At 42.2% G+C, this 72,089-nt stretch overlaps 1 protein-coding gene across 3 annotated transcripts; it reads left to right on the top strand.

Moving 5' to 3' along the window:
• Positions 1-36,773: 36,773 nt before the first annotated feature.
• Positions 36,774-38,610, top strand: LOC147610462 (expansin-B16-like). 3 transcript variants are annotated; one of them, XM_086786267.1, is made up of 4 exons: positions 36,774-37,024; positions 37,163-37,472; positions 37,748-37,877; positions 37,995-38,610. In XM_086786267.1, exons 1-4 carry the CDS (start codon positions 36,859-36,861, stop codon positions 38,184-38,186), a joined length of 798 nt encoding a protein of 265 aa, XP_086642393.1. In that variant the 5' UTR covers positions 36,774-36,858; the 3' UTR covers positions 38,187-38,610. The 3 variants fall into 3 exon arrangements, with proteins under 3 accessions (XP_086642393.1, XP_086642392.1, XP_086642394.1); XM_086786266.1 differs by having other exon boundaries at positions 37,748-37,880; XM_086786268.1 differs by having other exon boundaries at positions 37,748-37,900; positions 37,995-38,079.
• The last annotated feature ends 33,479 nt before the right edge of the window (positions 38,611-72,089 follow it).

Here is a 72,089-nt window from a genome sequence, read left to right as displayed (position 1 = left end):
TCTCTCTCTCTTATGGAGTTCTTAGTGTGGTTGAAGCTCTAGCATGCAATGGAAGGCATGCAAGTTTATGAGCTTGATTGGGAGCTCATAAATTTATGAGCTCGATTGGGAGCTCAATATGGGCTCATTGAGCTCGATTGGGAGCTCAATGAGCCCATATTGATGATTGGTCAACCTTGAGAAGGTAGACAAGATGGAGGTGAAGTGTGGCATTGCTAAGCAGACATAACACATGAAGAAGAAAGCCAAAAGCAGGTGGCCAACGAAAGCTATCTAGGCTAAGCGGAGTACAAAAAAAACAATGGCCCGCATAGCATGGTAGAGCATAGGAGCAGCTGCCAGAGCGTAGCAGTATAAAAGGCTCTAAGGAAGAGATATGAGGTCGATGTTGCAAGCAGTGAGCTGCTTGTGAAGGGAACAAGCGAATAGACCTTGTTGGGCAGAGTAAAAAGCGAACAGAAGAGGCGACAGGCCACCATCACTTAGAACAACATCAAGAAAGAAAACAGCACCAGGCAAGGTGAACACACTCACGGGGCAGTAGAGAGAGGCGAAAATAGTCAACCTTGGTGGTGGGCGATGGCAAACTCAAAGCAGTGAACAGTCAGCAAGTGCAAACTTGAAGCAATAGCTAAAAGTAGTTAGCAAAGCGAGACGAAGCCAAGGCTATCACCATAGCACTAAAGGCACAAAGCAACGGCAAGTAGCTCAGTGACGCCTAGAGAAGAGAGGTGACATCGATGAGTATAGCAAAGCGAGACGAAGCCAAGGCTATCACCATAGCACTAAAGGCACAAAGCAACGGCAAGTAGCTCAGTGACGCCTAGAGAAGAGAGGTGACATCGATGAGTATAGCCCAACAACAGTATCATGTGATGCGCACAGTGGTGGAGGGGAGTCTTGAGAAGTGGGCAAGGATAAGGCTAGGTGGGCAAGAAGTTCGTAAGAGCAAGAAACAAGCGTTCAAGGTCACCATGGAAGATTGATGAGTCAAGGGCAACAAGCATGAGGAAGAAGAAGGTCCTCCCATAGTAAAAGAGATGCATGAAGTCCTGGCACGTAGTGGAGCCTCAAGACTAGTGCCGTGCGGCTAGCTTTAACAAATGCATTGAATATGCTATAGCTAGATGTGGTGCAAGTAAAACCATAGCAGATCTGTCTTTTTGTGTTATCACAATGAATTGAAGGATTACAATCTTAACCTAAGCCTTAATAACCCTAAGGATTGATTTACACACTGAATTTACAAACCTTCAAAATCATTAAAGTTTTCACGTGAAATTCGCATGGGTCCTCTACTTGGCTACGACCAACTGGCTACGGCCAAAATGAGTTGTATATTTTTCTCTCTCATGTGCCCTGAAATAGCGAGCAAATATAGGCTTTGGTGGCAAAATCCATGCATGTTGATCATTATTTTTTGTATTTTGTGGGTACCCTGCCCTTGTACACGGCATAAAAAGGATTGTATTTATTTCACCCATGTATATGAGGGCAACCATGTATATGAGGGCAACCATGCCCGAGCCTGCATGCTCAAAACGAGATGTGTATTCACCCATGGTATGAGAGTAACCATGCCCAAGCTCATCGAGAAGCTCAAAATGGTTGTTGTGATGTGTGCATGAGCGATGCACGTGTGAGGTGCATGCGCATGGGTTGGTTCCCACCCGAACTTCTATGTTCAAATTGGACTCAGTGGTTCTGCTGTGAGCGAGTCGGCTCAAAATGGAGTTGGTGTCTAAGATGGTAGACATGCACACACATGTTTGATGGACACTCCAATGTATCATTGAGGGGGAGTGTTGAGTGGTAGCGATTATATTTTTGCAATGCTACATTGATATGGGTGATGGATGATGGGTGAGTTGTGGAACACCTCGATTAAGAGGGGGTGTTGAGAGATACAATCGTGGTGTTGTGTGTATGTGGGAAAGCACCCTAGAGGTGCAAGATATTGTGGCAAGATAAGAATGCCACATGTAATATTGAATGGTGTGTGAGTGTTGACCAAAAGAAGTGGAAAAGGGAGTGCCACATGGATGATGACATGTAAAGTGGGATAAGGCTAGAAAGGCTATATCATTGTATGGTTCATTTGTAATATGCAATAGAACTTGTGTTGAGTGTGCAATCTCTCTCTCTCTCTCTCTCTCTCTTATGGAGTTCTTAGTGTGGTTTAATCTACCTTAATTATGTTGCTTAATCTATGTCCTTCACCATGATCAATCCCATTTTAGGATTGTTAACATAAGGTGTGTGTGTGAGAGAGAGAGAGAGAGAGAGAGAGAGAGAGAGAGAGAGGAGAATTTGTTTTGTCATTGTGTTGCAATTAGATTAATAACATAGCACATCATAATTATCTATTGTGTGTATGAGGGTTTGAAGAGGCAATAGACATACTTAAGTACGCGTAAGGGCACGGCTTGAATCTTGTGTGTGTGCACATGGTGTGTGTGTGTGTGTGTGTGTGTGTGTGTGTTTGAGAGAGAGAGAGAGAGGAGAATTTTTTTTGTCATTGTATAACATTGTCATGATGGCCTCTAGCCTTCCCACTTACTCGGTCTTGGCTGAAAATCTTCTTCTTCTTCACTCAATACTCAACACACCATATACAAAGATAAGAGTACACATATGAAAAGGTACTCAAACCAAATACATACTAGGGTTCTCTATAGTGTGAACCCAACTAAATGAGCTGGCGCTATAACTATGCCAACAGTCTCTAGAATGGCTGTCACATAGCCTGTCATCCCACTGGCCACATATCACCCATGATCTCACCAACCATGCCAATGGTGTAAGTGTGGGGCCTATCCCTCACGCGGGTCATCAGTGTCCACAGCCTCACTAGATAAGCTCGACATCTCAACACAAGCATGCATTAAATGTTGGTGTTGATTGCTTGATAGGCATACTCATAAAAATTTATTACAAAAAAATATTAAAAAATCTTTCAAAAAATACAACCATCATACAGGAAAGTTTTATAAGGTTTGCAAACAATAAATCCCAAGACAAACCGTCATGAGCTCATTGTGTGCTTCATAGCGCATTCTCATCTATTGGCAAATATGTCACGATCTATTACTATATTCGGACCTGTTGTTGGTTCAAAACTTATTATCATACATTCATCCATAAGACTCAATGAGATTGCAAGTTATGAGATTCAAGATCACTTTGATATTGGAGGCATGTCTTTTGCCTTGTATCCTACTTCATTGTGATGAGGGGGTGAAAATTGAGCTGCAGGTGCTTTCAAACGGTGATGAAGGGTTTGTTTTGGATGCAGAGAGTACACCCTTCTATAAAGTGAAGCTTCAATAGGTTGCAGACCCGATAAAGTTGTGGTTATTGATGCAGGTGAGCCTCTCAAAATGACAAGGTTCTTGAGGGTGGATCTTCTTCATCTACACAGAGTGTATTTGATCTTCTTTGAATTCAACCAAAAGGCAGCAGCCTTCATGTTACATACCAAAGTGTAACAAAAATAGTTGTTGTTGATGAGTTGCTAGTTACATGTGATGGATACATCACTTTTGAGCTACCTCTTGCCAAAACGTCTTCCCCAATGGCTAGAATAGAGTACAAGTATGATGGTCATGTTCGAGGCAGAGTATGTTTTCTCTGTTTTCCAGACACTGTGTGACTGAAGCAGACTATGGCCTCTCCTCTATCAACTCCGAAGCAGATTGAGGTAGCGGTTTCCCAAGACATGGTATTAGAGCTTTTGATGGAGGGAGGTCAGTCACACAAAGATGGCTTTGGGGACAAAGAGTTGAATGACTTGCTTGGCGTGGTTACTCCATTGTCAAATAAGAAGTGAATTGAGTGTTGTGTTCAGGGAGCTAAAGGAGGTTCAATACTTGGCTATAAGGGTCTCAAAGCAATCCAAGAGTTGAAGCAAAAAATTAAGTATCCTTTTATTCATAGTATTCTATTTCCAAGACAGCTAGGAAAAGATGTGCAGCCCCATGTCTTCAAAATGTCAACCCTTGGCCCGAGAAGTGGGGTGGATTCGGTCAATAGAATGAGACCAGGTCGAAACTTGAAAGAGATGTGGGTGCACTTTGACCACGTTCACAGGGTTGTTGGTTGGTCCACTATGGCTGCTCATGTTTACGATCCTCTTCTACAAGAGTTGCTATCCATTGACACATGTGAATTCAAAGTTGAGGACATATTTGCCCAAATAGAATTCTGGAAGATGTTGAATGAAGTGGTGCAAAATTGTGGTTTTGACACGCCTGAGTTTTGAGGATTTATGGGGCAGATGAGGCAAGTGCAAACAGGATTACTATCCGCTCTGTGTATTTTGGAGGGAGACCTTATCCAAACATAGAACGCTCATATGTGTCTCATTGGGAGCAAAGCATGGTGGCCCACACAAAACGCTGTATTAGATCACCTTTCCATGAAGTGCACAAGATGTTATGTAGAAAATGGAGAAATGCTTGTTCAGAAGTGGCAGCTACAAATTGTAAATATGCCTTGCAACAGTGGTGGAGGAAGGGACGTGCTGTTGAGAGCGAATTGGCAAACATGGATTGCTTGGTGGGAGGTCCAAGCAACATATTGGATTTCATGGTTTCTAAGATCAAACACTCGAACATGAGGGATGTTGTTGGAAATAGAAAACAATTATCATTGTACAAAGCAACTACAATGGATCTTACTATGGTTGTGCTTTAGAGTGTCTATAGTAACATTAACTTGATGGGAGGGTACACAATAAGTGGACCTGGATTTCAAGAGATCAAGGATCAATTTCTCATGAGACATGCAAGGTCATCCTCTGCAAAGAGGTTGATTGACTTGACACATGTTGCAATGGATGAAGCGGGTATTCAAGGTGAGAAGGCTATGTAAGAGCAGAGGTCAATGCGATGTAAACGGCCTACTTTGTCAACACTGGAAGTAGTGCTTGACAATGATAGCCATAGGCCGGAGTATGTGACATGCACAATGAACAAAAGACACAGCACAAGTGTGAATGTGCCAGAAAGCCCAGTAACCATTATCAAGGAGAGAGAAATATCAAGGACATTGTGGGCTATTCATAGAGTGGATGCCAAGTCCAAGGTCACTTGTTTTGGCCTGCTCGAAGAAACAAAACAATGATGTAGTGCATTAATTAATCATTCAGGAGCAACTCCTGAGAGAGGTTTACCAGCACCATGCTTCTGGGGGCGTCGTGTCTACCCTGAATCCACAATTGCACCTGGTGGAGTGTATGAGGGGTTTGTATGGTTTTGTGCTTCTACAAGAACAAATTTCTAGAATGTGGACACAACATGGGTCATAGCTCCACATGGGTCATAGCTCCCCTGCCAATGAGTAAAAGGGTGAGAGCGCGAGCGTGGGATCGACACCAAAGGTCCTAAGCTAATTTTGACCTAAGTATCGAGGTACAAAGGTGGTGTGTTGGTGTTCAAAGCTTACTAAAGAATTTCAAGAGAATGTGCAAAAGGGACGCTCACTTGTTGCTGCCATTGCAAAAGAAGATATTGTCATATGTAATGAGTTTCACATGTTTCATGTGAGCATTGAGGGGTCCCGTGCAACTCGGGTGCATTATGTGGTGACACTCGTAGAGTTTCCAACCTGCTCATGTCCTGATTCTCAAAAGAGGGAAGCAAAACATGAGGCATACCTCCCCTGCAAACACATGCATTATGTGTACTGGGAGGTTTTGAATCTAGATGCATTTGTCATGAATTCATGCACCAAGAAGCATTGACAAAGGTAGAGTTATTTCCAGGCACTTTTTGGTCGTCGTTACCATGAAAACCTCAGTGTGCCATGAGATATTGTCCCTTGATTATAAGCTCTAACTAGATTAGGAGATGCCATATATCCCTATGCCTACAAAAGTTTATTTTGCCTGGGCATGGCGCATGGGGAGTGCCTGCAAGTTTTGGTTGGTATTGTTTGCTATGTAGGGTTGTGGCTTTATAATATGTAAAGCAAAATGGCTACTTCTTTTTGTAGGCAAAAATATAATTATGGAATTTTGGTACACACACACACACACACACACACACACACACACCCCATGTGCACACACACAAGATCCAAGCCATGCCATTGCATGTACTTAAGTATGTCTATTGTCACTTTAAACACTCATACACATAATAGATAATTATGATCCACTATGACATTGGTCTTTATGCTATACAATGATGAAACAAATGATCCTCTCTCTCTCTCTCTCTCTCTCTCTCTCTCTCTCTCTCTCTCTCTCTCTCTCTCTCTTCTCTCTCTCACACACACACACACACACACACACACACACAAACACAATGATGAAACAAATGATCCTCTCTCTCTCTCTCTCTCTCTCTCTCTCTCTCTCTCTCTCTCTCTCTCACACACACACACACACACACACACAAAGACACACACACACACACATAAACACATACCCCATGTGCACATAATATCCAAGCCATAATACACAAAATAGATAATTATGATGCGCTATGACATTGGTCTATTTGTAACAAAATTACAAAGGTTGTAATGAGGCTCAACCGGTGGCACATCTATATGCAAATTTTAATCGACATTACTTTCATGATCTAAAAATAAGCATTGTCGTCGATGATCCTCTCCTGTGACCTTGTCCAAAGCAATCGCCTCAATCAAAGATCTAAAGATGTGAATCTCATCCAATATAGCATCAACAAATATTTTGATTACATAACTAAAACATAGTGATAGCAAAACCATAACAAAACATAGTGATAGCGAAACCATAACTAAAACATAGTGATAGTGAAATCATAACAAAAGGTACTATAGTAAGTAGCAAAAAAATATTATCTTAAATGCATGAAACCAAATGTCATAGTGCAATTGAAACATGGTGCAAAAAAATGAAAAGGCAAGCTGTTCAAGTCGTATGGAGAGACCCCTACCAAAACATACACCTCATCTTCGGTAGTCTTTAATGTGCCTACCCCCCCCCCCCAACACCTGTGCCTCTTCTTCTTAAGAAGTAGGGAAACCACATGTGATGTGATGAGCGCATCATCAATGTCAATGGCCACACATAATCGATTAGAGTCCATGCACGTTCGAAGGGGGGGCGCAGTGCCACAACCCACTCAAGTGCTATCCCATCACGATGACAGAGGAGCTCCAAATAACATGCCACAAAGGTGTGGCTCCTCTCCATGCCCCCTCTCCAATCGCATCCGTCAGAGGCCCTAGCCCTGCTATCAGAAGGTAGATGATGGCAGACAATGTTGTCCATAGGGCTCAGCTGCAAAGCCTCAAATAGAGGCCAGATAAAATTGAAGTAAACAGGAGGATCACAACCGCTTCTATAAACCAAGAAGAGCATAGAAGCTAAACACTGCAACAAACACCGAAAGTAAAAAAAAATTAGTGATTGGCATTTGGAACAAGTTTAATCATCTAACCAAACAGCATAGTTATTGATTTTCTCTTGGTACCATAGATGAAGAGCCCATAAGCTCTATAGAACCATAAGGTGTGTGATGCATGACCACCACACGATGCAAAATGTCCAAGCCACTCACCCTAACATGTCTCTCAATCCAACCAGTGGCTGGCCTTGTAGATAAAACAAACGAGGCATCTCCATCCAACCGTCCACTCCAGATGACCTATGAAACTCTACTTGCATACTTGTCTGGGAGCTCATAATCAACAACCGTCCACTGTCTGACATGGAGGTGGCAGCCACACATATGCCATAGCGCACATGCTCCTCACTGAGAATATCCCACTGTGGGCAAGGCACCGGCTCAAAGAGCACTCCACCAAATGGCAAGTCCAAGAAAACAATATCGACCGCCCAACTAACCGGTTTACCATTGTGGATATACTCTCTACCTACCCTTAGGACAAAATGTCCTGAAGTGATCATGTACCTGAGTGTACATGGAGTTTTTCTATCCACAAGCAAAGTCTCTACCTATGGCCACATAGTCAGTCCCCCCACAGTGGCCAGACAATGGTGATCCCTACTAGATGCAACAAAATTCTATTTGTGTGCACCAACAAAAATGAATATGCATGTCCCCTTGGGCAACATGATTGCTGCCATCATGCCCTATAACATCAAAACAACCATTCTTCAAAGCATATTAAACAATAAGCCAAGGCAACGTGGCTGAGAGAGAGAGAGAGAGAGAGAGAGAGAGAGAGAAAGAGAGAGAGAGAAGTATAGAGAGATCATGGTAGAATGGAGAGAGAAGGGTGTAATATAGTAATGTGTGTAAGGGAAGAGAGAGAGTGAGATATTACGGCCATGTGTATAATGGTAAAAAGACATAATAGAGAGAGAGAGAGAGAGAGAGAGAGAGAGAGAGAGAGAGAGAGAGAGAGAGAGAGAGAGAGAGAGAGAGGCATGGAGGGAGAGAGCATGGATGCATGAAGAGAGAAAAGTGACATTTGAGTCATGTGAATGATTATGAAAGGAGAGGAGTTAGGCATATGGAGAGAGAGTGAGACAGAGCATGGAGAGTAAGCATGGTGAGGATCATAACCTAATAAGGAGCCATTATCCTCATCATCAAGTGGGGAAGTCTCCTTTTCACTCCTCTCTTGTCTCTTTCCTCTTCAATCCATGTCTTTGGACTGATGCCCTTTGGACAAAACACATAATCCTCAACTAATATGCAAACGTTTTAGAATACTACTAAAATGAAATGAAAAGAATTACCATGAATGTTTGAGGTGGAGTCTTTCTCTCATGCGTCTCTTTCTCTCTCTCAAGATACTCCCCATGACTCATGTCTATCCCCACGTGCAGTTTTCTAGTTCCCACTTAGAGAGGGAGTGCATATCCGGGCTGTAAATGGTAGTAGTGTCATCAGAGATAGACATCAACACTCGACAAGTGACCGGAAGAGCGGACATATGACCACCCTCTTTTAAAAACATGAAATATCTATCACACAAAAAGAATCAAAGAAGAAACAACACAAGCAAAAGATGCTTGAGACACAAAAGACAAATACCGCAAGCTATCAAGAAAGAAAACTCCAAGCACATTATACATCCCACATGTAAACAACTCGTTGTGCAACCATCTGAATCAAGTCATACTTTCTCAAGTTCTTTAACTCCACATTCTTCTCCCTACTCTCTAGTCGGACTATAGTAGGAAAGAGCAACTTGCGTTTTTCCATCCTAACCTCCTCATAAAACTGTTGCAATGGGAACTCTTTAGGCAAGACCAAACCCCCAAGTTGATCAATGAAATATTTGAGCATATCACGTGCTCTTGCAAGAATTCTCTCCAACACCGACTCCCTCTATAACCAACTGAAGAGAAGGAGGAAAGCATAATTATATGTTGCAAACAAATTTATGACACTCAAAAGAAAACATTATTATGTATTCACCTTTTGAACTCGTGATCCCCTCTTGGAAGACCAGACTCCTCTAGTTGCTTTATTTTCCTCCAATAGTGACAACCAAGAACCTTTGTCTCTGTTGAAACTTGTGGGGTCAAATATCTAGTAGATTAATCACCTTATTTCTTTGTAGACCTCTTTTGTTGTGTGAAGAAGAAGAATTTTCAGCCTCTCACCTTTTGTGTTCTCTTCTAGGGTTTGTGTGAGTGTGTGTGTGCTTGCAAGAGCTCAAGCTCTCTTCCCCCTACATCTTTTCAACTCCACCCTTATATTATACGGCCCCCATTATGAGGAGAAGCCATGTTTGAGAAATTCAAGTGCTTGGTGTTAAGATATCAAGCTTAACTAGTGCGGATATGGGTGACACTTCACGATGACATATCCACACTTATGCCATTGGCATGATTGGTGAGAACATGGGTGATATACTACTAATGGTTTAGGGATTACATGATAGCTACTTTGGTTTACTAGAGTAACAACATAGTTATAGCATCAACTCATGTAGTTAGGTTCACATTATGGACCAAACTTTGTATGTTATAGTAATAGAGTATTTTTTCCTATAGTATGCACTCCTATCTTTATGTTATTATTGTTATAGAGAAGAGAATAGAATAAAAATCATCCATTCGTCTCTCTTGTGTGCTTGTCTACTATTGTGTATGTGTGTGTGTGTGTGTGTTTTCTTACAAGGAGCTCAAATTCACCCTCTTTCCCTTTGATTTGGAAGAAAATCTTTGCAAGTAGCTACTAGGCAAGAGTAGTAAGTAGCTACTAGGCAAGAGTAGTAAGTAGACACAACATTAGGGTGCACTATCACATCTTAAGATTCCCTTCATGGATGAAGGGAAGGGGCATTATATTATGTGAGATTTGAGGCCATTTTGGGATTTATTTTGGCTCTAGAAGTTTTCTACATGCACTCTGTGAAAGGGTCAATTTTGACTGTGTATGCCCAATTTCTAGTTTGATGTAAAGTTGCAGTACAAACTTAGTTGTAAGATGATTAACTTGGTGTCACATAACCTAGTGGTTGTATCATGTATACTTCTTCTTACAAATCACCATGAAAGAAGGCATTCTTTACATCCATCTGATGTAGATACCAACCCTTTACTACTACTGCCATAGCAATGACAGCTCTCATGATGGTTGCCATTACTGCCATAGCAATGACAGCTCTCATGATGGTTGCCATTCTTCTTACAAATCACCATGAAAGAAGGCATTCTTTACATCCATCTGATGTAGATACCAACCCTTTACTACTACTGCCATAGCAATGACAGCTCTCATGATGGTTGCCATTACTGCCATAGCAATGACAGCTCTCATGATGGTTGCCATTCTTGCAATCGAGCTGAATGTCTCTGCATAGTAAATGTCATAGGTTTACGCATAGCCCTTGGCAGCGGATCTTGCCTTATACCTGCTGAACCATATGTATTATGCTTGACATTATACACCCACTTACATGTAATTGCCTTCTTTTCCTTAAGCAAAGGCACTAATTTCGGTGTTGCATTTGCATCCAATGTTGCTATCTCATCATTCCTAACATCTTCCCATTTTTTATTTCTAACTGCTTGTTGCTCAAAACTAGTGGGCTCCAACTCTTGTATTACTTTAACCATGTAAGCATAATGATGGCCTTTATATCCATCATATCTCAACCTGTCCAATAGGGTGCCTAACCCTCCTAAACTTGCATACACCTGGATCATTGATAGGTGTCCTCCAAATAGCCTTGGTTCTCCTTACACTAGGAGTAATCACAAACGGAATGCCAAGCTCCTGATTAAGGTTTTGTGCAAAGCCACTAAAGTCACCATCCAAATATGAGTGACCTACTACTGACAAATCAGGCACAAAAGGTTGATCTACCTTTTCCTTCACTTTGCATGATACATGTATACCTACATTTTTCCTCAACTTCCCTAACAATGGACTAACAATGGATCCACTATTAGAGGACTCTCCAAGTCCACTAAGCACCTGTGTGATTACTGCTCTACATGTGGTGTAAAATCAATACTTCTTACATCTACATCTTCTATTGCCTTCACTACTCGTGCATACTAGCTACTCATATCATCAAAGACAACATCTCTACTTACTCGCATCTCATGAGTGTTACTAGGGTTATAACATCTATAACATTTTTTCTCCAAAGCATAACCAATGAAGATGCATTTCTTTACCTTTGGATCCAACTTTATTCTCACTTTCTTGGGAACATGCACATATGCAATACACCCAAACACTTTCAAGTGAGACATATCTAATTTTATGCCTATAAATTTTTGTTCACGCATCATACCATGAACAACTATAGTGGAGGTCCTATTCATAATGTACACACAAGTTGCTACTACTTCTGCCAAAAAATAATGTGGCATATTCTTTTTAGACGTCAACCCATGTACTACTTCTGCAATGTGCCTAGTTTTTCTTTCTACAACACCATTCTATTGTGGAGTGTACCTGCATATAAACTATCTCTTGATTTTCTGCTTTCTCAAGAAATCACTGAACTTATTGGAGAAATATTCTCCCCCACCTTGTTAACCCATTTCTAGGGTTAACAAGAGCTAATGCCATTATCTTACATCAAGGAGTTAAGGTACACACACCAAAAGGTAATACATTCAAGATATGAAGCAACGATGTCCAAATCTACAACTTGGACGAGTGCCCGTAATGGTCCAATGGAATACTTATAATGATTTCCGCCTCAACAAGAGCATGTGGTAGCGAGTTAGGATGAAGTCCCAAGTGATGTACTTCATGGATATATTATGAGATTAGTCATTGTAATAGCATTAGGCCTCTTATGAGCCTAAAGTGCCCAGTTGGCCATAGTTTAAGTGTGTGAACACTTATGTCCATGTATATAAGGGAAAATCTCTCATAATACAAGGGAACTCTCCCATTGTGCAATAGAGTCTTGCTCCTGCTAATCCTCTTGCTAATCTCTCTCTAATCCATGCTAGTGAGTGTGTGTAAAGTGAGGTGAGAGAAGGGACGAGTACACGTAGTGTAACGTGGCGGTGTGACAACGCTTGTGGGAGAGGCACGGTGGAGTTGCTTCTCAAGGAGTTGTAGAGCTTGGAGACCTCAAGGGTTATGAGCTCGGCCAACGGAAAGATCCCTACAACAGTTGCAGTTTGCCAGGTAATCTTCTTGTTGGATGTGTTTCAACAAGGGTTTGGGTTAGCCATAACATTTTTGGCACTGCTTCTGCTGTGTAGGAGCCATCCCTTGGATTTTTCCACTGTTTACTCTCTAATCTACACATTACCCATTGCTCATTTTCTTCAGTAATGGTTTATCATGAAAACGATGTGGTTTTGATGGTGTGGTGATTTATGTGTGATTTTGTGGCAAATAGTTCTCTTTTTGTCTTTTTAAATAATGTTTTTTTGGCTTAAATGTGTTGTTTTGTTAGTTTCAATCTAGTTTTTAGTGTTTGTTAAGTGTACACATAGAGTGTGTTAGGTTCAATTTGCATCCATTGCATCAAACAATGCAATAGATTGCAATTTTGTGATTTTTAGCTCTTTAGAGATATAGAGAACTCAGCTGAATCAGGGTCAGGCTTATGAAGATGTCAAAGTGGCCTTAGTGCAGCACTATAAATAGGGGGAATCCCTAGATGCTTTGTGGCAAGATATTCAGAAGTTGAAGCATAATCTGTTAGATGTGTTTGATAGATTTGTGCACCATTTTCAAGACCTGTGGGGGTAAGATGGGATAGGTCCCTGGGAACAGAGCATCCGCCTATTCTTCTAAAAAAATACATGTTTATCGAGTCCCCTTCATGTAGATTTGAAGGAGAAGGTGGAGTTAAAGAGACTTGGAACCTTTGAAGAGGCTTTGAGAATAGCTACATAAAAGGAGTGGAAGTTACAAAGGATGGATCAAAAATAGAGGGAGGTTTAGTAGACTGAAGGAAGGTCAGTTGTGCCTGGGGAAAGAAGAGCAGAAGGAGATGTTCCATGTGCCTTGAGGGTTTCTGATCAGCTGATGCACAGAATTAACCATATGACTTAGCACATTAGAAAGCCTTTGGACATCTTTTGGGCCCTTTGCTAATGACCCTCATTAGCAATGTACCAATGGGAAGAGAGTAGTGTGCACATTTGGTCTCCTCCAAAAGTAGGGGGCAACTAGGCTTGTCTTCCTCATTAATACAAATGCAGGGGTTCAAAAGTAGGGGTTGGCCTTCATAAATTGGGGGGGGGCGGGTGGGGGGGTAGTTAACTAAAAGTAGGGGGCTCCATCATTTTCAGCCCCCATCAATCTCGTGTGTCAAAAAACCCTTAAACATGGGTTTATTTTTAATTTCAAAAAAGTGATTCCCCCCCTGAAAACCCAAAACAAACCATATTGTATCAAAAAAGAGATTTTTTTGCCTCCATCTTCTCTCTCTACACTCCATTCTCCCCTCCAACATCACCCTACATTCTCTCCAAAACTAGCAACTCAAATCTCCATAGCTCTCTCTCTCTCTCTCTCTCTCTCTCTCTCTCTCTCTCTCTCTCTCTCTCTACTGTGCGTAGTCCTATAGCTTATTCACACCTACAATAATCTCTCTCTCTCCCCCTCCATCTCTCTCTCTCAACAGTGCTTACACCTGCATCTTATTCACGCCTCTCTCTCTCTCTCTCTCTCTCTCTCTCTCTCTCTCTCCCCTATCTCTCCAATTATTGCAACATAAGAAACCATGGAGGGTAGTGCATCTTCATTGAGGAGAAGTCCAAGAGGCATAATAGAGTCTATGCTCTTGCACAATGTGAGGGATGAGCATGATTCTTGGTTTGGGATGCATTTTTAGAAGGGAGATTGGGTCTATTTGCAACCCAGTGCTATTGGACCCCATCAAGTTCGACATCAAGATGTTGTTGAGCACCATTGGAAGGGGTGTCTACTAGGTTTCAAGGACTCAAGTCATGATGGGGTGGTGGACCTTGTGTACAACATGTGTACTTAGAAATGGATATTTCATTGCGGCCCCAACAGCACACTCCTCTTTTCCTTGTAACTATATGTATTTCTCTCTAGTAGGTTGGTTTGCATGGGCTCTTGTTTTCAATCTCATTTAATGTATTTGTTTGTTTCCAGATATTTTTCCTTCTATCTTCATTTTAGGAGCAGCCTGTACGCAGCCTAACAGGGACATTCTATGTCGTACATGATCATATAGGGAATGGAACAATCTCCAACATTGCCCCTTCTAACCTTGCTTTGTGAGAAAGTTTTCTTCTACACACACAACTATGTAGCACTCACACAGGCCAACGGGTTTGGTAAGCTTGAAGAAATACCCTCCCCTCCTCTCTAGCACTGAATGGCCAATGCCTGATGTCTGGACTATGATTGCTCTTAAGGCAAAGATGGCTAGTGATATACAAGCCTCTTTGAAGTACACCAAGGCCTCAAGATCAGTGGGTCTTACTTGAGCATGCCCTATGCATGTGTGTTTGCCCACATGTTTCAGGCCTTTGAGTGCACACAAATGCCCACCATGTACATGGGCAAGGTTGTGGGTGTTGAGGAGATGGTCAAATTACTTGGCCAAGGGTGGGACCTTGTGGTGGAGGGGGAGCACAAAGTTGAGAATTTCAAGTGCAATGTAGTACAGTCTAGTGTCTCCTTTCGATTCTTGCAAGCATGTGCCACTTTGTGAATTCAATTTTGTTATGAGCGGTGGTGGATGAGGTAGAAGGGAGCATGAATTCCCTTACAAGCTCAAGAGGAGGTTGTAGAGCCCATAGCTCTCTCAATATGATTACCAAATGTGGGGGTAGAGACTATCCAAGCAAGGAAGTATTGGAGCCTATTGAGTGTTTGTGATCACCTATGCATCTTGGGATACAAGGGAATCAGCAATTCTTGCTTCAAATTGCAAGGCAGGAAGGTAAGGGTTGTTTTCTCTTTAAAAAAACGTATTTGCTTATAGCTATCATAGTTCACTTACAATGAGGTGTGTTTGGATAGGTTGGAAGGTGGCTAGAAGCAAGCACCAAGGATTGGGGATAAGATGATGTCACTTTGGCTCAAGGGACCTAAGCTGGAAGTGTCCATTTTGTAATCTCACTAAACTTTGGGTAGATGTTTTATAATCTCACTCCATTTTGGATTTGATCTGTAATCTCACTCCATTACAGATTTTTATAAATGTATTTATTTTCTACAATACTTTGGTTTAATGAATAGGCATTTTGGTTTATTGAAATTGTGGTTTTGTGGTATGGTTGGTTTATTTTAATAAAACCTTCGATAAATACCCAAGGCCCCTTTTAGGGTTTTGTTTGGTCCAGTGTGATAGGACACAAACCTTCTATAAATACCCGGGGCCCCTTTTACGTGTAATTTTTTTCTTCGCACTCTCCAGAGCACCAAAGAACCAAAGCACCAAAACACCTAAACAACCCTCCTCATCTTGACACCCCTAGAGCAATTCATGGACTTTCTACATGAGACTTATTTCCCTGAGGCCACACACCTTCACACTCGCATGGCTGATTCGACCTCCACCATTCGAGTGCACTCAGATCTATTTGCTGACACTCTCACCTACATGGATACCCACCTAAGGTCGCACTCACTAGATTATGGGATGGTCATGGCTTGTGGGTGCTAAGTAAACTTCTTGAGCACATATCCCAGAACAAAAAACCCTTAAAAATAGCTTAAAAGATTTGAATGTATGGCGGCACTCTCAGATCACTTCATAGAGCTTGAAAACAAACAAGTCCACAAGGTCGGCAAAGGGGATATTGGCCAACGCTTCCTATCGTGGTCGACATGTTTTGTCTTCCACATTCTTTAAGGAACCAAGGAAGGTGAGGTTGAGCTCCCCCAGCTACACCTTGGGGGGTTTGTCACCAGAGAAGGGTGAGCAAGATAGGGTAGCCACTCTGCCGGTCCCAGTGAATCAATGCTCATCCAAAAAGGACTTCCCGGAGGGTGTGCTGGGTTGGTTGAGAACTATCTCCCAGTGCAGCGGGGCTGGGAAATTGAAGAGGAAAATGACTCTACCCCCATTCTAGAAATAGAAATTGAAAGTTTATGTCCACCAACAAGGGGGAAATCTTTCTCTTTTTACACGACATCAAAAAATCTTGTGGGATTTGCATGGATGATTGCCTTAACATGCTCAAAGTGAAATGTAAATTCCATATAGATGATTCGGGTACTAGCTACCTTGAGGATATCATCATGCCACCATTGACAAATTCCATGGAGGACACAGTGGCGATTGTGCTAGAGACAGTGAAGAGACAGTGAAGAGTGCATAACAAGCTCATGTAACTGAGAAGGAGTTTCAGACTACCCAGAAAAATCTCTAACTTGTGGACATGCCATGCGGGAGATGGGTGGCGGAAGTCCAAAGAGGGTAAATTTGGATGAGATAAAGTCCAAGAGGGCAAATTTGGATGAGATGAAGTCCAAGATTGATTTGGAATGCAAAGCCGACTAAGATGAAGATGAAAAGCAAAAAGCTATGGTGGAGGTCGACAGTTAGGCTGCGCAAGGTGGGGGGTCGATCCTGCAGACTTTCTATATCCCACTCATCCCACAAAGGTTCATCATCCAAAGACTCAAAAGCATACTCTTTCACATCACATGCATACCTTTGCTCATGATTCACTTGTACTTCCTCGCATTCTTCTTGTATGGCCTCTTCTTGTTGGGCAACCTCATCACTAAGCACTTCCTCATCAATAACCAGGGCAGCCATGTCTGCATCCTCCTCAATCACTGGATGCAGTGTCTTCTATTCCCTCACTAGTAGTGGTGCTACTAGTCGTATCATCAACACTCGAATTTGCTTCATTTTCCCCTTTATCATCAACAGGCTTCTGATTATCCATATTAAACTGCTTTTTATCCCCTCGCCTGTCATACAGAGTAATGACCCCTTTCCTCCAATCTTGAACAGCTTTCACTGCTCTCAGCCATGGTCTTCCCAAAATGATGGGGAATGCACCCATTCCTGCCGGCATAACATGACAATCCACAAGGACCTTTACATCAAAAGCCTGCAGTTCTAACTTCTTGATCACACCTAAGCATTTGACCTTCTGGTGATTGGCCTACCGAATACGAAAACCAGACGCTTCAGTAATATTAAGACCAAGCCTCTCCACAGCTGCTAGTGTGATTACACAAACTTGTGCACCACCATCTATATATGCTTCTCCCAAATTCTTCCCTTTGTACCATACATCCACCACAGGACATATATCATGTAACTCCTCAACAGATAAAACAGTCACTATCCCTCTGAAAAACAGGCTCCTTCTCTCTCGGGTTCACAAGTCTTTTCCACTAACGCTTCAATTTGGGAGCTAACTCTATCAGTTGCCCAAAAGTAATATTAGCTTTCCTTCCAGCCATGTCCTCCTGCAAATTGTTGCTATTCTGCCCAACCCCCAGTGCCCCAAAGGCATTACATCAGCTTTCATCTCCTTTGTCTTCTCAAGGGTGACCACATTCACCACCTTAGTTTTACTCTTCTCCTCATTTGTCAACCCACTGGTCCCTGCTTCACCTTTAATTTCAATCCCATAATCATTTACCCTATTGGGAATCTGAGAGGGCAAGGGATACATATCACCACCAAGTCTCCCTGAGAGGGTAAGGGATACATATCACCACCCAGTCTCCCTGAGGCTTATCACAGTCAGGACTTATATGCCCCAATTCACCACAATTCTAACATGTAGGAATAAACCGTCTACCCTTGCCAAAACCACGGCCACTTCCATAGCCTATCTGACCTTCAACCCCTTCCTGATTATAACCTCTGCCTCGAATACGTCCACCATTTGTGTTCTATATCATTTTCAAACTCAGATTCTTCATACAATCCACTATTTGCCTCATGTCCTGTTGAAGTCCTTCATCACAAGCTGTAAGCTGTGGGTGCTACCTTTGTCCCCTGTGGTGTGGCATTATTCATTTGAGCTTCCGTCGGTTGCACTCTTTCCAGCACGGTTCTCATCGGTACCGCTTCTACCCTTCTAATTTCAGGCCTCACTCTGCCCCACTGGAACCATCCCTAGCTGGTTCATCCGTTGCAACTTCCAATCCTTTGATTTGGCAATCTCTATAACATCCTCATAAGATTTGGGCTTCTTTAATTCAACCTTCCAAGCGAATGCCTCCTTTCAATCGTGCAACAAAACAATCCTTCTTCATCATGTCTGGAGGTACTTGATCCTTCCCCAAAGCCCTGCACAAAGTCTCCCCACACAGCAAAGAGAATTTCTTCACATAATCATCAATTGGCTCCAATTCGCCCTGTGTCAACCCCTGCACTTCATGCCAAACTCTATCTGGATCCTCAACCTTCTTGAACCTATTCAAAAGTGCAGTATTTAATCCATCCTCAGTCATTGAAATGCGTGGCTCAGTATCCCTTAATGACTCTTCAAAAGTTTTGAACCATGCCCTCGCATCTCCCTTCAAACATATATTCAGCAACTGCAATACCTATGCTGGCTCGTTGATGTGGTTACTTATGCATGCAACCTCCATTCTTTCAAGAAAATCTGGATACGACATCATTTTTAGGACCACCAAAAAACTCTGGATACAACATCATTTCAATCCCCAAACTTCATCTCAAATCCCAGGAAAAAACAAGAAAAACACCTTCCCTGAAACCTTCAACTCCTAGGGCATACACCCTTGTAAACGAAGAAAAATACCTGAGCTCTCCTCAGTGGGGGCACCAAAAAGCTGTCGAAAATTTCGGACACGGAATCACCTACCTCTATAGCTGTCCATCCAACAGCCTTGGAAATACTAACACCAATGCGGGCACCACCAGCCATCGGTTGGAACACTACTCACACCATTCACCACACCACCCACACCAGAAAGACAGAACAAAGTAGACAAAATAATTTCCCAACAACACATACAGTCTTGTTCCCACGTGTAAACATACACAGCACCATCCACAGACAGTGCTAAAACCAAGGCTGTTTTCCACAACAAACTCTATGCTATTTTCACAGTCTCAAAGAGCCCTCGCTCAATTGCATAGGCTGTCACAAACTGTAAATACATGAACACTGCGTTCTGGCCAGGTCCCTTGATTCTCAAGACAAGGAGTACCAAATAGCCTCGAGTTCACAAACCCACACAAGCCTGTCTCCTATCTTTTCCTGAGATACATCCCTGAGCCCCTGTACACGCAGCCAAACCTCCATGCATACAGCTGTAAACGCAGCCATTAAAAACAGCCCACAAGCTCGTCCTCCAAAATAGCCCGAAGCTTTCCCTGCATTGGCGCCAGTTTCTTTTTCACTCTGCTCTCTCCCTTAACTTCATTACCCCCGACACCATCCTCCTTCTCTTGGTTCTCTGCCTATGCCTCAACTGAAGGCAAATCTCGTGCACTACTAGCAAAACTGCTAGCTCCCAAAAAACCAGCACTCCCTCTATCATCCACTCTCCCTCTTCAAAGGCGGCCACGACCAACACCCATCTCCCTCTTTCTCTGCAGAACAGCAGCCACCTTGGACGTGTTCTCTCTGTCGCCAGCAGCCACCTTGGACGTGTTCTCTCTGTCACCAGCAGCCACCAGCAATTGTAGGCAACCAAGGCCAAAAGCAAGGCAACGCCTCCTCCTGCACTGTATCCAGCCGCGGTCTCCCCCTCGCGCTTGGCGAAGCTCCTCTCCGCGTTGTGCCACCCGCTCAGCCAGCTCCTCTGGGTCCTTGCTAAATGCTCCGCGTACCCAGCCACTGCAGTAGCCTCCCTTGCTCGCCCGACTCTACTCCCTCTTTTTTGCTTCAGCTACCACCGGCCACCCCAAAACAGTCTGAGCCCAAAACCCCAACTCTCTCTCCCTTGTCTCCCTTTGCGAAGCCGCTGTCAAAATCATAGGCGGCCAGGTGGACAGGGTCTTTGCCAGCCACCTTGGTATCTCAGCCCTGGAAGATGGCCACCATCACCCTTTCCACTAACCTTTAGCCTTTCTCAATCAGCTGCACCTCAACTTACCAAACACGTCAATTCCCCATGCGCTGCCAACCTCTTTCACATGTTTACTAATATGGCCAACACTTACACACTATAGGCGTCCACGACTTCCAAAATGAATGAGAGAGCTGCCCTTTTGCCATCGTCAGCACACCCTTTAGAGCTGCCACCATCAAAAGCCTTCCGCAAGCTTTCCACATATTGGAGGCCAACTTTCCTCAAGGCCATACACACTGCTGCAATAAAAAAACTTCCAATCTCAAGCACCTGCTCCCAAAAAAAATTCATGCGTGTACTAGCTCAGCCATCCACTTTGTACATCTGCCCCAGGGCATTCAGGGCAAAGCTTTTTCACATGACATGCATCCCATATGTACACAAGCCCAAAACACTTTTCAGAATTTGGCCTGAAAAAGCTGCCAAAAATTCCGGACACGGAATCACCTGCCTCTATAGCTGTCCATCCAACAGCCTTGGAAATACTAACACCAACAGGGGCACCACCAGCCACCGGCTGGAACACTACTCACACCATTCACCACACCACACCACCCACACCAGAAAGACAGCACAAAGCAAGGGCACCATAGACAAAACAATTTCCCAACAACACATACAGTCTTGTTCCCACGTGTAAACATATATAGCACCATCCACAAACAGTGCTAAAACCAAGGCTATTTTCCACAACAAACTCTATGCTATTTTCATTGTCTCAAAGAGCCCTCGCTCAATTGCATAGGCTGTCACAAACTGTAAATACATGAACACCGCGTTCTGACCAGGTCCCTTGATTCTCAAGACAAGGAGTACCAAACAGCCTCGAGTTCACAAACCCACACAAGCCTGTCTCCTATCTTTTCCTGAGATACATCCCTGAGCCCCTGTACACACAGCCAAACCTCCATGCATACAGCTGTAAACGCAGCCATTAAAAACAGCCCACAAGCACGTCCTCCAAAACAGCCCGAAGCTTTCCCTGTAGTAGTTGGCGCCAGCTTCTTTTTCACTTTGCTCTCTCCCTTAGCTTCATTACACCAGCCTCCTTCTCTTGGTTCTCTGCCTGTGCCTTAACTGAAGGCAAGTCTCTTGGTTCTCTGCCTGTGCCTTAACTGAAGGCAACTCTCTTGCACTACCAGCAAAACTGCCAGCAAAACTGCCAGCTCCCAAAACAAAAAACCAGCACTCCCTTTATCATCCACTCTCCCTCTTCAAAGGCAGCCACGACCAACACCCATCTCCCTCTTTCTCTGCAGAGCAGCCACCTTGGACATGTTCTCTCTGTCGCCAGTAGCCACCAGCAATTGTAGGCGACCAAGGCCAAAAGCAAGGCAATGCCTCCTCCTGCACTGTATCCGCCTCCTCCTGCACTGTATCCAGCCGTGGTCTCCCCCTCGCGCTTGGTGAAGCTCCTCTCTGCGTTGCGCCACCCGCTCAGCTAGCTCCTCTGGGTCCTTGCTAAATGCTCCGCGTACCCAGCCACCACTGCAGTAGCCTCCCTTGCTCGCCCGACTCTACTCCCTCTTTTTTGCTTCAGCTACCACCGGCCACCCCAAAACAGTCCGAGCCCAAAACCCCAACTCTCTCTCCCTTGTCTCCCTTTGCGAAGTCGCTGTCAAAATCATAGGCGGCTAGGTGGATAGGGTCTTCGCTAGCCACCTTGGAACCTCGAAGGCCCTGGAAGATGGCCACCATCACCCTTTCCACTAACCTTTAGCCTTTCTCATTCAGCTGCACCTCAACTTACCAAACACGTCAATTCCCCATGCGCTGCCAACCTCTTTCACATGTTTACTAATATGGCCAACACCTACACACTATAGGCATCCACGACTTCCAAAATGAATGCGAGAGCTGCCCTTTTGCCATCGTCAGCACACCCTTTAGAGATGCCACCATCAAAAGCCTTCCGCAAGCTTTCCACATATTGGAGACCAACTTTCCTCAAGGCCACACTGTTGCAATAAAAAAACTTCCAATCTCAAGCACCTGCTCCCAAAAAAAAACTTCCAATCTCAAGCACCTGCTCCCAAAAAAAAACATGCATGTACTAGCTCACTACCAAGCCATCCACTCTGTACATCTGCCAGGACATTCAGGGCAAAGCTTTTTCACATGCCATGCATCCCATATGTACACAAGCCCAAAACACCTTACAAAATTTTGCCTAACACATACCAGCTACTCATCTCATCAAATACAACATCCTTGCTTACCCTCAATTCACATGTAGCAAGATTATAACATCTATATCCCTTTTGCTTAAGGGAATACCCAATAAACACACATTTTTCTGCTTTTGGATCCAGCTTAGTACACAACTCATCTGGCACATGCACATATGCACTACATCCAAAAACTTTCAAGTGAGACAAATCAGGTTACCTACCAGTAAACTTCTCCTCTGGCGTTACATCATGTATGGTGGTAGTAGGAGTCGTGTTCATGATATAAACTATTGTAGACACAGCCTGAAAAGATGCAGGGGGGAAGAGAGCTTGAGCTCTTGCAAGCACACACACATACTCACAAAACCCTAATAGAGAACACACAAGGTGAGAGGCTGAAAATCTTCTTCTTCTCTACTCAACACTCAACACACCATATACAAGAATAAGAGTACACACAATATGAAAAGTACTCAACCAATACATACACGGGTCTCTATAGTGTGAACCCGACTAAATGAGCTGGCGCTATAACTATGCCAGTCTCTAGAGTGGCTGTCACACAGCCTGTCATCCCACTGGCCGCATATCACCCAAGATCTCACCAACCATGCCAGTGGTGTAAGTGCGGGGCCTACCCCCCAGGCGGGTCATCAGTGTCCACCGCCTCACTAGAGCTCGATATCTCAACACTCCCCCTCGAGCTCAACTCCATCTCATGTACACCAAGCGAAGCCCTAAATCTGCGGAGCTTCTCTGTACCCAATGCTTTGGTGAAGATGTCAGCTACCTGATCCTCTGTGCTGACATAAACAAGGTCAAGGTCTCCTGCCAAGACCTTCTCTCTGACGAAGTGGTAGTGGACCTCTATGTGCTTCGTACGAGCATGAAAGACTGGGTTCCTGGCCAACTGTATACTGCTAATGTTGTCACAGAAAATGACAACTTGTCTATCCACTGATAGACCCAAATCTGCAAGTAGCTTCCTCAACCAAGCTACCGAGTACAGAGGAGCTGCCATAGCAGCTCCTCTGTACTCGATAGAGCAACCGTAGGCTGCTTCTTGCTGCTCCAAGTCACAGCAGCACTCCCCAAAGAAAACATGAATCCACTGGTAGATCTTCTATCTGAGATACTACCAGCCCAATCAGCATTTGTGTACCCATGTACACATATCTCTGTCCCAGTCTCATAGAATAGTCCACAATGCACAGTATGCGTCTCACTGCATCCAAATGCGGTTTCCGTGGAACCTGCATAAACTGACTCACCAACCCAACAGCATAGCTCAAATCTGGTCTGGTGATCGTCATGTAGATCAAACTTCCTACTATGCTCCTGTACATAGTAGGATCCTCCAAGATCTCTCCTGAATCTGCACTCAACTTGCCATTCTGATCCAATGGCACAGAAATAGGCTTACAGCCTGTCATACCATACTTGGACAACATGTCCAAGCCATACTGTCTTTGCAATAATCCAATACCATGTGGTGACCTAATCACCTCAATGCCCAAGAAATATCTGAGCTCCCCCAGATCCTTCATCTCGAACTTCTGTCTAAGCAAGATCTTTACATCAAAGATCTCTGCATCATGGTCCCCCGTAATGATCAAGTCAACTACATAGATGGCAACAAGCACAACCCCTCTATCACCATGTCTCACATACAATGAGAAATCTGCATTGGCTACATGAAAGCCAATAGTGACAAGATATTCAGAAATCTTGTCAGACCATGCTCTTGGTGCTTGCTTTAAGCCATACAAGGCTTTCTTCAACCTGCAAACATACTCGGGGTGACCCACATCCTCATAACCAGGTGGCTGCAACATATACACTTCTTCTTGCAAATCCCCATGCAAGAATGCATTCTTTACATCCATTTGATGTAAAGACCATTGCTTTGACGCAGCCACTGCTATCACAACTCTCACCGTTGCCATCTTGGCAACTGGGCTAAAAGTTTCCTCATAATCAATCCCATATGTCTGCGCATATCCTTTGGCTACCAATCTAGCCTTGTACCTGTTTATGCTTCCATCACTGTTATGTTTAACTTTGTATACCCACTTGCATCCAATGGCTTTCTTGCCTTCAGGCAATTGCACTAAGTCCCAAGTTTCATTTCCATATAGGGCATCCATCTCCTCATCCATAGCTTTCTCCCAACACACATTTCCAATAGCCTCATCAATGCATGTGGGCTCTACAACCTGCACAACCTTTGCCATATATGCATAGTGATGTGCCACATAACCATCATATGTAAATCTCTGCACAGGGTTCTTCACTCTCCCTGATCTTCGCAGCTTTTCATTCATGGCTTCCATAGCCTTCTTTACACCAGGTGTTCTCATAGCTAGGATCCTAAGCTCCTTATCAAGGCTCATATCTGAGCCACTAGACTCTCCATCAACATGAGAATGCCCTGCAGAAATGTCAGGCATACCAAGGGGCTCAACTACTTTCTCTTTTCCTTTACGTGATGTACTAATCACATTTGCAGGACTGGTATTATGATGCAGCCTACCACTCCATGGTCTATCAACAGACCCACTAGATGAGGACTCTCCTGGTCCACTCAAAGACTGTGATTGCTGACCTGCATTCTGAGCAACCACACTTCCACTTACGTCAGCCCCAACAGCTTCTTTTTCAGCATCATACCAGCTGCTCATCTCATCAAAGACAACATCCCTGCTTACCCTCAACTCACGTGTAGCAGGGTTATAACACCTGTATCCCTTTTGCTCAAGGGAATATCCAATAAACACACATTTTTCAGCTTTCGGATCCAGCTTAGTTCTCAGCTCATCTGGCACATGCATATATGCAATGCATCCAAAGACTTTCAGATGAGACAAATCTGGTTTTCTGCCAGTAAACCTCTCCTCTGGAGTTACATCATGTATGGCTGCAGTTGGAGTCCTGTTCATGATGTATACTGCTGTAGAAACAGCCTCAGCCCAATAGCAATGCGGCATATTCTTCTCTTCCATCAATGCTCGCGCAATCTCAGCAATGTGCCTGTTTTTCCGTTCAGCAACTCCATTTTGCTGCGGAGTGTATCTGCATGTATACTGTCTCCGAATACCATTCTTCTTCAAATATTCAGAGAACTCATTGGAGAAGTACTCTCCCCCTCCATCTGACCTTAGGCACTTGACATATTTTCCTGTTTGCTTTTCAACCAAAACTCTGAAATTCTGAAAGTGAGTGAACACCTCACTCTTTTCCTTCATGAAATATACCCACACTTTCCTTGTGTGGTCATCAATGAAAGTCACATAGTACCTGCAGCCTCCCATAGATATGGTCTTTGTAGGACCCCATACATCTGAATGCACAACATCTAGTGCATTTCTGCTCACATATCTGCTACGTGGAAACACATGCTTTGTTTGCTTCCCAAATTGGCATGCTTCACATATTTTCTGTATACCTTCCACTTTAAATTTTGGCAGCCCTATCACAATTCCTTTTGTCTGCATAGACTTCAATCTCTGCACATTTACATGTCCAATTCTTTTATGCCATATGTCTGTGTCTGCAACAACTCCTGAACCATTTGCAAACATCGCAGCACTCATTTCAGGCATGTCTACATTCAACGTAAACATTCTGGCCACTTTGTTGCCTTTTGCAACCAACCTGCACTTGTCTTTGAAATCTTCAACATAACACCCACCATCAGGGTTAAACCGAACCTGCAAACCCTGCTCAATCATCTGGCCAACTGAAACCAGATTCTTTGTTATGTTCGGTACATGAAGTACATCTGCACAAGGTACTTCACTTTGCCATCCTGCATAGACAATGGCACATCTCCAACGTGGGCAATTGGATGAGCAGTGTCATCCCCTGTTTCCACAAAACCTGGTCTTTCCGGGTTTTTCATCTCCTTGAACCACTCCCCATGACTCGTCATGTGGTTCGAAGCGCCTGAATCCACATACCATACATTATCCTTTTGTGCTGCATCAACATTTTCAGACATGGCATTCACAACATGCTGCATAACAAACAACCTTTCATTATCCTCATTATTTCTGCTTGAGGATGCATAGTTGTTTTGCTGCACTTTCCCATTTTGCATGTCAACCTGCTTCTTATAACATTCTGACTGCACATGTCCAGGCTTACCACAATAATAGCATTCACGTGCATCATTATATTGCCTTTGCCAATTTCCACGGCCTCTTTGACTCCCCCTGCCTCTGAATTTGCCTCTTCCACCTGCGTGTTGTTGTTGTTGTTGTTGATTCTAGGACTGTTGTTGCTGCTGCTGCTGCTGGCCATAATTCTGATTACCTGTTCGGCCACCTCCTTGACCGCATCCACGGCCTCCTCTATCTCGTCCTCTTCTTGAACTTGTGTAGAAGGCCTGTTGCTCTGAACTGTTTTTGCTTTGTGAAGACTGTTGGTCTTCACCCAAGTTCTTCTCTTCGATAATCAGCATAGACACCAAATCTGTAAAGTTGGGAATGTTTTCCCGAGTCTGAATAGACGTCTTGAACGCCTTGTATTGTGGCCCGAGACCACGTAGACAGACTTCCACCTTGTCATCATCATCTACTGACACACCAATAGATGCAAGGGATTCCACAATACCCTTTATCTTCAACGTTCAAGACGTCTGAATAGACGTCTTGAACGCCTTGTATTGTGGCCCGAGACCACGTAGACAGACTTCCACCTTGTCATCATCATCTACTGACACACCAATAGATGCAAGGGATTCCACAATACCCTTTATCTTCAACGCATAATCATTCACAGACATGCTCTTTTTCTCCACAGACATGCTCTTCAACGCATAATCATTCACAGACATGCTCTTCAACGCATAATCATTCACAGACATGCTCTTTTTCTCCACAGTATGAAGTTCATTCTTCAACTGTATCTTACGTGCCTTGGTATTTGTTTCATAGAGCTTTACCAAGGTGTCCCACGCCTCCTTGGGGGACTTGGCATCCTGAATGTGCCCAATCATGGTGTCCTGTATACTAATGGAAAGCCAATACATTACTTTCCTGGCTCCTTGGTTCCAGTCTTTAAACTCTTTCACATCTGCAGCAGTCGGATTTATATCTGGTATCTCTGGTGCCTCTTCATGTTCACCTTCTATGTAGTCCCAATAGCCTTTTCCCATTAGGAAGTTTGTCAACCTGAACCTCCAAGCATGGAAGTTATTCTTGTCAAGCTTCTCACACAATCTGAGTTATCCCATCATTTGACATCTTGCCAAACACACAATTTTACCAGAAACTGCACTCTGGTTTTTCCTGCACAACTACTGTATTTTCTGCACAGCGGTACTGCAGTCCACTCAAATGTCACAACCAGTGACCTCAATGTGCATACGTACACCCAATGGCAACGGTAGACCTCTTTGCAGCACCCACAGTGTCTGCACAGTTAATCTGTCTTCCTGCAGTACCTAAAACAGAGTTCTGCAGAGAATCGATGACTTACCCGCAGTGCTCGAAATCGCCTGCTTTCTGAAAAACGGAGGTCTAGATGCGCCCGAAACGCGTTTCCGGCCCGAAAATTTCAGTCCAAAGGACTCTATAGTTGCCCTATAGCTTTACTCCCGCGAAGAAAGCTCCTCAATCAGAGACCGTTTGCCGGTGCCTCCCGTAGAGCTCCCGACAAGGGTGTAGTCACCAACACAATAGGGAAGAGTAGTTAAAGCTCTTACCCTCGTACCGCTTCCTGTGGTTCTCTTGCTTGCAGCTCAGCCCTTAGCACAAACCAGGCTCTGATACCATGAAAAGATGCAGGGGGGAAGAGAGCTTGAGCTCTTGCAAGCACACACACACACTCACAAAACCCTAATAGAGAACACACAAGGTGAGAGGCTGAAAATCTTCTTCTTCTCTACTCAACACTCAACACACCATATACAAGAATAAGAGTATACACAATATGAAAAGTACTCAACCAATACATACACGGGTTCTCTATAGTGTGAACCCGACTAAATGAGCTGGCGCTATAACTATGCCAGTCTCTAAAGTGGCTGTCACACAGCCTGTCATCCCACTGGCCGCATATCACCCAAGATCTCACCAACCATGCCAGTGGTGTAAGTGCGGGGCCTACCCCCCAGGCGGGTCATCAGTGTCCACCGCCTCACTAGAGCTCGATATCTCAACACAGCCTCATCCCAAGAGCTATGCAACATAGTCTTCTCTGCCATCAATGCTCATGCTATCTCTACAATGTGCTTGTTTTTTCACTCAGCAACTCTATTTTGCTCTGTGGAGTGTATCGACATCTTTGAATGCCATTCTTTCGCAAAGAATTCAGAGAACTCATTAGAGAAGTATTCTCCCCCTCCATCTGACCTTAGGCACTTCACATGCATTCCTGTCTGTTTTTCAGCCACCATCACTCTAAAAATTCTGAAAATGAGTGAACACTTCACTCTTCTCCTTCATGAAGTACACCCACACTTTCTTCTTGTGGTCCATCAATGAAAGTTACGTAGTACTTGTAGCCACCCATAGACATAGTCTTCGCAGGATGCTATACATCTGAATGCACAACATCTAGTACATTCTTGCTCACATTTTTGTCATGTGGAAATACATGTTTTGTTTGCTTTCCAAATTGACATGCTTCACAAACTTTCTGCATACCTTCAACTTTAAACTTAGGCAACCCTATCACAATTTCTTTAATCTGCATAGACTTCATTCTTTGCACATTTACATGCCCAATTCTCTTATGCCAAAATGTTTGTATCTGCAACAACTCCTGAACCATTTGCAAACATTGCAGCACTCACTTCGGGCATATTTACATTCAATGTAAACATTCTACCCACTCTGTTACCTTTTACAACCAACTTGCACTTATCTTTAAAGTCTTCTACATAGTAGCCACCCATCAGGGTTAGACCGGACCTACAAACCCTGCTCAATCATCTGGCCAACAGAAACCAAATTCTTTGTAATGTTTGGAACATGAAGTACATCTACAAGGTACTTCACCTTACCATCCTATGCATAGACAATGGCACATCTCCAACATGGACAATTGGATGAGCAGTGTCATCCCTTGTTTCAACAAAACCTGATCTTTCAAGACTCTTCATTTCCTTGAACCACTCACCATGACTTGTTATGTGGTTCGAAGCACCCGAATCAACATACCATACATCATCTTTACATGCTACTACATCATTTCTAGACACAACATTAACCACATGTTACATAACAAACAACCTCTCATTATCCTCATTATTTGTGCTAGAGGATGCATAGTTATTTTGCTGCACTTTTCCATTTCGCATGTCATTCTGCTTCTTATAGCAATCTGCCTACACATATCTAGGCTTACCATAGTAAAAAGACCCTCGTGTATCATTATGTTGCCTTTGCTAATTATCACGACCTCTTTGACTCCCCCTACCTCTAAACTGGCCTCTCCCACCTGCGTGTTGTTGTTGTGAATCCTGGGATTGTTGCTGCTGCTGACCATAATTCTAGTTACTTGTTTGGCCACCACCTTGGCCACGTCCATGACCTCTACCTTGTCCTCTACCTGAACTTGTGTAGAAGGCCTGCTGCTCTGAACTGTTTTTGTTTTGTGAAGAATTTTGATCTTCACCCAAGTTCTTTTCTTCAATGATCAGCTTGACACCAAATCTATGAAGTTGGGAATGTTCTCCCAAGTCTGAATAGACGTCTTGAATGCCTTGTATTATGGCTTGAGACCACGTAGACACACTTCCACCTTATCATCATCAATAATAGAAACACCAATTGATGCAAGGGATTCCACAATGCCCTTGATCTTCAAGACATAATCATTCACATACATATTCTTCTTCTCCATAGTATGAAGCTCATTCTTCAACTAGATCTTTCGTGCCTTGGTGTTAGTTTCATATAGCTTCACCAAGGTGTCCCATGCCTTCTTAGGTGACTTGGCATCCTGTATATATGCCCAATCATGGTGTCCTCTATACTAATAGAAAGCCAATACATGACTTTCCTTTCTCCTTGATTCCAATCCTGGAACTTTTTTACATCTGCAGCAGTTGGGTTAATCTCCGTCATCTCCGGTGCCTCCTCATGTTCACCTTCAATGTAGTCCTAGTAACCTTTTTCCCATCAGGAAATTTGCCAATCTAAACCTCCAAGCATGGAAGTTGTTCTTGTCAAGATTCTCTGCAACAATATGCTTTATTCCATTATTTAACGTCTTTTCTGTAACACAAATTTACCAAAAACAGCACTCTTGTTTGACCTACACAAACTGCTGTATTCTCTACAACGGTACTATACTGCACCTAAACTGTCACAACCAGTGACCTCAATTTGCATACATACACCCAATGGCAACTTGAGACATCTTTGCACTACACACAGTGTCTGCACAACCAATTGCCCTTCCTGCAATTCCAAAAATAGAGTTCTGCATAGAATCAAAACTTACCCGCAGTGCCCGTGAACGCATGCAAACTGAAAAACGGAGGTCTAAATGCGCTCAAAATACGTTTTTGGCTTGTAAATTTGTGTCCAAAGGAGTCTAATGGACAATATATTGCCTTGTATCTTTTCTCCCGAGCGAAGAAAGCTCCTCAATCAAAGTTTGTTTGCTGGTGCCTCTTGAAGAGCTCCCAACAAGGGTGTAGTAGCCAACACAAAGGGGGAAGAGTAGATGAAGCTCTTACCCTTGTACCGATTCTCGTGCTTCTCTTGCTTGGCGCTCAGCCCTTAGCATGAACCAAACTCTGGTACCATGAAAATATATAGGGGGGAAGAGAGCTTGAGCTCTTGCAAGCACACACACACTCACACAAATCCTAGAAGAGAACACACAAGGTGAGAGGCTGAAATTCTTCTTCTTCACACAACAAAAGAGGTCTACAAAGAAGATAAAGTGACTAATACACATAATAGAGTATATACAAGCGGTCCATAATGTGAACACGCTAAGGGGAGTGGGTAGATGTGAACTAGTCATGGTGTAGTCCAGCTGTAGAATCTCTAGCGAAGATATGTTGGTGCCAGCAACCAAACCCGCCACTGATATAAATGTTGAACGGTCATGTAGGCACCTCGTGAGTGTCAACTCATGTTGAGCTTGACATCTCAATAGGAGTATTAATATCCAACACATAACACACAAACACTGAGTATGATATTCCCCCAATGTGTGTGGCCTTCTCCCACACATTGGTATTTATATCTTTATTCAAGCAAGACCACTTTTTGCCAATAACATTTACAAAGGTGTCACTAGCATGTGTTCCACTTTTCTATGCATAAATGTGAGACTTACATGCCTTGGACTTTTACATTCTCACGACTCTAGCTTTCCAAAAGGAGATAACTACCAATATTCAAGGCTAGGAAAAATAGCCTTCTTTATACAAAAATGTTTTATTTAAGAGTCTACAAAAATAAGGTTAACACATCTGTTATTCTCCTCATGTACTTGCATATTTGAAATCTTCACAATCCTCTTTACCTATTTCCCATAATGTAAATTGCAGCTTTTTCTACTTGGTTGATAAAATCAGTCAATCCTAGAAATTATATTTATTGGCACAAATTGTATACCAATCAATGATTACTAGCAATGTATGTACCCAAAGTATCACTCTCTCGTATAATCCAATCTAGAAATTGTATACCAATCAATGATTACTAGCAATGTATGTACCCAAAGTATCACTCTCTCGTATAATCCAATCTAGAAATTTACTAAGGCCTTAAACATACACTACTTTTTAACATTCAGCTTATTAATATCTAATTATGGTGTCACTCGTGATATCAACCTCACTTAGCATGATGTAAAAATAAGTTAGGCATGTTTTAGGAGGGTATCACATGATAGAAACAAGAACACCTATTATGAAAAATAACAATGAGTCGTGGGTTGTCGTTTTAAAAAATATCTTAAAATATTTAAAAAAACTTAAAGTTTGAAGGAATTTCAAGTGACAAAATAATAATCATATGTATATTTCTTTTTCACTTTGAAAATACTAAGAAAAATGAACTTTGATTTAAAACCAACTATATATATATATATATATATATATATATATATATAGCAATAAAATTATGAATTTATTAATATTTTTATAATTAACAATCAATAAAAGTTAGTAGCTTACATGATTGACATAAAAAATATTTAAAAAAATCATGATAAAGCAAGATAAGCAATAGATAATGCTTGTTTTAATATTTAACTTCATCTAGTTGATACATTAAAAAGTATATTTTAATATTTTCTCAAGAAACATTGTGCATAACAGTGAAATCACATGAACAAGACTATTGAAAAAGAGAGCAAATATTTAATTCAAGATAAGAAATAAAAGCATAAGTCCATTATCTTAAAGGTAAATAGCGTATGCTATTCAAAAAGGTAAATAGCGTATGCTATTCAAAAAAACTATCAAAATTATCTTATCTTAAAGGTAAATAGCGTATGCTATTCAAAAAAACTATCAAAGATGAAAATCTAAAAGTATTTTCTAGTACAAATTTGTTAGAAATTCTATTATAAATTTATTGGGAATTCTTTAAGAGTACTTTCACAAATTGTAAGTAATGGGTGGGGTGTCTCAGGAACTCTTTCATGAACCTCCTTATCTTCCTCTTCATAGCACGCTAGGTCCACCATCTCCCTTGGCATTAACTCCTAAAGGAGGTTAAGGTTCTCCAGATGCATTGAGAACACGAGGATCATTCTCCATGCTTTTCATGCCCACCTCTTGATACTCGGAGTATCTATAGGTTCTTTCATAGCCGTGACTCTTTGCTCAATAAACATCACTTGCAAAGGGTCTAACTCTATAACAACAACATTTCCACCCTTTCTCATCTAGAGGTTCTTTCATAGCCATGACTCTTTGCTCAATAAACGTCACTTGCAAAGGGTCTAACTCTATAACAACAACATTTCCACCCTTTCTCAATGCAGCCATTATGGTAGTGCGTTTGCTCGTAAACGTATCTAAAATCCAATGTCCCTCATACAAAAGGAGTCCAATGATGTCCATCATTAGCAACTGTGGCTTTTGATAAGGGTTAACTAAACCCCATAATATTCTTGGATCTTGGTTCTAAAAGAAAAATACACAAAGTAGTAGAATAATAGGACAAACTAAAATTTTATTTTTCGATTCAAGAATCCATTTCAAATACGAGAAAAACACAAAGTACCAAGACAAAGTAAAAATTATTTATGTAACCATTTCAAATGAAAGAAAAACAGAAAGCGCTAATAAACTAAAATTACATTTGGATTCTTGAATCTATTTCTATTAAGAGAAAAACACAAAGTACTAGAATAATTACATAAACTAAAAATGGCTTTTGTATTCTAGAATCTAATTCAACATAGATAAATTAAGCTTATCACTTAAAAAAAAAGGAAGAAGTATCAACATAGATAAATTAAGCTTATCACTTAAAAAAAAGGAAGAAGTATCTTTCCAAATTTTTGAAGTCATTGCTTGAAGGGTGGAATCTAATTCAACATAGAGAAATTAAGCTTATCACTTTTAAAAAAAAGGAAGAAGCATCTTTCCAAAGTTTTGAAGTCATTGCTTGAAGGGTGTTTTTCTCTATTTCTATTAAGACAAAAACACAAAGAACTAGAATAGTTACATAAACTAAAAATGGCTTTTGTATTCTAGAATCTAATTCAACATAGAGAAATTAAGCTTATCACTTTTAAAAAAAGGAAGAAGTATCTTTCCAATTTTTTGAAGTCGTTGCTTGAAGGGTCCAACCTCTAAACCACTTCCCAATCTTTGTAATTAATTAAAAAAAGGAAGAAGTATCTTTCCAATTTTTTGAAGTCGTTGCTTGAAGGGTCCAACCTCTAAACCACTTCCCAATCTTTGTAATTAATTTTTTTAATCATGATCCTTTACATATAAAGAAAAGTTTTTTTTCTATAGATATAAAACAAAATCCAAAGTTATATAAAAAGTCACTTAAAAATAAAATGAGAAAAAATTAGAGTTTTGAAGATGTCATACCTCTCAAATTTGTTTCCCATTTCGTCAAGGAAAATTTGGCCACACTTAACTTTTTGTAACATGATAACTATGATGGACTAAAATTTGTTCTTGAATGTCCCGTATTTCTCCTTCACAAACATTGGTAGGTGGATTTTCTTTCGTTTTGATTTTCAAATTGTGAACCCATGTTTCATTTAACTCTGTCACCTCAAGTGGCCTACTATTTGTATTAGGATCAAAAGGAGGGCATTCAATATTTTGAATGGATAATTCTAATGGTCGTTTATCCACAAGATTTTGTATTTTCATCAAGGCATTAAGCTCATTATCTTAGAAACCCTTTCCTACAGGTGCCCCTAGATTAGATGGTACTTGCTTGGCTTTAGTAAAAAAATGAGAATGTTTGGACTTCTGTTTTTTTCTCTTTTTTTGGTGTTTCTATTGGTTACCTTGAAGCCTTTGGCAGCACAATTGGTTCCTCTTCACTCTCTTCAGTTTCTTCATCTGATGCATCTTCATCACTTGAGTCCTCTTCTTCATCTGATTCATCTTCATCACTTGAGTCCTCTTCTTCATCACTTAAGTCCTCTTCTTTATCAAACATACTTTCCATGACCTCTTTAAGACCAACACAGTGGGTACAGAAAAAAAGAGATGAAAGTATAAAGCTTAAAAGAAAGGAATAGAAAGTGATAAACAAATATTAAATATTTTTAGACTAAATTTAAGTTTAAAAATTAAAGCACATGGCAACATTTACAACGCTAACCTAGTTAGGGGGTCCCAACCAAGTGTCCGCCCGTGGGAGCTGGTTGGTGATTGTGGTTGACAACCATTTGTGTGTACAAAGGAATCTGTGGGGTGCGTGGAAACTAGCCCAATCAAAATATTACATTGGAAGGTAAGGTGGAGCTCCCATGAGGGAAACCCCCTAGCTACATGAATCTTTGAAGAATTCAAGTCATGCAAACATACAACAAGTGTCTTTTTTCCAATTTTGGCAAGAGCTTGGATACTGGGGCCTTGTTAGTTTTACACATTAAATCATGTTTGAATTCTCTCCCTCCCTTGGGGAATTCGTCCTAAGTAAAACACCCTAAGGATCAACTTGCATTGAATTCCCTTCCCCCCCCCCCCTTGGGAATTCGTCCTAAGCAAAACACCCCTCTAGTATTTTAGGTAGAATCTTGTATTGAAGTTTGATCACAGCCACGTCATATTCTTGCACACCTCTAAAATAGAGACAATTACAAAGGGAAAGGTTACTTGAAGCAAGCAACGACACCCTAAGGAAAAGACAACTCTTGTTTTTAGAGCCTTGGCAAGGTTAAAGGGTGGAGAGGGTGAGATGTGTGGAGAGCATACAAATTACAATACGAGCCTCCATTGATTGCTCGCTCTGTGGCCCCTTGTCTAAGTATATTTCAAAAAACAAAAGTCAATAATTCATAAATAGCTTTCAATTCAAACGCTCAATTGCAGAATAAAGCCAAGTTTTTGAGAGGCCAGGCCAAAGTGTGATTTTAAAGCCCTAGAGGACAACTTTCTCTCTCAAGAAGCCCCCCCCCTCTCTCTCTCTCTCTCATGAGTCAGGCCAAAGTGTGATTTTAAAGCCCTAGAGGACAACTTTCTCTCTCAAGAAGCCCCCCCCCCCCTCTCTCTCTCTCTCTCTCATGAGTCATGACGGTTGACGGTTGAAAAAGCGGCCTATATAGTTTATTATAAAATCATAAATATATATTTTAATTTATGAAATATACGGAGAGAAGGCCAGAGCCTTCAGACCCTTTTACTGTTAGGGTTATTATAGATCAAGCCTGCAAAGTAAACTGTTTTTGTACCCGCCCTCCCATGTTCTCCGGGTCAGTTTTGTCACCCTTTCACATTTCCCCCCCTCGAGAATACTTATTACTAATCCTACAAATCAAAGAATTTGCATTTATAATAATGATTATATACTATTAAAGAATAATACAAGAATCTGCATTCACTTATAATAATGATTATATACTATTATTCATTTCCACTAGAATACATGCACACTTTTTCCTTTCCTAATCTCATCTTTTATATTTCTGATCTTTTTATATTTCTAATCTTTTGTATTAAGGTTGATACTTTGGTTTATTTCCTAGTTATTTCCGGTAACTTTTTTTTTTGGCCCCCCCCTTAAATATCCAAGCTAGCTTGGGGCTGTGCTGTTCTAAGCTTCACTAAACCTCTAGTTGGATCCCAACTGTCTCTTGGGAGCTTGCTTACACATAATTTTTCTGCCATGGCTTCCTTTGCATTGTGGCTAAGCTCCTTGCTTATGAGTCCATTTATGTGCACCATTGCAATTGCATCTGGTTACTACCACGGTAAGCCACATGCAGCGCATGTTGAGTGGCTACCTGCAACAGCAACATGGTATGGCAGCCCCAGTGGTGCTGGCTCGGATGGTACATTATTCCAAGTCCATTTTCTTCACCCATAATTAAGAAAGTAGAGCCTTATATAATGTTGATTTGTAGATTGAGCTTGTTAAATTATATATTCAGAGAAATGCTCTAATTATATATTGATTGGATGGGGATAAGGTGGAGCTTGTGGATATGGAAGCCTTGCAAGGACCCCTTATGGCACCCATGTGAGTGCAGGGAGCCCTGTTCTCTTCAAGGCCGGGAAGGGATGTGGTGCTTGCTACCAAGTGAAGTGCTTAGCAGGAGGAGGCATATGCTCGGAGACCCCAGTGAGCGTCGTGATTACGGACGAGTGCCCAGGGGGCTACTGTGCCTTTGGTAGAACCCATTTCGATATGAGCGGCGCCGCCTTCGGCCGCATGGCGTCCAGTGGCAGAACCACCCCTAGCCTCCTCAACGCAGGAGTGGTGCACGTGCTTTACAGACGGTAATTAAGCGCTTCATCAGCTACCTTAACCCATGATTAAGCGTTTTTTTTTAGTCCCTTACCCAAGTGCTACCTTTCTCCACCTCCTATATCCATAGCTAGAAATGTTTAATCCCTCTCTTTTAACCTATTATTAATAGTGTTTTATCAGAGAGCTTAGTCCATTACGCAGGCTGGCGAAGGCATCCATTCTTGTGATTAGCTCTCTAGTCGGATGCTGAAGTTTTGGAAATCCTGCTTTTTCATGACTTAATATTTCAGGTTCTTCTCAGCAGGGTTCCCTGCAGCTACCATGGAACGCATCTTGCTTTCCAAGTAAACCAAGGGGCAACAAACTACTGGTTCTCCATGCTGGTGAGGTACGAAGCAGGAGATGGGGATCTCTCGGCAGTGCAGCTCATGGAGGTGGTGGGCTAACTAGAGCTGCTGTGTGTGCTGAATTAGTGTAATGAAGGTGAAGGCTAGGCCATTATTGTCTTGTGCAGCATGAACTGAAGCATCAATCTGACTGTGTGTGTATAGGGGCAATCAGGGGAATGGAAGCAGATGGAGCAGCTATGGGGGGCGTATTGGTGTTTGAATGAGGGGCCATTGAGGGCACCCTTCTCCATAAGGATCACATCCTCATCTGGAGCTTCTCTCACTGCACTCAATGCCATCCCTACCGATTGGGCACCGGGAAGAACTTACTCTTCAAGTGTCAACTTCCCATGAACTAAAAGACTACATCAAAAAAAAAAAAACCAAGTGCATAAAAGTACTCTCAAGCATAGTGTTCCTGTAAAAGCTTTTAATTTTTTCGCCACTCTGACTATAGCCTAAGGTTATCACCTTACCTTAATTTTGTTGTGGTGGTGGTGGCCCGCCCTTGTGGGCTTTTTAGCCCAAGGGATAGTGACCGTTAAGCTCAAGAAAGTGAGGCCATGCATGTTCCCTCCGTAGGGACTAATCCGACATGTACTCTCCGAGCTTCTTTCTCAAAGCAATATCTTGTCACAAAAAAGTCTCTTGAATTATTTGGAAGCACTTCCTTCCAATTGTTGTACTCAAGTTATCACAAGGCAATCTCCATCCCTCAATGTTATCTAGTATTTTACCTTCTCCTCACCATTGTGTCCTTTCATGCAAGCCATTACTTGATTGTTGTGGGGCCAACACCTTTTCCCATCTCATTGGCCTAAATCACTCAAAAAAAACTTCTATAGATTATCAAAGTATTGAAGGTAAGATTTACGATATTGGAATTTTACATATTGCCAATTAAATTACTCAAAACTTCTATACAATTTCAAAGTGTTGAAGGTAAAATTAAGGATATTCAAATTTTACATATTGCCCATTGTTTCTCACTCTCTGTTGACTTCTACATCCGATAAAAAATGTCCACCATCTCACTTCCATTATTGCTTATTGTAGGCAAGATGTTTGCAAACCATGTTTAGGTGATGTGTAAAAGGCCTTAGAGGCTAGGCAAGATATTTGCACCACAAAAGAAAGGCCACAACTATTTATCAAGCTTGTGGAAAATCACAAGGAATGGGATCTACATTGGCTTCTTCTTTACACTCTAAGGATACAATAATAGCTCAATCAACTAATCGCATGTTACTTAATACTATGTGATTAGCTCAACTCTAGTAGTACTGCAGTTTTTTTCAATAGTAGTATATGTTCTTCCTTCACTCATCAATCCACAACAATGGCTTTATTACTGCATAAAAGCCCTATACTTTTGGTTCGATTGAGGATTAGTTCTTCTTGCTCCTCTAAGCATTGAGTACACCCCTTTGGTATTGCTAAAATGAATGTGATTAATTCTTTAGTATGTGTTTGGTTTTGTTCACTACTCACTTGTATGGCCTCAGTGTGATAAACTTAGTGTAATTATTACATTAACGTACATAACATATTATCTCCTCCAAACCAAAATCTCCATCAAACAAATATACTTATACGTATAGAATCAATGAATTGTTTCATAAAATACACAAGCTATTCCCCAATCAAACAAAAAAACAAGGCTCAATCTCTTAATATCTACTACTACGGATCGGCCCCTAAAGTTGATACATAATTTGGAAAGAATCCAACTTGTACGATCATTAGAATTTGAAGTTTGTTTTTGCTTATATGCGGCAAACTATGTTAAATCCATTAGCATCGATATCCTTTTATAGTACATGATTTGGAAAGAATCCAACTTGTAGAATCATTTTTCCTTGTAAATTTAGAGTTTGTTTTGGCTCATACGGGACAGCTATGTTAAATTTATCAACGTCAAGATCCCTATATACGATAACAAATATTATCTCCATCCCTTAACATCTATTGAATGCCTTGCCTCATAATTTTCCAACGCTAATTTGCTAATGCAGTCATGTGCATGTCCATGTTCTTCACTTTGTGCTTTCCTTCCTTGCCATATGTAACAACTACTTATTGTAAGTAACCTCAGTAATTATTTGAATGTCTTTATAAATCCATCTATACATGAGAAACTTAATACACACTTTTAGAATTTATCATTTGTAAGTTTGTCAATCTAAGGTACACTATTTTGACCTTTAAAATGAGTAGGTAAATGCTTGTATTTCTCATAGAACTTATCTCTTCCTTAGAGTTTTGCAAATGCTCTCCCAAGAAATTCACAATGTCTCTTTTTGCTCTTGTAGAAAATGAGAAACTCTATCATCTTGATTCTTTACTAAGGACACTCAAGGTTCAAATCCATACGTAAACATGCAAAATATCAACTTTGCACTACAAGAGTATGAGTTATCACCTACCAATGTAGGTGAAGGCATCACATGCACAAATACACAAGATGATGATATTAATCGTCATGATGTAGAGTCCACCACCACTAAGTAATGGATTAGATCTCTTTGTTGACATTAGAATGTCCATGGGTGGGGCTATGGATCTAGACTCATTTGCACATGTATGGATATAATTTAACACGGTTGATACTGAACCATGAGACATCTAGTACATGTACTTCTATTCATATATAAGTAATCGGATGGATTTGTTTAATGATCTCATCTTTCCCTCTTTGACAATATATGGTTTGTTTTCCTTTATTTGAATTATTGTGGCATTTAACTGTGCGCTTTTGCCGCACAAGTCGTAGCTGGGAACTTGTCGAACACCGTATGCGAGCCACGAATGGCTGCAAGCATACAACCAGGAAGGCAAGCTCAAAACAGAATGCAAAAGGTGTGTCACTCACCGCTTAACTGCCGCCTTGAAGGATTCCCACATCGCAGCCATGAAGGAGGAGCCTCTGTCGCCGCTCTATCCCCTTTCGCCGCCGCCGTGCCGCTACACAGTGCTCGATCGCTCTCTCACTCTCTCTCTCTCTCTCTCTCTCACACGCAGGAGAAGGAAACCAAGGAGATAAGGCAAGAGCGCTCTTGTATTCACAACACATGAGAATGAGAATTTTTAGGGTTACATTTGACTCTTATAGGTGACTTGGCCGTTCACACTTGGGCGTCCATACATGGCCGGCCGATCCTAACCCTTATCCTACTGATATTCAAGGTGCGCCTCTCATCGGCGATCACCCAATCCCTTCATCCTTAACATATGGTGCCGACAAGCCCGGCCCATAACTCAGAATAGTTAAACTAATTACATGACGTAAAACATAGTACGTCTCATTGTCTGTCATCATAGGTTAACATGCCCCCCTTCCTGATGTAGATTCCGTCCTCGGAAGCTATGGTATGGTAAGCTCGATAGGGTTGTTGTGGTGGACCGTCTGCAAAACAGGGAAGTAGCGTGAAAGTATGCTGGAATTCAAAAGATATAAAGTGTATAAATTCAAGCATGTTAGACCACAATGGATGTTGCTATGAGAACTTAGTTTAAGGGTTTCATGAATGAGCTAGTGTAGCAAATTAACAGGAGTTTAAAATTATTGAAAGTAAATCAAGAGTTAGCAAGGTGTCAAAGGTTAATCAAGGTTTATAACTGGCCTAAGTCAAGGAAAATAACCAAGCTTAATAAATATACAGATGACCACACTGTGTCTACTCTAAGAAGAACAAGTTAATACCACAAGCCTAGGGACACAAAAAACATCAGAGTTACAGGAGCCTTTTGCCTTCTTCTTTTTTTTTTTTTTTTGCACATGACAATTTTTACACACAATGGCGACCTTCCTAAGGCAAAACTAACATCGATCGTGGTACCATGTTTAACACAAGGCATTATCCAGGAATCTATTAGCTCACTTTAGGCAAGGCTACCCCTACCAACCAAGGCATCGTTGTGGAGTAGAATACTCCTCGCCTACCAAGTATCAATAAGGCGATAAGCCAACATTAAATCACATCATAGACTTGTATTGTCATTTATTGTAGGCTTTAAAAAAAAATCTATTTCTTGTAATCTTTGCTCCTGAACTATAATTTGTCTTGCATCCTTTCGACAAAGGGGTAAAAGCTATGTTCTAGAGGTCAACACACACATGGCCAGGTGTCAAACATTAAGATGGTTTGACCCTAGACCTAAGACAATCGTATTCCAAGGTTAACTAAAGACGTCATGCATTCTCAGGAATATATCCAATAAGGTTAAGCTCATTAATGATTTACACTAGCACGTCAAACAACTTCAAAAACTAAGTAGTATATTGACAATTTCCATGTGGTCATGCATTATAGTTCATGCAATTAATTGAACAGTAAAAAATTAAAGAGAGTGGGCATGGAAGAACTACACCTGAAATTGGAGATCTCCTTGATTTGACGAGACAGCTTGCAATTTGATGTAAATATATTTTGATGAACTTTGCGGCAGTCTCAGGACTTGAAAGCAAACCAGCCTCAAACTTTTTAATCTGTACAATCAACTAACAAGCACTATACCTCGAGAGGCACATCAGTGTGAAAATTTAAGACTCGTTTAAGGCATCCAAACTAGAAAAAACTTAAAAACACTAACCTACCAGTCAACCACACTACTACTGAGGATACGGTAAGAGGATGTTGTAGAGTCCTGGCTCTAGCCCTAAGGCTAAGCCTCTATCCGCATCATCCAAATAAATAAAGTCAACCTCAGTAGTGCCATGAGTTTCATCCATCTATTCATCATAGTCAGATATTTCCTTTTCATTTTCCCATCCACATAAACCCATCAAGAACGTAACCATGCGAGGATAGTCATCTTGTGGAAAAGGAAAGCATTGGGCTATCGGGGATATTTCCTCTACGGAGTAGGGGTCAGTCATGGTCAATAGGCGAATTAGCCATTCTAATTCTTCAACATTTTCCTCTCTGGCTAGTACATCTATATGATCCCATTCAGTTTCAATTACAGGATAGCACATGTGAAATATCTGAGAAAGGTATAGATGATACCTCTCACCAAAGGTGGATGAAGTGTTTGATGATCGTGCATCTGCCATATCTGCAAACACAGATATAACATCAGCAGGTTTGTGAGACAGGTCAATCTAGTTCTTGATTGTATACGGATATTTGTCCTCTTTTTGTGCTCTTGCTCTTTTTACTATTTTTTGTTTTTCTTTTCTTTGTTTTTTTTTAAAAAAAATGTATCAAGCTATATATATACATCCCCTTGAATTTGGCAATTACATGGTCAGGGGACAAGGTTAAGGAGGAAGCATTAGAATGTCGAGCGTGAGTACATTCTCCCCCTTTCCTTGGGTAGATCATATTATTTGCAATGATGTTGCAGCCTCTTAGAACCAATTTGTCCAGCGGGTCATAGGTTGTGATGTGGACAGATAGCTTTTTATGACCCTTGTGGTGGCCACATCCAATTGCAGAGATGGTAGTGTACGCTCCCATTGACGAATAGAGGAAATGGTTTTCGATGATACTTTTACAAAGGGAGACATAGACTCATTGGTCTTTTGTTGGGTGTTGACAAGAGTAGGTGTAGAGCATGAAGAAACTTTTATATCAATGTGTGTTTGGCATGAAGAGCTAGAAGCTTCATGTGACTCCCCCCTTCCTGAGCTAGGTGGTATTGATCGATATCGTTTGGGAACCCAAACTAACTCTGGAAGAAGTGGTGCGGAGCACTCTGTTACCTTTCCCTTACCACGGTCTTGAATTGTCATTGGGGTGGCAACAATTGGTTTGCAAGGTTTTACAGGTGATGTAGAGGGATTCAGCTTATATTTAGGGATCCAAATCTGGTCATTCCCCTCGTAGTACCCTTGGGCTACTAATAATTTTTTAGGGATCCATCGTGATGTTACATTGCCCTTTCTCGGGTGGGTAGCTGCTTTCCTTCTACGAGGCTTCTTGTCTGAACGAGATTGAGTAGTGGAAGTAGCTGTTAACGAAGCTTTTGGGACCCATTTGTATATACTCTTCGGCATAGTAGGCGAAACCTTAGAGACCACCTTGCCTGTTTCCACTCTTGGCGTTGAAGCGTTAAGGGGTGGCAAACAATCAAAGATGGTTTTGCCACCACTGGGACTTTGTGATTTTTCGTTATCCAGCATTTTGTCCAGTGTCGATGGTTTAGGAGCGGGATTTTGAGCGGTCAGACCTAGTGTTGGTTCTTGCGTCATGACTCGTCTGGTTGCCCAATCGATATTGCATTTGGTGGCCATCATCCATTTGCACCCTAAGTTTACAGTCCCTTCCATGGTACCAGCAGGCATAACCAAAAAGCTTTGAATTATGGTTCCCTTGTCATAAGCAACCAGAGTGTGCAGAATTCCTGAGACAGGGGTTTTCTTCTTGTTGATTCCTTGAACTTGGATAGAACTCTTGGATAAAGGTGGTTTTTCCAGTTGACACCACACACTATACGATAGCAAATTGTGTTGAGCTCCTGTATCCAATAATGCATTATACAGCACCTCCCCATAAGGACTCTGTAACTCAATTGGGTATCTTAGAGGTGGGTCGGATTCCAGTGCATCCTCCTCTGCTTCCTCAAAAAATACTTGCGTAATTCCCAAGTTGGCTTCTCGTTGTCGCCTAGCACGCTGTTGACGTTCTTTGGCTTCGACTCTCGCTTGTATCTTTTTAAGCTCAGCTTGTTCTTTGGCTGCCTTCTTTTGATGGATTGCATGTAACTCCTCTTGGCTCAGGGGGTCATAGTACCTCTTTTGAATTTGCTCCCATTAAGGAATCCAATGGTTTCGACTCCGTCGAGAGTCTCCACTCTGATGGTACCTTGCGGGGTAATTTCACATACTCTATATGGTCCCTTACCAGCATATTTGAGCTTCTTCTTTTCGTTTTGCACAGTCTCCATACATCAGGACTTTATCCCCAACCTTGATGTCCTTGTCCCTCAGGTGGCGATCAAACCATTTTTTCCTTCTATCCTTCTCCATAAGGGCATTGTATACAGCCAATTGTCTTTCTTTGTTTAGCCGCTCAAGGATATATAGACGCTCTACTAAGGGATTACCATCCCAACCCTCTTGAGTAGCAACACGAAGACTAGGAATGACAAATTCCCACGGCATGACTGCTTCTTGCCCATATACCATTTTGAATGGTGTGCAATTAATAGCCACTTTGTACGCAGTACGATAGGCCCATAAAGCTGTCGTAAGCTTTAGATCCCAATCCATGCGATGAGCTTCAACTGTCTTTGTCAAAACAGAGATTAATGTCTTGTTTGTACTCTTGGCTTGGCCATTCGCTTGCGGATAATAAGGAGTAGATTTATGATGGGATATCATGAAATTTGTTGTGAGCTCCTTAATCACTTCGTTTATAAAATGCGTACCATTGTCGCTCACAAGTTCAAAAGGACAACCGAAGCGTGTGATTATATTTTCAAAGAGAAACTTGGCTGTTGTCCTTGCATCTGCCTTACGTGTCGCTTTCGCTTCAGCCCATTTGGTCATATAGTCAGTGGCCACAATAATATAGCGAGATTGTGTGTTTCGGGCCGCTGGGCTAATTGGACCTACACAGTCTAAACCCCACTTTTCAAATGGTTGGTTTACTTTGATTGGATGTAGGGGCATTTGATCTTTCTGCTGGGGTTTCTTGTATCTTTGGCATTCATCGCAACCCTTCACAAAGAGTGATGCATCTTGGAACATAGTGGGCCACCAATACCCTGATTGTAAGATCTTTCGTGCAGTTAAGTCTCCTGAGAAGTGACCACCGGCGGCTACGCCCATATGTGCCTCTTACAAAATGTATAGATACTCATCCTCTCGGGCACAACACCTAAGAACGTCATCCTTTCCTCTTTTATAAAGAGTCCCGGCTATCAGGCAATAGGGTTCGCATTCTTTGATTAGCTTTCGAGCTAGATCTTTACGAAGCTCCTTGGGTGGAAAGCCATTAACCAAAAGGTTAACAATCTTCTCACTCCATTCAGGCATTGTCTCCACCATGAACAGGGAAGTGTCATCATCAACCCCCGTAGGAGTCTCACCATTAGGTATGCGAGACAAATGATCAGCCATAACATGTTTCTTGCCAGGTCTCACAACAACAGTGAAATCAAACTCAAGAAGAATCAATAGCCATCGTGTGATTCTTCCTGTGGAGCATGGTTTGTTTACTAGATACAACAATGCTTGATGATCCACATAGAAAACAAACTTGGTGGCAAGGAGGTAATAACAAAATTTCCTTACTGCATATATCATTGCCAACCCTTCTCGCTCCGTAGTGGTGTAGTTCATCTCAGCATCGTTCAACTAGCGACTGGCAAAGCTAATGGGGTAGTCTAGCTTGTGTTCTCCAGGTTGAGTTAACACACACCCAATAGCAAAATTTGATGCATCAATATGCACATGGAAGAGTAAATCCCAGTTAGGCATTCTCAAGATTGGAGCACTCGTCGCCAAGGCCTTCTTTAATAGCTCATAGGCACGGTCGCATTCTTCGGTCCAAATAAACTCGGTTGATGAGAAGCTTATACAATGGTCGAGCTATCTCGGCGAAGAATAGAATAAATCTTCGATAATAACCAACGTGGCCCATAAAGCGTTGGACTCCCTTATAGTTGGTGGGTGGGGGTAATTCCAGAATGACCTTGATTTTACTCTCGTCAGTGGAAATCCCATTTTTGGACACTATATGCCCTAAGATAACTCCGTGTTTAACCCAGAATTGGCATTGAAAGGATTCAATGAGATGCGATATAATCTACACCTTTCAAATATTTTTCGTAAACACATCAAGTGCTCATCCCAAGAGGAATGAACACAAAGATCATCTAAGAAAGCTTCACAGAAGTCCCAATGTGGCCCATAAAGCGTTGGACTCCCTTATAGTTGGTGGGTGGGGGTAATTCCAGAATGACCTTGATTTTACTCTCGTCAGTGGAAATCCCATTTTTGGACACTATATGCCCTAAGATAACTCCGTGTTTAACCCAGAATTGGCATTGAAAGGATTCAATGAGATGCGATATAATCTACACCTTTCAAATATTTTTTGTAAACACATCAAGTGCTCATCCCAAGAGGAATGAACACAAAGATCATCTAAGAAAGCTTCACAGAAGTCCAGTAGATATTCCTTAAAGGTCGTGTTTATCAATCGTTGGAATGTTGCAGGTACATTGGTCAAGCCAAAAGCCATGACGTGAAAGGAAAACACTCCAAACTCCGTGATAAATGCTGTTTTAGCTTGGTCCTCGGCTGCAATTGTGATCTGATTGTAACCCGAGTACCCATCTAAAAAACTATATGCCTCTTTGCCTGCCACTCTTTCAAGCACATGTTTCGAATATGGCAAGGGGTAATGATCCCTTCTGGTGGCTGCATTAACCTTTTTGAGATCAACGCACACTCTGAGTTTCCCATTCTTCTTTGGTACGATGACTATCGGAGAAACCCATTCTGAGTGCTCAATAGGGTATATGAATCCACATTTTACAAGCTTTTCAATTTCCTCTTGTACAATCTTTGCGTACTTAGGATTCATTGGGTAGGTACGTTGCTGGACTGGTTTAGCAGTGCTAATCATTAGAATCGTGTGTTGCACCACCGACGAGGGTGGAACACCCTTCATATCATGATATGTCCAAGCAAATATGTCCTTGAATTCTTTCAGAAGCTTCGTAAGTGCAGCTTCTTCCGCCTTGGTGAGGTCTTGAGCAATAAAAACTGGTTTAGACTCCTCACCCGGATCTGCTAAGTCTATCTCCTTAACTACCGCAGGGCCATCGTAGACACCGCTACTCCCATTGGTGGGCTTTTGTGTAGACCACTTTACGTTCCCCTCTGTGGTAAATGATTTGAAATGCTCGGGTGCGGGGTGTAAGTCTACTGGTTCTTGTTGTGCCAGGCTTTTCTCTTTCAATTCCACTTCCTTTTGTTGCTGAGCCAACTCTTGGTTTTGCCGCCTTCTTGCAGTACGACTTAGTTTCGGCTTCTCTTCGATTTCTAATTGGGCGACGTCATGAGGTTGCGGAATACACCACATGACACTTTGGAGGTATTGTCCCCAATTATCCGCTAACTTCCGATGAGCATCAATGGCTCCTACATAACTAAGCCATTCTGCAGTGGATCTTTCCTTGTTTATTGCAGTGTGTACATTAGCTCGATAGCGTTGGCGCTTATGTCTCGTTTTCTTCTTACCAAGTTTTTGATTTTTGTTTCTATCAGATTCGGACTCACTTGGTCGATCTTTACTTTCGAATGAACTTCAGGAGGCCACTGTCCTAGGCCTTGAGCACATTGCTTCCGCATTTGGGTGAATATTTGAGTTATCCCCCCCATTAGGCTCCGAGTCAGTTTCTTCTTGAGATTCATACTCAGAGTTGCATTGGTTAGAGTCTTCGCTACTGTAAGTTGAGTTTGCCACTTTCTTGCCATCAGGAGTCAAGTGAGTCAAGTGCATAACACCTATCATGTTTATTGGCACTAACGGTGGCATATCTTGCCTCTCAGGTGTTACCCAACTTGTGCCTCTATTTCCCCATGTGTCTATGGTTTCCGCTAGGTGTACCCAATCCACGTTATCTGACTCAGTCATACCCGGTAGGACATCCATATAAGGAGAATCTTTTCCATCATCAGTCTCTTTTTTGCATGTATAGCAATACCTTAATGGGGCGGAGTGAATAGTGGTATCCGATCGATTATCAATGATAACCTTGCTTCCTAAAGGATGTGCACGACCATTCTCAAGATCAATTCGAATGACAGAGTCCTGGAATTGTAGATAGACATGGTTTTTTGACCAGTCATGCACCATTTGTGCTTCCCTCATGAAAGGACGTCCTAAGATCATTTGATATGACATAGGATGCTTGGAGAAATCCATTACAATGAAGGTATGTCATACCTTATATCCCAGAACCTTGATCTTAAGGTCCCTTAACATTCCAATAGGTTTAGCAATAGTTCCGTTTGCCATCTTAACCACTATATTTGTGACTTCGAGGTGAGGTCTCCCCATAGATTCCCAACAGTTTTTAGTCACAATGCTCACGCCAGCACCACCATCAAGGATTCCCTTTAGAGTTAATCCCTTGGTAGTAATGGGGAGAGTGGCATTAGATTCGTCCCCTTCAAAGTACTGTCCCAACTTGTTAATAGGTATTTCCACGACCGAGTTTTCATCTAGGTTGGGTTGTAGATCCCAATGTTCCCCTTCATCTTGAAGCGTGTCGGGTCTATTCATATTTGCAAATTGTGGTAGCCCCGCCTTAAGTTCTCCATTGAGAAATGCCCGAAGAGCTAAGAATAGCTCAGGATCTCCGTATAATTTGGATATGATTGTGGTTCTGATCTCAGAGGACATGAAATCCATTAGCTTGGACACATTCAACGGTACTTTTCGAGATATCGCCCCTTGACTAGGGACTGGTGAAGATGGAATCACTTCCTCGTCGATGGAGTCAGGCATTCCCTCACTAAACATTCTTTCAAGCAAAAAGGGTGTTTGCCCACTTCCTGATGTCCTATCCTCACTTTCTTCCCGAATGATACTAGGTATAGCTAACGGTTTATGGTTCCTGTGAGGCTGAACTTGCGTAGGAAACACTGTGTCTGGAATTTTGATTTTTCTCGGGTTTGGCTCCAGTTCTCTTTGTGTTTCTTCCACCAAACCCCTTAAGTGTTGCACTTGTTCAATCTCCTCAACTGGGTTTGGGTAAGTTCCAATCTTTTTCTTAAGGGTTTTTGGCCCACGTAGCTTGTCTTGGGGAGTCTCAGTCAGTTTGGGTGGTCGAGAGGGCATTAATTGACTTGATTGTGGGGCCGAGGAAGTTTCCTTCTGTTTCCCCTTATTTATGTACTCGCTTGATTCTCCTTCATTGAGCTCCCGAGTGGGTTCCTCCCTTAAGGTAGTGGCTTTGGTCCCCATGGTTTCTATTGAATCGGAATCATCTTCAGGATCATTCATATACACGGGGTCATCTCCTATCCCTATGTTAGTCTTTGAACTAGGCTTGGAGATCGTGGCATTAAGTGATCTCTTCCGCCGTGTTTTCTTTTTCTTTGCCTGAGCAATTGATGCAGTATCCCTCTCTTCGAGAATGTAGTTTTGATTTTGAAGCATTGATCGTGTAACTACATTCGCGGGTACAACGGGTGTGATTCCTCGTGCTTGGTTGGTGACCTCAACCAAATTCAATGGCGTAATCTTGTGTGCATTAGGATTATGTGGACATTGAGCGATCAAATGATCTATGCCACAACGATTACATGTAAGTACCGGCATTCCCGATGTGCTCCCTTGATTTGGTTGCATCTGAGTAGCGATCTTCTGTAGCCTATTAGGGCACTCCGCTACACGATGCGGTCCACCACAATCGTAGCATTGAAGAGGTGGTCTCCTCGCCAAGGTATTAAGGTTTTGCCCTCTTGTGGGGCGAGAGCAGCCGCTTGATATACAGGCTTAACTTGCCCGAAATGATCCTCCATGTAGTACTGGGGAATCATTTCAAACGTATCAATCCCGTATGGAGCAGTGGGGTCTATCTCCTCTTCATAATCCCCATATGCACTATGTGACTCACAACCCATCTGGTTTATAGGAGTAATCCTTGGATGTGGAGGTTGTGGTCCTAGCACTGGCGGTGGTAACGGCACAGACTGGACTACATTCGGATTTCTTGGAACTATGTGCTGTGACGGTTGCTCGACAGGTTGTGCAGGCATTAGCGCGGGTACTTGAGGTGTGTTTGACCAGGCTAATGGTGCCTGATTTGCCAACATACGCTTAAGTACTAGGCAATCCTTAGATTGATGGCCGTACTTACCACATGCATTACAATTCCCATTGAATTTGACTCTGAATGTGGGAGATTCACTCGTGCTATGTGGTCCTAAGCACACCGAACACCATTGTTGCTCTCTCCTTGGGTACATATGGCTATTCTGAGGAGATCGATTACCCCTAAAGTATTCTTGGAGAGCCTTAGTAAGGTCGGTCACAGACATTTCAGATATCTTGGGCTCCTTGGCAATAGGTTTCACCGTCATTGGCTCGTGCCCAGATACTTGCGAACTAACAGATTTTGTCTCCGAAGACACCTTTTTACCTGCAATCATCAAGTTGTCTTCTAACTGGATTGCATTGGCAGTGACTGCTTCCCACGTTGTAAGACCTCTAATGACTAGGCCATTGTATATGTCCTCGTGGTGCAATCCTTGGATGAATCTATCGAGCAGCTGGTTATTATTGAAGCGCTCATCGGGAGTGCAACGAGAATTTAGATGCTTCAATCGACTTATAAAGTCTCTCACTGACTCCCCTTCCTCACGTTCAGCTTTTTGGAGTTGAGATGCTACTCCCCAAAGCACACCCTCCCGTTCTTTCAAGAACAATCTCTTGAGAGTGGGGTAGTGAGTGCGCTCTTCAACCCTTAAGGTTCGATACCAATCTCCAGCCTTCCCACTCAAGGTTAAGCCTAAAGCTTTACACTTATGCAGCTCATTGTGCTCTTCCAAGGAATCACACACGTGTTCAAAGACTTCAATGTGCTTCCTAACATCCTCGTTACCAACACTGAAGTTTTGAGTGAGCTTAGCCACTTGTACTGCCTTGCTTCTAGGTTCTCTCTCAGGCATGCCCCACATGTTTTTTGCAATAGATCGTCCGATCATCTGAGCAAATGCTGCGAGATCACCTAGGTGAGCAGGCATAGCTGGTGGAGGCACTTCTAGGATAGCCTGGCTGATAGGAGTTGGCATTGGTCTGAGTATGTTGGCAAATGACGTAGGATATGATATGTGGCTAGGCCTAGCTCCTCTTGGGGATAAGGGTTGTGATAAGGCAGTCATGGAGCATACGCCATTGGCATACTATGAGGCATAGGAGCTACATGAGCATGAGTAGTGATAGGTACATATGGTCGATAGGCACTGGCACGCACTGTTGTAGGTACTGTTCCACTAGGTAGCGGTGTCGTACTAACTACAGCGGTAACAGGTGCACTTTCAGCTATGCTCATCATTGGGGTAGGCATTGCGGATTCCCTAATGGAAAGTTGAGCCAAGGTTGGAAAGCTAAAGTTACTACTCGTGGGCTCAACCTGCATTGAGACTCCAGGCGAAACAACAGACGAAGGGTCTATGGGACTCATCGAGGGAGTCTCCAATTGTGATAGGGTTGGTTGTTTGGCCTTGCCCGTATCCAAAAATCTCATAGGGCCAGTGGAAACTAGGTTCACTTCCCTATTTTGCCTCTCAATTTGGATAATTCTATGAATAACCTCACATATCATTTGCTGTTGCTCTTCTAGATTAGTGGCGCTAGATGTAGATCGTAGGACTTCTAACCAACCTACATGGTATGTGTAACCCGTGTATAGGTCAGTTAGAGTCTCTGTGTGTAGATCATATTCCCAATTTTCATTGAGAAATATCCCATCTAGACTTGGTGTGCCAAACGGTTCTCTTGAAGTGGACGCAATGTCACTTCTTATGGATTGACTTCTAGGGACCTCTACTTTAGGAAGAGAATCGGAAGTTGGTAGCTCAGTAGGGCCCTCATTAAACGAAGTGGGTAGAATATCCACATGGACACTCTTTGGGTAGGGTCTACATAAGATGTGAATGGTGAATCTACTACCCCTCCTTCTTCATTTACTTCGCTTGACTAAACATGCTAGATCCGGGTTGTGGGGCCCACATTGGCATGTTTTGGCTTGTCTCCTTAGGGTTCTTGGTAGGGTGTCCTTCCATGGCTTCTGAGTCAGAAGACGAGTCACTATCCACTATTCGTGGATCTTGGGTTGCACTCCCTTGGGTTCCAGCCGAAGGCCAAGATGCTAACGTGGAGGGATGGTGTAAGCCTGCGTAGACTGAAACGCTTTCTAGTGGCTCAGACTCCAGCACCCGACCAGAGTGTAGATGCATGTGACGTGGGTACCCTACGTGCGTTGGTGACTACCTTTGAAGCCCACACAAGTGGTTTCTTAGGTGTTTCGCACCCCGTTTTTACTTGTTTTTAGATTGTTTTTAACTCGTTTTTGACCCCCTTACTTATGGTGGAACCTGAACTAGGGCATGTGATAGCTCGAAACGAGCGTATCGTTCAAAGGGTCCTAGTGTGCTTTACAGCACCGTGTTCGCCTATCTAGAGCTCCTATAGTCCTCAAAACAGTTCGTTTCCCTTAGGGGGAAGGGGCGAAAGCCTATTTGTTTGTGGAGGAAAGGGTGAGGGCTTTATCCCACATGCTCACTTTACTCCTTGGGGGGTGGGCTACATATAGGGCACAACTTCCCATAAGCTCTCACTTGAAAGAAAGCTATGGAGGCTCACTCTCCTATATATATATATCAATAGACCGAGACCGAGGCCGGGGTCGGGGTCAATTGGGGGTTTTTTCTTTTCAAAATTTTTTGCCAATTGAAAAATCTTTTCTCTTCACACGTTTGGGTTTTTTTTTTCTTTTTAAAAAAAATAAATTTTTGTTTTTATTTTTTTAAAAAAATTAATTTTTTTTTTGGGATAAGTTTTCTGGGGTTTCTTTCTAGGTTTCAGCCTTGGCCGCGGTGCGGTTCGCACACAGCACGAGTCTGGGGATTCAGAAATCCCCCTCACACACAAAAAACCAGATAGCAGAACGTACGCCCACACGCTGAGCGGAAAGATAACAAAAGAAACAGAAATGCAGAAGACAAATTGCAGAAACAGATCGCAAAATACAGAAACACCTCAACAGCAAACACACAGACGCCTTTCCTACAGTGTAAATTAAACTTCACGCAGCAGCCAGAGCTACAAACTAGAGCTTGGTGCAGGGCAACTCCCCGGCAACGGCGCCAAAAATGTGCGCTTTTGCCGCACAGGTCGTAGCTGGGGACTTGCCGAACACCGTATGCGAGCCACGAATGGCTGCAAGCATACAACCAGGAAGGCAAGCTCAAAACAGAATGCAAAAGGTGTGTCACTCACCGCTTAACTCCCGCCTTGAAGGATTCTCGCGTCGCAGCCATGAAGGAGGAGCCGACGTCGCCGCTCTACCGCCTGTCCGTCGTCGCCGCTCTACCGCCTCTCCGCCGCCGTGCCGCTACACAGTGCTCGATCGCTCTCTCACTCTCTCTCTCTCTCTCTCTCTCTCACACGCGGGAGAAGGAAACCAAGGAGATAAGGCAAGAGCACTCTTGTATTCACAACACATGAGAATGACAATTTTTAGGGTTACATTTGACTCTTATAGGTGACTTGGCCGTTCACACTTGGGCGCCCATACATGACCGGCCGATCCTAACCCTTATCCTACTGATATTCAAGGTGTGCCTCTCATCGGCGATCACCCAATCCCTTCATCCTTAACATATGGTGCCGACAAGCCCGGCCCATGACTCAGAATGGTTAAACTAATTACATGACGTAAAACATAGTACGTCTCATTGTCCATCATAGGTTAACATTAACTCACCTTACTCCTGTTTCCTCATCCTTCAAAACTCCACCTAACTCTCTTAACACACCCCAATCATATCATAAAGATTGACCTTGTCTGGGCGCTACAGTGGGCTACTGACTTGGCTACTAGACTAACTACTAGACTAGCTAATAGTAGTTGGGCATGGCTATAGCTGGGTGGGGCTCACTCGGCTCTCATCCCGTCATTGCTGCCCGAATAACCCTCCATTGTGTATATCTTCCATTTTCTCATTGACATGTACATCCTGGAATCCCATGTCATTAGGAAAAATTTAGACTCAAAAAGGCCCTTTGAGAAATGGCATGCTAGCTTTTTCTAAAAAAATGGGATGATGGTTAAATTTTGGCAAATCAAATCAAGTTTTGTCAGAGATTGTAGAGATTGGGAATCTACTCTTTGAGATGTTTCCAATGATATATATGATGTGACATGTTATATGATGTGACATGTTAAATGCCACATCATCACTAATTTGGAAACTTCTTGAATATGCAAAATTACCCATCATGCTATATAACATGCCACATCATCACCAATTGTATATCATTAGAAAAATCTCAAAGAGTATATGCCACATCATCACCAATTTGGGAATTTCTCGAATATGCAAAATTGCCCATCATGCTATATATCATTGGAAAGATCTCGAAGAGTGGATTCCTAATCTACAATCTTCGACCAATTTTGACTTGATTTTTAAAAATTTAACCACCAACCTTTAAAAAAAAGGTGACATGACATTTCTTAGAGGACCCTCTTTGAGTCCAAATTTTGCCTAATGGTACATGCTCTTGATCTTCCACTCAAACCTCGATGGGTCCATCTTGTACTCATGTATCTTCCATAAGCTCTTGAATATATTCTTCTTGGAAAATAGTGTTTGAACGAGGAGCAACTTGTATGGCATACCATCACTTCTTGGCATGTATATTTGGGAGACTGAGTATTAAGCATGAACATATAATGTTAGTATAGAATGAGTCACTTTCAACAATGATGAGGTAGTACGAATGTGTCGTTCTCCCATTGCCACCAAAACTTTGTTGAGTCTATTGCCATGACCCCACTTGGATGTCTTCTCACGGTTCCTTGAGGACCAAGAAACACCACATCTTGGAAGAACCATTTGACATCTAATATGAAGATTTCAAATTTTGTGTATCTAACCCTGATGATATTCTCAATCGTGCCATAATAATCAAGATTTCGCCCATCTACTTGCTTAAAACTTACCATAACCACACAATCTTGTGTATTTCTCTTGGAGTCAATTCTTCTTGTGCAAAAATTATTTACGTGGGACCACATGGAATTGTAAATGGTACACTACAAAAAACCTAAATAAACAATATATATGACAAGTATATAAAATTATTAATGTTTTATATAGAGAAGAGATGTAGAGAAACAATTACTTTTTTGTAGACATCCTGTTGCATACTCCCATTCCTCTTCGGTGACCTCTTGTCCATCTCTTTTTGCCTTCTCCATCTCTTTTTGCCTTCTCCTTCTCCTCATATAGCCAATCAATGTTACAATCTTTGGGAAGTTGAACAAGGTTGGATGAAAACACCACACACGTCTCCCATGTTGCCTCCTAAAAGCATGTCTCTCTTTCTCTCTCGTCCTTCTTACCTCTTCCATTAGGAGAAGTATGGACTCTCCATTTTTTCCCTTAAGGAGTGCATAAAAAGTTAATGCCCTAACCAATGAGAGAGTTGAGATTCTAGATCCATGTAACATGGATCTTTTTGTCATATTTTTGCCCAAATCTCTTAGGATAATAAAAAAATAGAGCCCATAACTTAAAAAAATAGAGAAATGTCAGATTTCCCTGTGGTTTATGGTTTTCACCATAAACTATTCTTTCATGTTATATGTACCTTGTGGTCAGCACATGGAAGTTTTAAGCCCGAATTTTATTTTTTTTCCTTTTTTATGTTTAACTGTATACTTTCCCTCCTTTTGCATTTCACTATCTTTCCATTTCCCCCCTTCTTTGGTAGAATTCAAATTTGTCATATCCTCTTCAACTCTGGTTCTTCCTTCATGAAATTTTAGAGCTATAGAAAGCTAAATGCTTTCCATGAAGAGATAGGTGCCTTGATCAATGAGACAACAAGAGTGCAAGTGAATTGGCATCTCATAATGTTTACTTTTATGATTCATTGTATGTTGTGGAGAAACACAGTTTGGAGTACATTCCACTACCACCATTGTCTAGCCAGGAATGGTATAATCCTAGCTTAGACATGTAAGAAGCATGTGGGGTCAAGATAAAAATTGATGTTCATGGTGCCATCATGAAACCTTCTTCAGGCTCTAGAGATGTGCATCCAAGTTGGTTTGTTTTCACATTTGCTTGGATCTTGTGAAGTAGTGAAGAGAACTAAGATTATTTACTAATGCAAGTGCACATCCGAGGATTAGGTGACTCAATTACTGGGTGAGTCATGGCATCTCAAGAGAACTCACCATATCGTTGAGTGCAGAATCACTATGTCAAATGTTCCCTTTAGGTAAGATTGAACTTATCTTGATTGTTGTTGTTTTTTATATTTTTTATGTTTTTATGTTGGTTGTTTGTTTAATGACAAGTACTTCATATTGTAAAACGAACTTTATCCATTCTCTTCAGGTATAGGAGGTGACGACTTCTACGAGGGGAGTGGCTTAGCTTGGACCAAGACATGTGAGATGGTATGCATTCAACACTCATTGATGTGGGTATTCTTGGCCCCTTAGTTTTCTGCGGCGGTTGGAAATCCAATTAGATTCCCTTTGTAACTTCTATTTCAAGTTGGATGGTACGAAGGTTGGGAGTTAGAGTGAACATTGCAAAATATGAAAGCAATGTGATGCTCCATAGATCCTTGAGGTTGTGGAGTCAATGCAATTCGTATTCTTCCAAGTTAATACAAGAAATTGTTTCTCTAAAAGTGTTGTGGTCTTTTAAGTCTACTGTGTCTTGAGCCCATGTATATGTAAGCAAATAATGATAAGTAAGTACAAACATAATACAAGTATATATTTAAGTGTAAATAATAATATAATTAACCAAGAAAGAAATAGAAGTATAATTTATGATTTATTATATTTTAATGCGTCAAGTTTTAAGTCTATAGATTTACATATAAAAATAAATATAACTTTAAGTATATATAAGAATATAAGTAACTATGTAAATAATATAATATAATAATAGTAATAATATAATGTAATGTGAAATAAAAGTATGATTTATGATTTATTATATTTTAATGAAGTGTTGTTAGATTTTAAGTTTATAGATATAAGTGTATGTAAGTATAAAAATAAATATAACTAAAAATAAATATAACTTTAAGTATATATTAAGTGAAAATAATAATATAAGCAACTATATAAATAATATAATATAATAATAATAATAATATAATGTAACATGAAATAGAAGTATGATTTATGATTTATTATATTTGAATGAAGTGTCGTTAATTTTTAAGTTTATAGACATAAAGTAGAAAAATAAATATAAGTTTATAGCTATTTAAAAGTACAATAATAAACATAGCTATAAATTTATTAAAAGTAGGATAAATTTGAATATAAGTATAAATATGAGTATAAGTTAGACCAAACTCATTCATACTATCTATTCTGTAGCTCTCCACTACTCATCATGGTTGCCTCCCCTGCTTTCGCCACGTGGATTAGTAGCACTCGCTATGCTCACCTTGGGGATCACATCTACCCCAAGTTTTGCAAGAATGTAGACCTCGAGGTGCACCTTGAGGTTGCCATTTCCACCTTGGACCTTGATAGCTCGTTGTTAGTTGCATTTTGTGATGCAGTATCATTGACATTACCTACTCTATCCTAAACTCCACCTTGAGTTGGATTCCTTCGGAGTTCTAGGATGATGACACCCATGAGATAAAGAGCCAGAGGAGATCGTTCTAGACCCTACCGTTGAGGCCACAGAGAGCTCTCACATGGTTCTTGTAAGCATCTAGCCTCACAAAATGCCAAGTCACGACCCACCGGTGCACTTATCTATGCATTTTTGAGCCGGTGCTACTTGCATTTTGTAAGACACAAAGATAAATTTATGGTCATCTATACAGATACTAAGATGGAAGTGACCTTACAAAGACAAGGTCACCTTGCAAAGTGGATGTAACTTCCATGCTTGGAGGTTTTGGTTGACAAATTTCCTGATGGGAAAGGGTTACTGGCCCGACTACATAGAAGGTGAGCATGAAGAGGCAACCAGAGATACTGGAGATTAATCCGACTGCTGCAGATGTGAAAGACTTCAAGGATTGGAACCAAGGAGCCAGAAAAGCTATGTATTGGCTCTCTATCAGTATACAGGACACCATGATTGGGCACATACAGGATGCCAAATCCCCCAAGGAGGCGTGGGACACCTTGGTAAAACTCTATGAAATGAATATCAAGGCACGAAAGATACAGTTAAAGAATGAACTTCATACTGTGGAGAAAAAGAGTATGTCTGTGAATGACTATGCATTGAAGATCAAGGGTATTGTGGAATCGCTTGCATCTATTGGTGTTTCAGTAGTAGATGATGATGATAAGGTGGAAGTCTGTCTACATGGTCTCAAGTCACAATACAAGGCGTTCAAGACGTCTATTCAGACTCGGGAAAATATTCCCAATTTCACAGGTTTGGTGTCTATGTTGATTATAGAAGAGAAGAGCTCGGGTGAAGACCAATAGTCTTCACAAAACAAAAACAATTCAGAGCAACAGGCCTTCTACACAAGTTCAAGAAGAGGACGAGGTAGAGGAGGCCGTGGACGTGGCCAAGGAGGTGGCCGAACAGGTAATCAGAATCATGGCCAAGCAGTAACAACAACAGTCCCAGAATTCACAACAACAACAACACGCAGGTGGAAGAGGCGAATTCAGAGACAGGGGGAGTCAAAGAGGTCGTGGAAATTGGCAAAGGTAGTATAATGATACACGTGGATGCTTTTATTATTGTGGTAAACCTAGACATGTGCAGGCAGATTGTTATAAGAAGCAGGCTGACATGCAAAATGGAAAATTGCAGCAAAACAAATATGCATCCTCAAGCAGAAACAATGAAGATAATGAAAGGTTAATGCCATGTCTGAAAATGTTGAAGCAACACATAAAGATGATGTATGGTACGTTGATTCAAGTGCTTCGAACCACATGACAAGTCATGGGGAGTTGTTCAAGGAGATGAAAAACCTTGAAAGACCAGGTTTTGTGGAAACAGGGGATGACACTACTCATCCAATTGCCCATGTTGGAGATGTGCCATTGTCTATGCAGGATGGCAAAGTGAAGTACCTTGCAGATGTACTTCATGCTCCGAACATAACAAAGAATTTGGTTTTAGTTGGCTAGATGATTGAGCAGGGTTTGCAGGTTCGGTTTAACCCTGATGGTTGTTATGTTGTTCAAAGACTTTAAAGACAAGTGCAGGTTGGTTGCAAAAGGCAACAGAATGGGCAGAATGTTTACATTGAATGTAAACATACCTGAAGTGAGTGTGTTGAGATGTTTGCAAATGGTTCAGGAATTGTTGCAGACACAGACATTTGGTATAAAAGAATTGGACATGTGAATGTGTAGAGAATGAGGTCTATGCAGACTAAAGGAATTGTGACAGGGCTGCCAAAGTTTAAAGTTGAAGGTATGTAGAAAATATGTGAAGCATGCCAATTTGGAAAGCAAACAAAGCATGTATTTCCACGTGACAAAAATGTGAGCAGAAATGCACTAGATGTTGTGCATTCAGATGTATGGGGTCCTACGACGACAAAAACCATGTCTATGGGAGGCTGTATGTGACATTTATTGATGACGAGTGACCACACAAGGAAAGTGTGGGTACACTTCATGAAGGAGAAGGGTGAGGTGTTCACTCATTTTCACAATTTCAGAGTTCTGGTTGAAAAGAAAATAGGAAAATATGTAAAGTGCCTAAGGTCAGATGGAGGGGAAGAGTACTTCTCCAATGAGTTCTCTGAATTTTTAAAGAAGAATGGTATTCGGAGACAGTTTACATGCAGATACACTCCGCAGCAAAATGGAGTTGCTGAGCGGAAAAACAGGCACATTGCTGAGCATTGATGAAAGAGAAGAATATGCCGCATAATGATTGGACGACTGAGGCTATTCCTACAGCAGTTTACATCATGAACATGACTCCAACTGCAGCCATACATGATGTAACTCCAGAGGAGAGGTTTATTGGCAGAAAACTTGATTTGTCTCATCTGAAAGTCTTTGGATCATTGCATATGTGCATGTGCCAGATGAGCTGAGAACTAAGCTGGATCCAAAAGTTGAAAAATGTGTGTTTATTGGGTATTCCCTTGAGTAAAAGGATACAGGTGTTATAACCCTGCTACACGTGAGTTGAGGGTAAGCAGGGATGTTGTTTTTGATGAGATGAGCAGCTGGTATGCTGCTGAAAAAGAAGCTAATGGGGCTGATGTGAGTGGAAATGTGGTTGCACAGAATGCAAGTCAGAGCAATCACAGTCTTTGAGTGGACCAGGAGAGTCCTCATCTAGTAGTTCAGTTTGATAGACCATGGAGTGGCAGGCTGCGTCATAATACCAGTCCTGCAAATGTGATTAGTACATCACATAAAGGCAAATGTGATTAGTACATCACATAAAGGCAAAGAGAAAGTGATTGCGCCCCTTAGTATGCTTGACATTTGTGCAGGGCATTCTCATGTTGATGGAGAGTCTAGTGGCTCAGAGATGAGCCTTGATGAGGATCTTGGGATACCAGCTATGAGAACACCTGGTGTAAAGAAGGCTATGGAAGCCATGAATGCAAAGCTGCAAAGATCTGGGAGAGTGAAGAATCCTGTGTTGCAGAGGTTTACCTATGATGGTTATGCGGCACATCACTATGCATATATGGCAAAAGTTGTACAGGTTGTAGAGCCCACATGCATTGATGAGGCTATTGGAAATGTGTGTTGGGAGAAAGCTATGGATGAGGAGATGGATGCACTATATGAAAATGAGACTTGGGATTTAGTGCAATTTCCTGAAGGCAAGAAAGCCATTGGATGCAAGTGGGTGTACAAAGTATAACATACAGTGATGGAAGCATAAGCAGGTACAAGGCTAGATTGGTAGCCAAAGGATATGCACAGACATATGGCAGTGATTATGAGGAAACTTTCAGCCCAGTTGCCAAGATGGCAACAATGAGAGTTGTGATAGCAGTGGCTGTGTCAAAGCAATGTTCTTTACATCTCAGATGGATGTAAAGAATGCATTCTTGCATGGGGATTTGTAGGAAGAGGTGTATATGTTACAGCCACCTGGTTATGAGGATGTGAGTCACCCTGAGTATGTTTGCAGGTTGAAGAAAGCCTTGTATGGCTTAAAACAAGCCCCAAGAGCATGGTCTGACAAGATTTTTGAATATCTTTGTTGAGATATCGAGCTCGTCTAGTGAGGCGGTGGACACTGATGACCCGCCTGGGGGATAGGCCCCACACTTACACCACTGGCATGGTTGGTGAGATCATGGGAGATATGCGGCCAGTGGGATGACAGGCTGTGTGACAGCCATTCTAGAGACTGGCATAGTTATAGCGCCAGCTCATTTAGTCGGGTTCACACTATAGAGAACCCGTGTATGTATTGGTTGAGTACCTTTCATATTATGTGTACTCTTATTCTTGTATATGGTGTGTTGAGTGTTGAGTAGAGAAGAAGAAGATTTTTAGCCTCTCACCTTGTGTGTTCTCTATTAGGGTTTTGTGTGTGTGTGTGTGTGTGTGCTTGCAAGAGCTCAAGCTCTCTTTCCCCCTGCATCTTTTCATGGTATCAGAGCCTGGTTCGTGCTAAGAGCTGAGCTGCAAGCAAGAGAACCATAGGAAGCAGTACGAGGGTAAGAGCTTCAACTACTCTTCCCTATTTGTGTTGGTGACTACACCCTTGTCGGGAGCTCTACGGGAGGCACCGGCAACGATCTCTGATTGAGGAGCTTTCTTCGTGAGAGCAAAGCTATAGGGCAACTATACAATCCTATCGGACAAAGTTTTTTGGGCCGAAAACGCATTTCGGGCGCGTCTGGACCTCCGTTTTTTAGAAAGCATGCGAATTCGAGCACTGCGAGCAAGTCATCGATTCTCTGCAGAACTCTATTTTAAGAACTGCAGGAAGACAGATTGACTGTGCAGACACTGTGGGTGCTGCAAAGAGGTCTACAGTTTCCATTGGGTGTATGTATGCACATTGAAGTCACTGGTTGTGACATTTGAGAGTACTACAGTACCGCTGTGCAAAAAATACAGCAGTTTGTGTAGAAAAACCAGAGTGCAGTTTTTGGTAAAACTGTGTGATTGGCAAGATGTCAAATGATAGGATAACTTAGATTGTGGCTGAGAAGCTTGATAAGAATAACTTCCATGCTTGGAGGTTCAAGTTGACGAATTTCCTGATGGGAAAAGGCTATTGGGACTACATAGAAGGTGAGCATGAAGAGGCACCGGAGATACCGGACTGCTGCAGATGTGAAAGAGTTTAAAGACTGGAACCAAGGAGCCAGGAAGGTTATGTATTGGCTCTCCATTAGTATACAAGACACCATGATTGGGCACATTCAGGATGCCAAGTCCCCCAAGCAGGCATGGGACACCTTGGTAAAGCTCTATGAAACAAATACCAAGGCACGTAAGATACAGTTGAAGAATGAACTTCATACTGTGGAGTAAAAGAGCATGTCTGTGAATGACTATGCGCTGAAGATAAAGGGTATTGTGGAATCCCTTGCATCTATTGGTGTGTCAGTAGTAGATGATGATGACAAGGTGGAAATCTGTCTACGTGGTCTCAGGCCACAATACAAGGCGTCCAAGACGTCTATTCAGACTCGGGAAAACATTCCCAACTTTACAGATTTGGTGTCTATGCTGATTATCGAAGAGAAGAGCTTGGGTGAAGACCAACAGTCTTCACAAAGCAAAACCAGTTCAGAGCAATAGGCCTTCTACACAAGTTCAGGAAGAGGACGAGGTAGAGGAGGCCGTGGACGTGGTCAAGGAGGTGGCCGAACAGGTAATCAAAATTATGGCCAGCAGCAGCAGCAGCAACAACAGTCCCAGAATCAACAATAACAACAACAACACGCAGGTGGAAGAGGCAAATTCAGAGACAAGGGGAGTCAAAGAGGCCGTGGAAATTGGCAAAGGCAATATAATGATGCACGTGAATGCTATTATTGTGGTAAGCCTGGACATGTGCAGGAGGCAGAATGTTATAAGAAGCAGACGGACATGCAAAATGGGAAAGTGCAGCAAAACAACTATGCATCCTCAAGCAGAAATAATGAGGATAATGAAAGGTTGTTTGTTATGCAGCATGTCGTGAATGCCATGTCTGAAAATGTTGATGCAGCACAAAAAGATGATGTATGGTATGTGGATTCAGGCACTTCGAACCACATGACGAGTCATGGGGAGTGGTTCAAGGAGATGAAAACCCCGGAAAGACCAGGTTTTGTGGAAACAGGGGATGACACTGCTCATCCAATTGCCCATGTTAGAGATGTGCCATTGTCTATGCAGGATGGCAAAGTGAAGTACCTTGCGGATGTACTTCACATTCCGAACATAACAAAGAATCTGGTTTCAGTTGGCCAGATGATTGAGCAGGGTTTGCAGGTTCGGTTTAACCCTGATGGATGTTATGTTAAAGATTTTAAAGACAAGTGCAGGTTGGTTGCAAAAGGCAACAGAGTGGGCAGAATGTTTACATTAAATGTAGACATGAATTGTTGCAGACACAAACATTTAGCATAAAAGGATTGGACATGTAAATGTGCAGACAAAAGGAATTGTGACAGGGCTGCCAAAATTTAAAGTGGAAGGTATGTAGAAAATATGTGAAGCATGCCAATTTGGGAAGCAAACAAAGCATGTGTTTCCACATAACAGATTTGTGAGCAAAAATGCACTAGATGTTGTGTATTCAGATGTATGGGATCCTACGAAGACCATATCTATGGGAGGCTGCAGGTATTATGTGACTTTCATTGATGACCACACAAGGAAAGTGTGGGTATATTTCATGAAGGAGAAGAGTGAAGTGTTCACTCACTTTCAGAATTTCAGAGTTTTGGTTGAAAAGCAAACAGGGAAATATGTCAAGTGCCTAAGGTCAGATGGAGGGGGAGAATACTTCTCCAATGAGTTCTCTGAATTTTTGAAGAAGAATGGTATTCGGAGACAGTTTACATGCAGATACACTCCGCAGCAAAATGGAGTTGCTGAGTGGAAAAACAGGCACATTGCTGAGATTACACGGGCATTGATGGAAGAGAAAAATATGCCGCATAGCTATTGGGCTGAGGCTGTTTCTACAGCAGCAGTATACATCATGAACAGGACTCCAACTGCAGCCATACATGATGTAACTCCAGAGGAGAGGTTTACTAGCAGAAAACCAGATTTGTCTCATCTGAAAGTCTTTGGATGCATTGCATATGTGCATGTGCCAGATGAGCTGAGAACTAAGCTGGATCCAAAAGCTGAAAAATGTGTGTTTATTGGGTACTCCCTTGAGCAAAAGGGATACATGTGTTATAACCCTACTACACGTGAGTTGAGGGTAAGCAGGGATGTTGTCTTTAATGAGATGAGCAGCTGGTATGCTACTGAAATAGAAGCTGTTGGGGCTGATGTGAGTAGAAGTGTGGTTGCACAGAATGCAGGTCAGCAATCACAGTCTTTGAGTGGACCAGGAGAGTCCTCATCTAGTGGGTCTATTGATAGACCATAAAGTGGCAGGCTGCGTCATAATACCAGTCCTGCAAATGTGATTAGTACATCACGTAAAGGAAAAGAGAAAGTGGTTGAGCCCCTTGGTATGCCTGACATTTCTGCAGGGCATTCTCATGTTGATGGAGAGTCTAGTGGCTCAGATATGAGCCTTGATGATGAGGAGCTTGAGATCCCAGCTATGAGAACACCTGGTGTAAAAAAGGCTATGGAAGCCATGAATGAAAAGCTGCGAAGATCAGGGAGAGTGAAGAACCCTATGCAGAGATTTACATATGATGGTTATGTGGCACATCACTATGCATATATGGCAAAGGTTGTGCAAGTTGTAGAGCCCACATGCATTGATGAGGCTGTTGGAAATGCATGTTGGGAGAAAGCTATGGATGAGGAGATGGATGCACTATATGGAAATGGAACTTGGGATTTAGTGCAATTGCCTGAAGGCAAGTGGATGCAAGTGGGTGTACAAAGTTAAACATAACAGTGATGGAAGCATAAATAGGTACAAGGCTAGATTTGGTAGCCAAAGGATATGCGCAGACATATGGGATTGATTATGAGGAAACTTTCAGCCCAGTTGCCAAGATGGCAACGGTGAGAGTTGTGATAGCAGTGGCTGCATCAAAGCAATGGTCTTTACATCAGATGGATGTAAAGAATGCATTCTTGCATGGGGATTTGTAAGAAGAGGTGTATATGTTGCAGCCACCTGGTTATGAGGATGTGGGTCACGCCGAGCATGTTTGCAGGTTGAAGAAAGCCTTGTATGGCTTAAAGAAAGCACCAAGAGCATGGTCTGACAAGATTTCTGAATATCTTGTCACTATTGGCTTTCATGTAGCCAATGCAGATTTCTCGCTGTATGTGAGACATGGTGATAGAGAAGTTGTGCTTGTCATCTATGTAGATGACTCGATCATTACGGGGGACCATGATGCAGAGATCCTTGATGTAAAGATCTTGCTTACAGAAGTTTGAGATGAAGGATCTGGGGGAGCTCAGATATTTCTTGGGCATTGAGGTGATTAGGTCACCACATGGTATTGGATTACTGCAGAGACAGTATGGCTTGGACATGTTGTCCAAGTATGGTATGACAGGCTGTAAGCCTATTTCCGTGCCATTGGATCAGAATGGCAAGTTGAGTGCAGATTCAGGAGAGATCTTGGAGGATCCTACTATGTATAGGCGCATAGTAGGAAGCTTGATATACATGACGATCACCAGGCCAGATTTGAGCTATGCTGTTGGGTTGGTGAGTCAGTTTATGCAGATTTGAGCTATGCTGTTGGGTTGGTGAGTCAATTTATGCAGGTTCCACAGAAACCACATTTGGATGCAGTGAGAGGCATACTGAGGTATATGAGGTCTACTTTGCATTGTGGACTATTCTATGAGACTGGGAAAGAGATATGTGTACATAGGTACACAGATGCTGATTGGGCTGGTAGTATCTCAGATAGAAGATCTACCAGTGGATTCATGTTTTCTTTGGGGAGTGCTGCTGTGACTTGGAGCTGCAAGAAGCAGCCTACGGTTGCTCTATCCAGTACTACAGAGGTTGAGTACAGAGGAGCTGCTATGGCAGCATGTGAGGTAGCTTGGTTGAGAAAGCTACTTGTTGCAGATTTGGGTCTATCAGTGGATAGACAAGTTGTCATTTTCTGTGACAACATTAGCAGTATACAGTCCAGGAACCCAGTCTTTCATGCTCGTACGAAGCATATATAGGTCCACTACCACTTCGTCAGAGAGAAGGTCTTGGCAGGAGACCTTGACCTTGTCAGCACAGAGGATCAGGTAGCTGACATCTTCACCAAAGCATTGGGTACAGAGAAGCTCCGCAAATTCAGGGCTTCGCTTTTGGTGTACATGAGATGGAGTTGAGCTCGAGGGGGAGTGTTGAGATATCGAGCTCGTCTAGTGAGGCGGTGGACACTGAGAGGGATAGGCCCTTACACCACTGGCATGGTTGGTGAGATCATGGGAGATATGCGGCCAGTGGGATGACAGGCTGTGTGACAGCCATTCTAAAGACTGGCATAGTTATAGCGCCAGCTCATTTAGTCGGGTTCACACTATAGAGAACCCGTGTATGTATTGGTTGAGTACCTTTCATATTATGTGTACTCTTATTCTTGTATATGGTGTGTTGAGTGTTGAGTAGAGAAGAAGAAGATTTTTAGCCTCTCACCTTGTGTGTTCTCTATTAGGGTTTTGTGAGTGTGTTCAAGTGTGCTTGCAAGAGCTCAAGCTCTCTTCCCCCCTGCATCTTTTCAATCTTGTCACTATTGGGCTTTCATGTAGCCAATACAGATTTCTCGCTGTATGTGAGACACAGTGATAGAAGGGTTGTGCTTGTTGTCATCTATGTAGATGACCTGATCATTACGGGGGACCATGATGCAGAGATCTTTGATGTAAAGATCTTGCTTAGACAGAAATTTGAGATGAAGGATCTGGGGGAGCTCAAATATTTCTTGGGCATTGAGGTGATTAGGTCACCACATGGTATTGGATTACTGTGTAGAGAGAGTATGGCTTGGACATGTTGTCCAAGTATGGTATGATAGGCTCTAAGCCTATCTCAGTGCCATTGGATCAGAATGGCAAGTTGAGTGCAGATTTAGGAGAGATTTTGGAGGATCCTACTATGTATAGGCACATAGTAGGAAGCTTGATCTACATGGCGATCACTAGGCCAGATTTGAGCTATGCTGCTATTGGGTTGGTGAGTCAGTTTATGTAGGTTCCACGGAAGCCGCATTTGGATGCATTGAGATGCATACTGAGGTATGTGAGGTCTACTTGGCATTGTGGACTATTTTATGAAACTGGACCAGAGATATGTGTACATGGGTACACAGATGCTGATTGGGCTAGTAGTATCTCAGATAGAAGATCTACTAGTGGCTTCATGTTTTCTTTGGGGAGTGCTGCTGTGACTTGGAGCAACAAGAAGCAGCCTACAGTTGCTCTATCCAGTACAGAGGCCGAGTACAGAGGTGCTGCTATGGTAGCATTTGAGGCAGCTTATGAGGTAGCTTGGTTGAGAAAGCTACTTGCAGATTTGGGTCTATCAGTGGGGATAGATAGGTTGTCATTTTTTGTGACAACATAAGCAGTACACAACTGGCTAGGAACCCAGTTTTTCATGCTCGCACGAAGCATATAGAGGTTCACTACCATTTTGTCAGAGAGAAGGTTTTGGCAGGAGACGTTGACCTTGTTTATGTCAGCACACACAGGATCACGTCGCTAACATATTCACCAAAGCATTGGGTACAGAGAAGCTCCGCAGATTCAGGGCTTTGCTTGGTGTACATGAGATGGAGTTGAGCTCGAGGGGGAGTTTTGAGATATCGAGCTCATCTCTAGTGAGGCGGTGGACACTGATGACCCGCCTGGGGGATAGGCCCCACACTTACACCACTGGCATGGTTGGTGAGATCATGGGTGATATGCGGCCAATGGGATGACAGGCTGTGTGTGACAGCCATTCTAGAGACTGGCATAGTTATAGCGCCAGCTCATTTAAGTGGTTCATACTATAGAGAACCCTAGTATGTATTTGGTTGAGTAACTTTTCATATTGTGTGTACTCTTATCTTTGTATATGGTGTGTTGAGTGTTGTGTAAAGAAGGAGAAGATTTTCAGCCTCTCACCTTGTGTGTTATCTTTTAGGGTTTTGTGAGTGTGTGTGTACTTGCAAGAGCTCAAGCTCTCTTCTCCCCTCCATCTTTTCGGGGGGGGGGGGGGGCTATCAACCCCAAAAACTTTTCCCTCTCCCTGCTTTCCAAGTGTAAGGACGATTTCTACCCCCCTTCTCCAAACCTTCTTCCCACTCAATTTTTCCCTTCTAAACTCCCCTTCTTCCTTATACTGGTATTTCTATGTAGATGTAATGATTCATGTTTTCATAAAGAAATACAACCAAGCATCTACGAACTTTGGTGGCTTTGGAGGTTGGAACCATGGAAAATTAAATTAATTATTTGGGTTCATCTACAACTCCTCAAAATATTCCATTTCAACCCATCAGTAGAGTGGCTACCCAGAGCTTGGGCTCACAATTCATATAATGGCCCACCATATCCTACATGAGTGCAAGACCTTGCGGGGGTTCACCTAAAAATATGTAAGTATACCACGTGAGTTTAAATGAAGGGGTTTTTAATTCAAAAATGTAAGGTAAATTTATAGAGATACATTTACAGAAGGGTTTTTTAATTGATTTTTTAAAAAACGCATAAGTCCATAAAGAAAAAGGGGTCATTTTATTCGTGAAAAATTCACAGGTAAGGGGTTTTTTTTAATACCCCTTAAACGCACATGATACATAGGGTTTCTTAGTAGTGCACCCCCTAAGTGTAGGATATGCATGCCACCATATCCTACATGAGTGAAATAAATGCTACCAAGAATAAAGGATTGGTCCCTACCAAGATCTCTAGGGTAACTCTAACCATTCTTAGGAGAAAAAATGCATGCCTTGGTGAAACGACTAGTGGGCGGTGGTGGTAGAGTGTTAAGTCAGAGTTGTGGTGTCAGAGAGGGTTTCTTACATGGCTTGATAAAGGTTTTTTCTACTTGGTGGTTGACTAAAGTAGGAGTAGAAGAAGGGGTGATATCCACAAATAAATCTCTAAGGTTTGTGGAAGGCTCTTCATAGCGATCCGTGTGAGGCATCTTAGAGAGTTCTCCAAGCATAAAACTCTTGATGGAGGTTTATGTGAGGCTTCTTAGATGGTGGGGTTATAGGGTCCTCCACCTATTGTGACCCAACGGGTAGGAGTTCTTTGTTGATGGTGGGGATACATCTCTGTGCTATGACCTAGAGGGTGCAAGTTCTCTATTGATGGGGATGGTACCCTAATATTGCAAAGGGGGCAACTAGTCCCACCTAGTAGCAAAGTAGAAAAATTTGGTGAGGACAATGGTGGCACCAGATTTACCAATAAGGTTAGTGTAAATGCTCTCTATGTAGTGCATAATGGAAATGATCTTCCCCATTCACAAGATGTCCTCACTTGACTTAAGTAAGGAGCGCTAGATTACACTTACTATACTTGTCTACCTAGTGAAGGTGGGTGAGCAATGTGAGGGCTCTAGTGACCCACTTCGAGTTTTGTGGTGTTCTCCCACTCATAATGGAAATGATCTTCCCCATTCACGAGATGTCCTCGGTTGACTTAAGTAAGGAGCACTAGATTACACTTACTATAGTGACCAGCATGATTCACAAGATGTCCTCGCTTGACTTAAGTAAGGAGCGCTAGATTACACTTACTATACTTGTCTGCCTAGTGAAGGTGGGTGAGCAATGTGAGGACTCTAGTGACCATCATGATCACTTCGAGTTTTGTGGTGTTCTCCCACTCAAAGGTGAGTGAGTAATGTGAGGTCTCTTTACATGTCTTTCTAGTGAAGTTGGGTGACTAATGTAAGGGATCTAGTAGTAGGCACAATTCTTGACTAGTGATGTTCTCCCACTCGACCCCATCCTTCCTAGTGCAGATGGTGATGTCATTATGATGCCTTAGATTGTTGAGATATTTTAATAAGGTTTGATGGCCTATGTCAAGTGATTGGAATCTCTGACAGCATCTCGAGAGGCAAGGGGGCCAAGTCAAGGGGGATGGTGCATATACGATGCTAGAGGAATCTTTGATGTTGTATGTGCTATAATTTTGACATCATAGGTGGAGATAAATCATATGTAAGTTATGCCTTCTACGCCCAAGATACCTAGAAGATTTATCACCTTTGGGTGGCCAAGAAATTTCATAGCATGGCACAATGTGATAGCTTGTGCTCCACCTTGTCGAGGGACATGATCTTACTCTGGGTCACGTGGACACCTACCTCTCCTGAAGTCATGGCCATGCCAATGGGGAGATATCTTGGCTAAGATGTTGTAATCGATGAGGTCGTGCACCTTGAGAACCTTCCTCTTCTTTGAGAGAGTTGTATGATGGGATTAAAGGAGGTGTCTAAAGCCTATTACTGAGACATGATGCTTGGATGTCTACAAAATCCTCAAAAAATGGAGTGAGAAATTTTGTGGATGAAAATTGGCAAGAGTTTGGCTAGGAAATAGAGGGAGAATAGTGAGAAATGAGTAGGGCCCTCCTTTATATAGGTCTAGTAAGGGAACATGCATTTGCAAGTGGTGAATGTACATTTAGAAGGAAAAATTGAAGGAATAATTTTCCTTCCTTTATATAGGCAAGCTCCTCGAGCTTGGTATCAGAAGATTGACAGTTTTCTCCTTTCTCTACATTTTGAGAGGACTCATGCAGATCCTAATCTTTATGTGCTTATTGTGGATGGTGATATATGCATTCTTGTGCTTTATGTGGATGATTTGACATCTACTCAAATGGGTTCAAACTCAACTCACAACATCATTTGCCATGACTGATCTTGGACTACTCCACTATTTTCTTGGTTTAGAAGTGTGGCAATTTGCTTCTGGCATCTTTCTTTGTCAAAAGAAGTATACTTTAAGGTTGCTTGAGAAATATGGCATGCGTGATTGTGCATCACTAACTTGTCCCATGGATCCTAATTCAAAATTATCCAAAGATGATGATTCTCTTGAGGTTGATTCTACATAGTATCGCCAACTTATTGGTTCTCTACTTTATTTGGTTAACACTCGGCCAGATCTCTCCTGTGCTATGAGTATTCTGAGCCAATTCTCTTCACAGCCTCGTCGATCTCATTGGCAGGCAGCTTTGAGGGTTCTTCGATGTCTTCATGGAACTCTTGAGTATGGCATTTCTTATGCAGGTGGAGATACACTTATTGGTTACTCAGATTCTGATTGGGCTAGGTGTATTGATACTAGGCGTTCCATGTCAGGCTATTTTTTTATGCTTGGTAAAGGACTTATTTCTTGGAAATGTCAAAAGCAGCGAATTACTTCTTCTTCATTGACCGAAGCAGAGTACAAGTCATATCTTGATGCCACTTCTGAAGCACTTTGG

This window comes from Cibotium barometz, chromosome 49 (genome assembly GCF_041138505.1).
Source record: "Cibotium barometz isolate CiBa-2024 chromosome 49, ASM4113850v1, whole genome shotgun sequence".
NCBI classification, from domain to species: domain Eukaryota; kingdom Viridiplantae; phylum Streptophyta; class Polypodiopsida; order Cyatheales; family Cibotiaceae; genus Cibotium; species Cibotium barometz.
Note: the sequence above shows the minus strand (reverse complement) of the source record. Positions and strands in the feature narration are given on the sequence as shown.

Bases quoted from the DNA above. Each gene is read 5' to 3' on its own strand.
- LOC147610462 (XM_086786266.1), top strand. From the start codon at position 36,859: ATGGCTTCCTTTGCATTGTGGCTAAGCTCCTTGCTTATGAGTCCATTT. The intron at 37,473-37,747 runs GTAATTAAGCGC...TCTTCTCAGCAG, and splicing joins GTGCACGTGCTTTACAGACG to GGTTCCCTGCAGCTACCATG. The intron at 37,881-37,994 runs GTGGGCTAACTA...GTGTGTGTATAG, and splicing joins CAGTGCAGCTCATGGAGGTG to GGGCAATCAGGGGAATGGAA.